General features: G+C 36.5%; 1 protein-coding gene across 2 annotated transcripts; it reads left to right on the top strand.

Moving 5' to 3' along the window:
* Nucleotides 1–6,444: 6,444 nt before the first annotated feature.
* LOC150083647 (protein NPAT-like) lies at nt 6,445–62,319 on the top strand. 2 transcript variants are annotated; one of them, XM_090377417.1, is made up of 5 exons: nt 6,445–6,631; nt 11,070–11,157; nt 26,892–27,062; nt 39,140–39,252; nt 62,027–62,319. In XM_090377417.1, exons 2-5 carry the CDS (start codon nt 11,112–11,114, stop codon nt 62,036–62,038), a joined length of 342 nt encoding a protein of 113 aa, XP_090233543.1. In that variant the 5' UTR covers nt 6,445–6,631; nt 11,070–11,111; the 3' UTR covers nt 62,039–62,319. The 2 variants fall into 2 exon arrangements, with proteins under 2 accessions (XP_090233543.1, XP_090233542.1); XM_090377416.1 differs by having other exon boundaries at nt 11,050–11,157.
* Nucleotides 62,320–66,912: the final 4,593 nt, after the last annotated feature.

The following is a 66,912-nucleotide window of genomic DNA, read 5'->3' as shown; positions in this document are numbered from 1 at the left end:
TACGAATGAACCCTAGTGCCTATTTCGTCGGGAACATACCTCAATTTGCTCACTGGCTATGGACCCATATTGTTATGGACAATATAGATTCATATTGTCAATACTAGCAGACTCCAGCGCCTTAGAACCGGAATCAATTGACCCAAATCTCTCACAGAATGTATACATATTCTGCTTAGGTATTGACCATATGAGATCCTTGAGATAATTTGAAACATAACGAAGAAATTGTGCTAGTCTGTGGCACGCATGCTTTATTCTGATTCGTAATTCGGTGCTTTCATATCAACTTGTTCTCCCAGCTGCAACAAAAATGATTTCAATCATGCAGAGAGAAAAATACAGCAACGATTTAAAAACCATTCGTCTGTCCAGAGACCAGTCTCGTGGAGTATTACAGTTATCAATTTATTAAATCGATTAAGAGAAAGTCCAATTTTTGCAATGCAGTTAGATGAATCCACAGATATTTCCAACCTTGCTCAACTTATTGTATATGTCAGATACTGCTATGAGGGAGATATTTTGGACGATTTTCTATTTTGCAAAGCTTTTGAAGGAAGAACGACGGGCGAGAAGATTTTTCATATTATTATATTTTCTTTCAAACAAATAATCTAACATGAAACAACTGTGTTGCGATTTGTACTGATGGTGCGGCTGCATTAACGGCAGAAAATAAAGGTTTAAAGGGTGAAGTAAAGGAAATTGCTCCAAATATAGTTTAGAACCATTGCATCAGTGGCGTGGCTACCATGTAGGCAGGCAAGGCAATTGCCTCTAGGCCCGGGCCCTTTAAGGGCCCGACGTCTTCGGCTGTCTCTTGTTTTTGCGATTTTAAATAATTAAGTAGGGGCCTGAACATGTTCTTTGCCTCCGGGCCCGGAAAAAGGGTAGCTATGCTACCTCATTGCATTATACATAGGGAAGCATTAGTAGCAAAGGATATACAAACTGAATTGGATGAAGCTTTGAAAGATGCAGTAAGTGTGATCAACTTTATTAAAAGTGGAAGCTTAAATAGTAGAGTTTTCACTAACTTTGTAATGAAATGGGATCCGCTTATGAAATGCTTCTTTTATGTACGAAAATGAGGTGGCTGTCCAGCGGTAAAGTGTTGCAACGTCTTTTTGACTTCAAACATGCAGTTTTTATTGATTTTATCGGATAAAAATCAGAACCTTGCTTAATTGTTTACAAATCAAAAATGGCTTGGAAACCTTAGTTACCTTGTTGATATATTTGAAAAACTTAATGATTTAAATTTAAGTCTTCAAGAACAGGGAACTCATATTAATACTCAGTGATAAAATAGAAGCTTTCAAAAAGAAACTTAATCTTTGGAAAATTTAATTGGAGCGTAATAACACTGAGACATTCCCTTGGTTTTCTGAATTTGTTAATAGCAATAATATTGATAGTCTACAATTTAGGGATATCATTGCCACCCACCTGACAATGCTAATTAAGAATTTTTCCTAACGATTTAATGTATCTCCAGAAAAAAATGTTGTATTGGATTCGTGATCCTCTTAGCAAAACTAAGCGATTCTACCCCTACGTCGACGCGTTTCTTTCTTTTCTTTTCTTTTTTTTTTTCCTTTTTTTTATTTTATTTTATTTATTTATTTTTTTTAGGTCCTAGCCGCCGAAATCTCAGGAAATTAAGTGGCAGGACCTGCCAGAGTGAAACAGACTACTGAGTTCCTGGTCTTCCTCCACGGGGCGTAAGTGGGGCAACGTTTGGCCTCAGTAGGTGCCCAGCGGCTAAATGACCAGATGAACAATGGTACAAGGCATCACACATATACAAAATCTCTGGCTTTTCCAGTCAACTGGTTCACCCACAATGTAAACTACGCGGAGATGGGGGGGGGGACCCCTGGTGCCGTTTGACCCTAAACACACTTTACACTTTACAGTGCTCTGAAAAAGAGGGGTGCGCTGGATGCGATGCACCCTGCCCCGACTGCCCTCGTGGACAGCACAGTCGGTATAATCACTGTCCATTCCACACCGGGTGGAAAAGACCTGAGTTCGAATCCTGTCAATAATACGAAGAATTTTTGTGGGGCTTTTCTACAGTATGACTGAGTTACTTGGTCTCAGACGAGGGTAGCATAGTTTTTTGTCTTGTACATTCGGTAGTCTTCCAGCAAAAAACAAATCGACCATCGCATGCAATTTACTGATACAAAGGGTACTAGGAAAGTTTTGTAATATGACGCAACAATGAATCACAGGAAGCTGCTTGTTGCTGCATGTTGAGACATGTTCATACGTGCATAGTAGCCGCCGCGCCAAGTCGATGGGCTCAGTTATTCATTAGTAGTGAGAGTGAAAAGTGCTTGCGATGGCATCGTGGTCACGAAATGAGATAAGGACGGTTTTGCGGTATAATTTCGTGCGTGGTTTAACCATAGACTAGTGCTTAGAAGAAATGACTCTTGCACTAGATGTTGATTGTCCACATCGTACAACGATATTCAGGTGGTATAGAGAATTCCAAAGGGGAAATTTCACTCTGGAGGATTCTGAGAGGCCGGGAAGGCCACGAACGTCAGTTACGGAGGAAAACGTTACTGCTGTGAGGAAAATGCTTGACGAAAACAGGCGAGTGACCTACCAACAGATAGAGGATACTTTGGGCCTAAATGCACCAGCAATTCGTTCGATTCTGCAAGATCATTTGCACGTGAAGAAACTTTGTTCTCTCTGGGTGCCGCATCAACTGACTGAAGAGCAGATGATACGACGTGTGACTTGGTGCCGGGAGATGTTAAAAAAGTTTGATAAGGGACAATCTCGGTATGACAACATCGTGACAGGTGACGAGACTTGGCTGTACTATTACGATCTGCAGACCAAGGCTCAAAACAAAGTGAACTGTCAGAAAATCCCGATCTGTAAAAAAGAAAATGATAGCTGTATTTTTCAAATCGAGTGGAATTGTGGAACGTGTCGTTTTGGACACGCAGAAGACAGTCACAGCTAAGTGGTATACTGAACAATGCCTGCCTAAAGTCATTGAATCTATGAAGAACCTGCGGCCAAAGTCAAGAATGGACACCTGGTACCTCCATCACGATAATGCTCCAGGTCACCGCGCCAAAGCCTGCACCGAATATTTGACCACGATAGGACTGAAACTTCTCGAGCACCCTCCCTACAGGCCAGACCTTGCTCCCTGCGACTTTGCACTGTTCCCGCATGTGAAAATGAAGCTAAAAGGGAGGCGGTTTTCCAGTGATGAGGACCTTCTACGGGCTTGGGACAACGAGTGTGCTTTACTCCCTAGTGAAACTTGGCAAAACTGGTTTAAAGATTGGTTTCGGAGGATGGAGAGGTGTATTGAATGTAGAGGAAATTACTTTGAAAAAATTAAATAAACAAAGCTGTATTGCAAAACTTTCCTAGTACCCTTTGTATATTATATACGCCGCAATGTTGCCTGAATTGCTAATTTGCCTAAAATCTTGGAACAACAACAACTGGCCTCGACTGGAAAGGATGGGCCTCAAAATGTTTCTTAAATGGTTATAATATAGCCATAACAAAAAACAAACGACGTTCCCTAAACTATCAATGCACCAGGGCATCCCCTGGATACCATTGCACATTCCTGACCGAGTGCGTTACTTAATAACTAGTACCAAGTTAGTTAATGTATGCAGTGATTTCGCAATTGTAATAATTCATTATTTTTAACAAAAAAGCCGACAAAAGGCAACTACTTTTATTTGCGAAACAAGGACATTTTGTTTCTGAGTGTCCTGCATATTGTACACTTATTCTTCAATCAGCGCATGGCAACAAATTTGGCCCTCGTGGGTAGTTCTTGGTAAGATCGGTCTCTTCCCCATACCGGATGGAAAAGACCTGAGTTCGAAACTCGTTGATGGCGTGAGGAATTTTTATGGGCCTTTTTCACAATGCAGTTGAGTTGGTCCGTCTCAGGAAAGGGTAGCATAGTTTTTTCCCGTGGAAACGCGGTTTTCCGTCCATCAAAGAAAATCGACATTAGAATGCATGCAGTTTACAGACAATATAAGCGGAGCAATATTGGCTTAGTCGCTGATGCTTCTAAAACCCTTACAACAACAACAACAACAACAGCAGCAAGAACTGAGTGCTTCAGCTACAATATACATTATATCGATAGCGTATATAAGAAAAAGACATTAATAATTTCCAGATTTATTAGTCTCATTTTAATGAAATTTGGGAAGATTCAAGAAATCATTCCAGAAGAGCCAATTTGAGAAAATCTCATGAAAGTCTGTCTTCTGAGAGTAGGAGCGTAACTAGAGTTGATGGCGCCCAGGGAAAATGAAAAGTGGCACCCCTTGAAAACTGTTCTTTAATTGGAATTGGAAATTCTACATTTTTATTCATAAAAATCCCCCCCCCACCCAATTTGATGCCTAGGACCCGTACTCTATCGCCTCACCCTAGTTACGCCACTGCTTGAGAGTTGCGTTATTATCTCCAGATGGTCGGTTATAGTGAAGACAATAGGCGCTTTACGCATATATTAACGTGCATAATGATTCATGTTTATAACAAAAAAAAAAAAAAAGTAAAAACAGGGCGCAAATGAACGACGTTTATACATAGATGAACTGGGAATTTCATTTTCAGCATCCGCTATACGGCTCATTCATTCCTCCAAACCAGTGTACAACAACACATATAGTTTCCTTGTTGGTAGCATGGTAAAAAATATCACTCCCACAGCGGGTGGAAAAGACTAGTTCCGAGCCCATCAATAACAGGAGGAATTTTTATGAGCCTTTTTCACAACTTGTCTGAGTTAGTCAGTTCAAGCCAGTAGTCTGTGCTGGTAGCAGACTACTCGCTTGAACAGACTTCGAATCCCATCGATCACGCGAGGAATTTTAATGGGCTTTTTTCACTCCGTGGCTGAGTTAGTCGGTTTCAGACGTAGATAGCAAGGTTTTTCCCATGAGAAACTGGGGTTTTTTTCGTCTAGCAAAACAGGCAAATCGATCAGAGAACACACGCAATTTACAGACACAAATATAGGTTTATGTAATCAATTACGGATAATCCTAATATAATAATAATAACTTGAATTTTTAATAATTTGGTTATGGCGAGTATAGCATGGTTTTTCTCCTCGAATTTCCGGGAGGATAAAAACCATGTCCAGCAATCAAGAAATAGTCCACAAAACATATGTAGTTCACAGAAATAAATACGCTGCAATATCTTCTAGGTCATGCTGTACAAGCTTGGTTCCATGCATCATTTTCCACTTTGCATAGTATTACTACAAGTAATAATAATACCAGATGTTAATAATAATAATAGCATTTAGTCACACTGATCTTCTGGTTTGAACGGCTTGTGAGGAAAAGGATACCACCATGACTTGTCCAGAATAACAGAAAGGGACAATACGTTAAATAAACCCAATACAACAATATTAACCAAAGAGGAATTTCAAAAAGTATACCCTCGTGAGTTGTACAGTTGGCAGGATCGCCCTTCTTTCCACACCTGGTAGAAAAGACCTGAGTTCGAATCCCGTCGATGACGGAAGGAATTTTTATGGGCATTTTTCATAACGTCGCTGAGCTAGTCGGTCCGAGGCGAGGATGCATGGTTTTTCATCCTCAAACTGAAAATCAACATCAGAATACGCAATTTGCAGACAATATACACGGAGAAACATGGCCTTAGTCGTCGATGCTCCTAAAATCCACTTACCAATCAGAAAGTACAATTCATCTTACTTTGTTACCCATGAGGTTTTGAGACCGATGACCGTAGTGAAATCCACTTCTGTGGGCAAAAATACCAGAGTTTATGGTTACAGTGGACTCAGGAAACTGGACGGCAGATGGTTGGAAAAACGTTGATTAGTCTAATGCATTGGAGTGTGAAACAACAATATCGGTTTATCCGATCTGTTCGTTGGGCCAAAGTCGGTATGTTTTCAACGTGGTGTGTTTTCTTCTTCTTCTTCATCTATGTGTCTACCCTCTCCTAACAAAGTTCAGCGACCACCACAGCAAATGTCTCTCTGTCGCTGATAGTTCTGAACTAGTCTAAACTATGTGCTCTGTGTTCAGTCCTGTCCAATTCTTAATGTTATCAAGCCACGATGTACGTCTTCTGCTAGTCTCTCTTCTTCCATTCTCCCCTCAATAATTAGCCGTGGAACTGCGTATTTGTTGTTCCTCATGAAGTGTCCATGATACGCAGTTTTTCTTTCCTTTATTGGGCGCTACCCCTCTAATGTTTTGTATCGAGGAAAGTATCCACTCATTGTATTCTTCACATTTGAAAGAAGCTCGATAGTTTAATATTGGGCGGTTTTTGAGCTATTCCTTTATACAAACAAACAAGAATTTTGATGCTGTCATATACTTAGATTAATTACCATGTTGTCGCTATGTTCAGCTTTAGAGAGCGGGTTTCTTTTAAGAATTTTGGACATTTAATGTGGTTTTGTGTACAGTGGAAATGCTTTTAATGTAATTGGTAGTGTTTCTAACAAAGAAATGTATGATGGCTTGTGAACCAATTTAGTCCCGAACTCCGTTGTGATTCAGAGTATGGACAGGAATAATTAGAATCTGATATTCAGGATCGGATTATGAAGGTAAGTTTGATGATGAATTGGCAGTCGCTGTGGTTAACATATAGTTGCCTTTATTCGATCTTGATGAAAATGGGAAAGCTAAAGTATGTTATGCTCTCGCTCTCTCTCTCTCTATTTTAACTTTTTATTTTCCTATAAAATATGACGTGTGTTAAGGCGACCAACCAATATGTAGTTTGCGAAAAATGAAAGCTGTTGAAATTCCAGAATCGTGTTGTTTACGCTGTACTTTAATACAGTGTTAAGAAGTTTGTCTAACTATATCTGAAGTTTGAAAAAACATTGAAACGTTAATTTTATGCGATGATCCTATATGCTGTAAGAGAAGACCACATCTTGTAGTAAAGTGTTCAGTGGTGACTTTAACAGAATAATAATTGGTTTATATATTAATATAATTATGAAACTCAGCCTGGTTCTTTATTGCACTAAAGATCTTGGACATCCAACAGTGTGAAATAGAGGAACTGAAAAGAAAGCATTTCCAGTTAAAAATGCAGATGCAAGAAGGCCTCTGACTCTGATATACCTTGCTGCAGCATGCTCATTTGAATGCTGTAAAATTTACTCTTGTGGAATAACATTGAAAATTAGTGGTGGCAAATGATTCAAGGAGGCAAGCATATACAGCATCAGTCAAAAAAACTACTCATCTGCCCATGCTCTAATAATTTGCCTAATGCTTCCTTAAATTTATTCAGAACTGTTCACTTCTGTATAGTTCCAATAATCAGTTACTCTTTCTGGCTGAAAGCAAATTTCCACCACATTTTTCCTGCAGTCAACCTTTTTACAATTTAAGTTGGTCTTTCCCGACTTCTGCTGTCTAAGGAAGAGTAATGATACCTTGAGCAGTGAGTTTACTGAATCCATTTAAAGCCTTAAATGCTTCAATTGGGTCCCCCTTGTAGGTGCCTAGTTTCTAAGCATTGCAATTTGTATAACTAAAGTCTTTTATGGTGAGTACCATTTTGTGTACTTGACTAGTTTCTCTACTTTCCCCTCCCCTCTACTTTCCCCTCCCCTCTCCATTCCTCTCCCCTCTCCATTCCTCTCCTCTCCAGTATTACCTCCTTTGGCAAAATTTTTCCTCTTGGGAGAATTTTTCTGTATCATTGACAGACTGATGAGTTGCTCTAACAGCCCACCTGCACTGCTCAGAACTTCATGCTGGGCAGTACAATGATCCCTAGGTCTCGTTTGATCTTGATCACCTTGAGTGTGTTACCATCCAAATGGTATGTTATTTTGGGATTACTATTGTCCGTATGCAGTAATAGATTTAATATTGATAAACCTTGCATTTATCAATATCAAACCTCGATTCCACTTCTGCCTAAATTTTTTTATGTCCTGTTGTGGTAGTGTGTTTTGATTCCTGTTATTAATCACCCCCTCCCCCCGCAGTCTTTGTATCATCTGCAAGCAACTAGAATTACTAGATCACCGACCCTTTGCTTGGCACCTGGGGCCATATTAGAGAGAAGAACAATTTACTTTCTCTCTCCAGATTAAAATTGAGAATTACTTTCAAGACAGAAATATCAACTCATTTGTAAATAGAGCATAGCCTTCACAAGAGAGAGAGAGAGCGCGAGAGCGCTATGACCCATCCTCCTATGGTCATTAATGGATATGTGACTCTGCTGGCCTTTAACTTCCTTAGAGACACTTTAATGTTGCTATAACCTTAAAATTGCCATCCTTAACCTTTAGCTGTTTTTCAAGGATCACACATGCACTTGAAAAATTTATCCCAATTGTAACTTTAGAAATCAGCAAGAAATGATATAAAATTATTTACTGCCACCTTTATTTTCAATCTGTTATGAATACAATTATAAAAATCCATTTTTTACATTAAAAACATATTTTAATTATTTTTTGAAAATAAAATGCCCTCTGCAGTTTTTTGGATATGTTTTCCATAACGTTCATTATTTGATTGGTTTAAATATTATCTTCATTATTATCTTGACTGACAGTGCTCAAAATGGCAATCATGAAATGTGTGTGTGTGTGTGTGTGTGTGTGCATCAGCAATTGGATGGCAACCAGATGCTTGCATGACATGAAGCCAGAGAGTGTAACAATTGAATATGCTATCAAAAATGTAAAACAAGTGTGCTTCAATAACTGGATGCAAAAGATGCTGCTAATTTTAAATTCTTGTTTTCCAGCACATTAACATAATTATCAAGAATTGGCTTAACTTGATCCTGGATTTTTCCTATTTGAAAAAAAAAAAAAAAAAAAAAATGATGGCTCCCTATACCATCACAGTATGATTATAAGCCATTATAAGCCCTTGAAGGCGCCTCCGTAGTCAGGTGGGCAGGAACAGCATTGCGTAGCACACGCGCTTCTTGATTAGACCGGGGTTCAAGCCCGTGCCCACTAAATACGGAGGATGCAGAAAGGTCAGGGAATGACCACCGCATATCCCTGGAGCAATATGGCCTTAGTTGCTAATGTTCCTAAAAAAAAAACCAAACCAAACTAAATAAGCCCTTGAAAGTGCAACTCAAGTAACCTATAATAATGATTGAAATTATGTGGGGTTTGAAGATCTCTGCATGCCTAGATCTGGGTTGACATGATTAAGGCTCTGGTCCCTCAACTTATGACTTGCCTGCCATCATGCTAATTGCTGTTCATTGGCACAAATCTTCAAAATTTCTACACTGCATTCTGCAGAGACAAAACCTAATAGGTGCATTTTGTACCAAGCTAGGTTAGCAGTATGTGATATTGTTCAAGAGCCTATAATTATATTATGATGATATTTGGATTTATTGTATTAAATATTTATTGTATTAAATCACATCATGGGATTAGATTTCATGTACAAGTTGAAAAAACATTGAAAAAATAACAGAGGCGTAGTTGTAACTGGACTTTTGGACACCAGCGTATCGACATGGATTTCTCTGGCTTATGAAAGCTTGTTGCTAGCACAGTATGCATCTACTGTTCTTCCATAATATGCCCTCGTGAATAGTGAAGTGGATACCATGGTGAAGGCTCAAAAAAAAAATGGTTTGTTGCCTGGTAACCATTGGTGTCTAAGAAAGCCAGTTTGACAACTAGTATTTTATAGTCTAGTGGCTGAGGATGGAAAATTGCCAGTTTTTATTTTATGATTGCTGTTGTGTGTATCTTATAAGGATTGACATGGCTTTTGACAAAATTGATGATGATTGACTTTGAAGATGGGCTTTTAGTACTAAACTATTGACAGCAATTTTTTTGGGGAAAATGTTATTGGTTAAAGGAATGATGGATAATAATGCAACCAATCATATCTGTTCCTCATTAGAATTGTGAAAATTAAAATGACCCGGAGAGCATTTTATAATTAGCAAATTTTAACCCATTTTAATTGATTAGAAAAAAAAAATTTCAAGATTGTTAATTTGTTAAAACAGTACAGTATACTATTTATCTTATAGAGCTTTATTTGCATGCACCGTGGTTGTAAATTGGGAAGTGATATGATAAGTCACACATGATGAAGGGGAGGTCTCTACAGGGACCTCCCCTTCATTCTCAAGACCTGTTAATGGAACATAACAGAATCGAGTTTTTTTTCCACACCAGTCAGCATTCTTTATCATTTGATTTGATCAACCAGTTGTTTCAGGAGTGTGAGGAGGATCAGTATATTTTTGTATATTTCTCAACATATATATTTTAAATACATGGGGGTCCCTGGTATCCAAGTATCGTTATTCAAGTCCCCGCAGTTTCAAGGATTTGAAAATTAAAGGATTAAAGGAAGCCTTTGAAAAAGTTGACCAAGCACTTCAATATTTTTGTGAGAATGACCCTCTTCATGATTATGCAGCAAAAGTTAAGTGCGAAGTTAAAGACATAATAACTAAATGCTACAACACAATTTTATCTAAAAATATATGGCAAAAAAAACACTCTGGATTCATTCTTTATTTGTAAAACTGTAAAATAGCGTAACTGAATAAACTTAATATTTTTTAAGTGAATTAACTGAATAAACTTTACTTAACCTTATATTGTTCAACATATTATAACAAAAATGTCTGATAAAATAATTGTTTCATTTTTTAGTTCCTTCAATCCATTTTTTACTATGTACAAGCATAATACACATTTCGAAAATTTAGTCCCCGTTTTAAGTGAAATTTTCTAGAACCAATTATCCTCGGATAACAAGGACCCCCTGTAGATGATACAAATTGAAAAAGCTGAAATACAACTGAACTAAAATATTCATATAATAACTAGGCAAATAATCACATAGAATAATGATATTGAATTGTAATTCTAATTGATTATCAGTTTATTAATTTTATTAGTTTTATCATGAAAGATGTTTCATAATAAAAAATTAAATACACAAATATTTTGTTATATATATATATATATATATATATATATAGAAGCACTGTTCTTTATATAGAAGCACTGAAAGAAATCAATGAATGGAAGGAAATACTGAATAATGATGGATGGATTTATGCCATCAGAAATTGCTCGTTTAGTTCTTGGTAAGTACATATTATCCCCATTGTCCAAGAAATGTTATTAGTAGATAAAAATCTACTCATATTTATTTGCTTATTTTTCTTGGTACTCAATCTGTTGTTTACTGTTCATTTTTAAAATTGGTCAACATCTAAAAAACTTCAAATTATTTCAATGCCTGCATTAATATAATTTGAAAATTGTACACATTTCTGTGTTTAATTTTTACCTTTGAGTATATTTGATTCTTTCAGTAATGCTAGCCGAAAGTCTTCCTTCAAAGCTTTGGATGCTGTGCTCTTAAAGATGGCTATCATTATCTGTAGGTTAATCCACGTTGCTAATTTCTTGATTGAATGTGGCAGTGCGTAAAAATTACTGAATATAGAGATGCATATATTTTCAGTTTATATCAGTATGCCTGTGTCAAAAAGTCACAATCTTTATTATTAAACTGTATAATATCAGTGTATGGAACACCATAGACAACTCTTAAGAAACTACGAAGTAGTTGTTGTAGGCATCATTTGCTCTGTTTCTCATATTGTGCTCTGCCTTCACAACGAGTTGCCATGATATTGCACTACCTCGAATAAGTAACGCTTCACTAATAGAGAAGACTATTGTTACTTATTCTCGGTGAGTACCACCACCCAGACGGCACCGTTTCAAGGCTATTGGCCTATCATCAGATGGACGGGTAGGTACCCTGGTATTGCAGACATGACGACCCAGTTGTGAAGTTAATCACACAATATGAGAGATGCCAAAAGGTGTATATGACAATACTGTATTTAAAATAACTAAATCCACAAGGCATAATACGTTAAGAGTTTATTATCTATATAATATTAGTGTATAGATACACCATAGACAACTCTTAAGAAACTACGAAGTAGTTGTTGTAGGCATCATCATCATGAAGGTAGAGCACAATATGAGAAACAGAGCAAATGAGTTTTTTAAGAGTTGTCTATGGTGTATCTATACACCGATATTATATAGATAATAAACTCTTAACATATTATGCCTTGTGCATTTAGTTATTTTAAATATTGTCATATACACCTTTTGGCATCTCTCATATTGTGTGATTAACTTCACAACTGGGTTGTCATGTCTGCAATACCAGGGTACCTGCCCATCCACTGATGATAGGCCAATAGCCTTGAAACGGTGCCGTCTGGGTGGTGGTACTCACCGAGAATAAGTAACAATAGTCTTCTCTATTAGTGAAGCGTTACGTATTCGAGGTAGTGCAATATCATGGCAACTCGTTGTGAAGGCAGAGCACAATATTAGAAAAAGAGCAAATGATGCCTACAACTACTTCATAGTTTCTTAAGAGTTGTCTATGATGTATCTATACACCGATGTTATATAGATAATAAACTCTTAACGTATTATGCCTTGTGCATTTAGTTATTTTAATTATTAAGCTGTGTATGGCAATTCAAAGTACACATTGAATTTGTGATATTTACTGTTCATTTTTAAGAATTGTGCATTATGTAAAAAATACAAATTGTTTTATTGCAAGCATTGAAATAATTTTAAAAATTTACACATTTCTGTGTTTAATTTTTGTCTTTGAGGATGCTTGGGTCCCTCCAGTGATGGTAAAAAAAGTTATCTGTCAAGGCTTGGTATATGTTCATGTTAAAGATGACCACTGTTATCCATGGGCAGATCCATGTTTGCTGGTATCTTGATTGAATGCAGAGATGTATATGATTTTCAGTTTATTTCAGTGTCTGTACCAATTATATCTGCTTTATAAAGCAACATAGCCCAGTATTTTATAGATTAAAGATACATATAACTTTTGCTATATGTTTAATTGGAAGTTTTACTACCGTACACTGCATGTTGTGTATTGAGATACTTTATGTTATTCACCGGTTTTATTTAGTAATAAGTGCCAAACCACCTATAGAATACATGCAATTTACAGAAACAGTAAACTCATACCTTGGTTGAGGGATCTTTGTCTGATGAGCAATCAGTGGTCTTCTGATGATTGTCATGATAGTTGTTATTTGGTTTTTAGGAGCATTAGCAAAAAGTGATAAATCTGCAAAACAGATAAATCTGTTTTGCAGTGTAAAACAGACTTTTTCGAGTGTGTTAACGGAAGAAAGTGACTTTATTGTGGACAAGTTCTTTCTAGCCCGTACAAAAATATGGATACGAATAACAAAGGAAATGTGAAAAGATCAAATAAGGTGATGACATTAGCGAATAAAATTCAGTTATTAGACAAAATTTCTAATGGTGAAAGTGTTTCCTCAATGGCAAAACATTATAAAATCAATGAGTCAACGGTACGATCAATCAAAAAATCGGAAGTAAAAATCCGCTGTAGTGAAAATGCTCTAATTGCTTCAAAAATTTGCTCTGTAACTCGTGATGTTAAATTAGAAAAAATGGAAAAGCTTTAAATCTGTGGATAGAAGACTGAACTCAAAATAAAATTCCATTAAGGTCACTCATCATTCGTGAAAAGGCAAAACTCCTTTATCAACACTTTAGCGAAACTGGTAATAGCACTGGCGGAATAAGTTTTTTAGCTAGCAAAGGAACTGGTTTGAAAGATTTGTTTGAAATTTCTAATAAATATTACATTTAATATTAAATTGTTTCTTATTTTCATTTCGATGCCATATGCTTGCATTTCACTATGTACTGTCTATGTACATAGTCATATTATGAAGGGACATATAATACATACCCGTCACCACCAAATACGGAGGATATTGAAAGGTCGAGGAATGACCAACATATATTCCCAGAGCAATATGGCCTTAGTTGCTAATGCTCCTAAAAAAAAAAAACCCCAAAAATAATACATACATAGACAAAATTTTAGACTAGTTTTTCTTATATATTTCATACTTTGGAACAGAACCCCTTTATTACTATGGGAGTCATTACTTGGTATTTGCTTTTCCGGTATTCGCGGCATTTCTCAGGAACGTAACCCCCGCGAATAGCGGGGGATTTACTGTATAGGAATTTTGCTAGCAGGGAAAAGGAGGTGATTGTCCCTATGTATAAGAATATTTGAAAATTGTAGATCTCTTAAAGTACCATTTATAACCAACACAATATAATAGCGTAGCTTAATTTAATTTATGTATAAGCCTGACCATTGCCCTATGTATAAGGCAATGGTCAGGTCAGGACAGGTCTGGAGGCCTAATTTTAAGAAGGATGTAGATTTGTTTGAGCATGTACAGAGAAGGTGCAACAAGATTGGTGAGGGGAATGAAGGGATCCTCTTACCAAGAGAGGCTTAAGTTCTGCAAATTGCAGTGGCTGAAGACTAGGCACCTGTGCAGTGATCTGATTGTATAAGGCCTTGAATGGGTTGAGCATGCTGAATTCTGATGGGATCCTTCCACTTGTTCAAATTATGAACCTAAGGGGTGTAAATTCAAATTAAGAAAAGACAAATGTAGAATAGATGTGCAGAAATTTGCCTTTAGCCAGCGGGTTGTTAATTGCTGGAACAAACTTCCATCTGTCGTTGTGGAAGTTGATAGGTTAAATAAATTTAAGGAGGAACTGGACAGGCATTTGGAGGGATTGATGTGATTTTTTTTTTGGCTGATGCTGCTGATACACTTGCTTTCTTGCATCACATGCCACCACTACTACTACATATTTATTCGAATAATGGACTTTTTCTAAAAGACCATTAAGTCCTTTAAGTCTTTGGATATAACATAAAAAAAACTAGTCTAAAATTTCAGTCTAATCAGTCCATAATGAATTATGGACTGATTAAAATTAAACTAAACTAGTCTAATCAGTCCATAATGAATTAATCAAAGAGAAAATATGTTCTACTGAGTCATTTGATCCTGGTGGAGTAAGATAAACACCCACAAGTAACTTATTTCATTTCAGGTTATTTGTTCCTTCTGAAAATGAGCAAATACTTCTTTCCATTTGTCTGCAGTCTTATTATTAATGTTATTCCATTCAGTCATTTTATTCTCCGTTGAATACAATTTGGCATTACAGTACTGTAGTTATCAAAGAGACTTTCTTTATTTATACTGAGGTTAGGTATGATAATCTTTATTTCCTTGGCACTTCTGTGAAATTTTTTCAACAAAAGGATTTCCTCAGTGAAATCCATTCCATTTTTGCAAATACAATAAAAGAATGAACGGTTCATTCTTGAATGTATTGAAGTGCAGTACTATAAAAATTTGCAGCATTTTTTTTAAATGATTCTTCAGTCATCACATCTGCTTTATGAAGACTTAAGTTCAGTTTTCACATCACTGTTAAGAACATTTCATTTCGTCACATTATAAGCTTTGTGATGAGGAAATCTATTTCTTTCTTAACATCAAAACATGCCGCTTCTTCACGTTCAGTTCACTGAATAGCATCAGAAAATATCTTTATCTGACTTCTCAGAAATAGAAGAAATACAAACGATTTCTTGTTGTTAAAAAATTCTTATAAAATATTTGGACATTTATCCTGACTCAAGAAATAACTCTGTAGTCCGTAAAGTTCAATAAAATGATTCAGAACTCATTCCAGTGATAACTCTAGAACAGTTTTATACTCGATTTTCACAAAATCACAAAAAGATTTCAAATTTTCTACTGACCGTGCAATGCCTTTATTTGAAATAAAATACCTCACTATAATCGGTACAATCTTTAGATCAGTGTGTTTAGAAGCATTTACAGCTAAGCAGCAATACTTTGTGTTATTTAGGTATTCCAGTATTTCATTTCTTGCATGTGGTGATAATACATGAGTATTTTCGTTTGAGCACAGGTAAATTTTTTGTTTAGAAATATTTTTAAAAGAGCTGAAGTACAGTCCATTGACTGGCAACTATGATTCTGTTTGATAGTATGATAAACAAATGTAGCCTCTTTTGCAGCTAGATTTCTTTCTTTATTGCCCATTTTTTTGCCTAAAAATGACATTAATGATTAACTGGAGGATTTTGCAGCCACAGTAGCCTTATGTTTTTTTGTGCTGACATGATCAAATATATCTGTTTACCTCCGTGACAAACACTAAACATAGCATGGTATAAGGAACACTACTTTTTGAGAAATAACCACTAACACTATTTCCTTTTATAAATGGGAATTGCTCCTTTAAACTATTAGTAAACACACATTTTCTCTTTGGCATTTTGAAGAAGGATTTTTTTTATATTCAAAATATTAAATTATTTTTATATATTCCAAATATAAAAATAATGAAATGTTAAAAGTAGAACACTGAGAAATCGACATGAACGCTGCAGTGCGAACAATGCAAACTGAGACAGTGATTAACTGTAACTCAAATGATTGAAGGTATTTTGCAACAAAGTAGCACAATGATGATATATCCTGGTACCGGTCATTCCATGTCACCACTATAAGGTTAACTGCGGGCACAGTCTACTTTGTTTTGAGATACTTGTATAGTAGAGCTTGACTCAATATTGCTAGGTGTCAGGTGAAAATTTACGAGAAACAATGTCAATATCATTTTGAAAGAAAACGGGACATTTAATGTCCCGGGTCGACTTTGTCAAGACACAGGGACAGAGATCTGTAAAATCCATAAATCCCAGGAAAACTGGGATGTATGGGATCCCTAAGGGCCAGGGTAGGGTATGTCTGTCAGGAGAAAAGTTTTTGATGATGTAGAGTAGATATCAACTTTTAAGGGCACAAAAGGTGATATTGTTGTACATGTTGGCACTAATGACATTAAGAATAGATCAGAGGACTTACTTGACAAGTACCGAGGAAAAGTTACGAGTCAGGGAAGCAGAGAGAGTACATGATTGAGAGCTTGTGATGACAGATTGTGCAGAGCTTGTGGGGTAAAATTTTTTTCAGTGTGGTCTGTGCTTGTTAACAGGAGAGACTGTGTGTACAGGGATAGGATACACTTAAATAGAAAGGGCGCAAAGATATTTGCTGATGCTGTCAAGTGCTAGGTGGGTTGGAAAATTGCTAGCTTTGGGGGGGGGGACAATAGCTGCAGGCAGAGGTGAATGTGGTTCTTCTATCAGAACATACAACCCAGAAAACAAGGCCTGCTGAGGATCATTGTGGAACAAGGAAATACATGGACTGTTTTAGGGTAACTGAGAGTAAGAACAAGTGCATATATACTTGAATGTACAGTAATTTTAGGAGCATAGTAAATAAATTTGAATTGCTTGTCAAGTCATGGAATGCAGACATTTTGGGGACATCAGAGACATGGTGTCACTCAGATGTAAGAAATGCATAATTTGAATGTGGAAAATACAAAGTCTATAGAAAGGACAGACAGGATAGGTGGGGGATAGGGGTTATGCTCTTGGTTAAGAAGCACATAAAAATTCAAGGCAGTGTGCATCCAGTTGACATAGATGGTCAGTGCAATGTTGAGTCAGTTTGGTGTGATGTAAGCACTGGGGAAGCAAAAATGAGAGTAGGAGTGCGTTACAGGCCTAATGACTCTGATGGGTACAACAAACAACTGTACAGAGAAATAGAATGGGCCAGTAAATCAGATTGTCTAATAACGGGGGATTTTAAATTTTCAGATATTGACTGGAACTTGTGAGTGGATCACTCACACTCTAGCAAGACTTTTGTGGATTTATTGATTGTTTTCTACAACAGCCTGTTAGAGGGCAACAAGAGATTGCAATACTGTTATGTGATTGATTATCAGCAGTGATTAAATTATTCATGCATTAGAAAACCGAAGATAAAAGGACCACGAGGCGGCTGTGATCACAGTGTATTGGTATTGATGTGGGATTTACTTAATGGTCAGGTTTGAGGGTACATAAGTACATGCTTTGAGTGACTGGAGTTTGAGCCTGTGACTGCCAAATACGGTGCTGTTTCTTGTATTTTTTCGATCCTGTGAACTCCTCTGACCATGTAGTCCCCCTGCGGTATAAAAAGAAAATTCATTTTTAAAGATGTAACTACTTTCAAGGGTAAAGGGAAGAGTTTTTGCTTTTGTAAAGATGACTACAGTGGTCTCAAACAGTTTTTAAATTCTATACAGTGGGACCAACTAATGATGTTACCCGCAACAAATACTAAATGGGAAGCATTCAGTAAAATAATCATAGAAGCTACTAGGCTTTTCATACCAACTAAGAAATACCGTTCAAGGCTTAGACCCAAAAGGATGTCATATGAATTAATGAGACATACGGCAGAGAAGAAAAGTGCATGTGATGCATATAAATTATCAGGTGATACAGAAGCTTTAATAAATATAAACTAGTGTGCAATCAAGTTACAAAGGAGGTTAGGCAAGCCAATGCTGATTATGAGAAATCTTTGGTAAAGGATGCAAAGTAAAACTGCAAAGACTTCACTTATGTAAACGTTAGAAGGAAGCGGGTGAATCAAATAGGTCCGCATGATATTGATGGTTCAACAGTTGGTGATGTTGCTCAGGTTGCTGACAAGCTGAATAAGTACTTTGCATCTACATTCACAGATGAGGAATTCTTTAGGGGAATGGAGATGCCAGAAGTTTATCAATTTTTAACAGGGAGCCAAATGATCAAATTCTAAGAGAGAGCCAAATGATTTTGTAATAACTAAGAGGAAAGTGGAAGAAAAATTACTGAAGTTAAATGTAAGAAAGGTATTTTCTCTTGATATTAAGGAAAGCAGCAAAGGAAGTAAGTAAAACCTTAATCATAATTATGAGAGCATCCTTAATTCAGGAGTGCATTTATACTTCAATCACAGAATGGGTTTGTTAATGGGAGTTCTTGTCTGGTCAACTTGACTGGATACTATGATGCAGTAACAAAGGAAGTAGAGGCAAGAAATAATTTTGATATCATATACTTGGATTTCAGGAAAGCTTTTGATACTGTTGCAAAAAAAGACTGCTGTGCAAATTGGAGCATTAAGGGCAAGCTACTGCTATGGATAAAGGGATTGTTGAGTGGGAGAAGACAGTTGTTATCAATGGGCACTGCTCTTTGTGGACTAATTTTATTAGTGGAGTCCTACAGAGTTTGGTTGAGCCCATTGTTGTTTTCTATATTTATTAATGACATTGATGAAGGTATATCAGGCTTAATATCTTAAGTTTTGTAAATGATACAAAGGTTGGCAAGTGGTTAATAACAGTAATCAAAGTATGCTACTGCTATAAGATATTGAATAATTAGGCTGAGAAATGGCAATTGAAGTTTAACATTGACAAATGCAAAGTACTGAATGTTGGTAGCAGTAATTCCAGATTAATACCAAGTGTGTCAATGAAAAAGACCGGGGGGGGGGGATAATTGTGCATTCAGATATCAAGTTCTCTGACAGTGCAGGCAGGTTGCCAGGACAGCTCTTGGGGTTTTGTCAATGATATACAGGAATTTTGCTAGCAAGGATAAGGAGATGATTATCCTGTTGAATAAAGCAATGGTCAGGTCAGGTCACGTCACATCTTGTATACTGCATACAGGTATGGAGGCCTCATTTTAAGAAGGATGTTAAGCTGTGGGAATGGGAACAAAGGGGGTTGCTCATAAGAAAGGCTTCACTTTTGCTAAATGCAGCATCTGAAGACTAGGCACCTATAAGGTGATCTGATTGAAGCCTTGGATGGATTGTGCAAACTCAGTGCCAATGAGATTCTTCCTCTTACTCAGATAATGCACATTAGGGGTCACAAATTCAAATTGAGGAAAAATGGTTGTGGAATAGATGTGTGCAGAAATTTACCTTTATCCAGTGGGTGTTTGATTGCTAGAACATGCTTCAGTCCATTGTTGTGGAAGTGGATAGTTTGAATAAATCCCAGGAAGAACCAGATAAACTATTGGAGGGGATGGATGGGTGAAATGGATTTTTTTTTTTTTTTTTTGTTGATGCTGTATAAGCTTGCTTTCTTTCATCTTACTACTAATGATAATACTAATAAAGGGTGGCATCAAAAATTGAACAACTGTGAATTCTTTTTTGCTGATTTTTAAGGTTATGAAATGCCATAATTTATCCAGAGGTACTTCTTGCGGACATGGAATTGGACTGCTTGTATACAGGTTAATTTTGGTGTAAAGGATTTCTGAAAAAAAATTTTGGTTGAACATATGTGCAGAAATTTTTTCACATATGTTCAACCTTGTAATTGTCTGCCTTGTAATCTGGAATTTTTTTTATTTTTAAAAGCTTGTAATGAAAATAGTGTTACAGGTGGCCCTCGTTATCCAAGGATAATTGGTTCCAGAAAATTCCACTTAAAACGGGGACCAAATTTTCGTAATGTGTACTATATACTTGTACATAGTACAGTCAGTTTTGCTATAAGCGCATTTTTGGAATTCAAATTTGCTTCAATGCAACTGATATATTAGGGAATAATGCGAGTATAATGTGATTTTTGCATTGGCTCATGCACGATTTAGTCTGCAAGTACAACACCAGGTGAATGCAAAACATGACACCAAGCTGAACATAGCGACCTGTGCAACAATACATACAAGTTTACGAAGCTAAAAAAATGTCAAATGTCAGTGTGTGAGAGTTATACAGCCACTCCCCGACTTATGGGTTGCATTACGCGGAACTCTACGTAAGTCGGAATTTCCCTAAATGCTTATGCTGCACTCGCAAATTTGATTGAAGCAAAAAAGAAATGTTCGACGAGCATGTAAATAGAATTATTTATTCAGTTTTTTTTATCTCATGCGCAGGAAAAATTACAAAATTTTCAAAATTATAAATTTACAAAAAAGAGAGTTGACAGGCATAACGTCAGCAAGTTTTTACCTTTTGAGCATCGTTGCCAGAATTAATTCTCCAGCTGATAAGCACACCACTATGGAAGTTGAGGGCTGTGCAGATTTAGAAGGGTTTTTTCCCAACACATCACAAAATTTCTCTGCAGCTGCAGAATTGGCACTGCCGATTTTAACTCATACTTTAATGTTTTAGAAACCAGCGCGATGCTTGAACCTGTTAAACCACCTGTTGCTTGCCATGAACTTGGCTTGGTGTTCACTATACTTATCCTTTATATCTTCATAAATACTTCTTGCTTTTGCTTGAATGGCCATTGGACTTGGGGGCACTTGCTTCTGAATCTGATTTTCCATCAGTATTATTAATAGCTTTTCCATCTTCCATATAGCACCTGAACCCTATTTTGTGAACACTGTTGATTCTTTAACATGTTCTTTTATACTCACACTGTCCCTTAAAATAGTATTCACTGTTGAAGCAGCAAGACCTAATTCCGTGCAATAGATGACAAGCTTTGCCCCCTGCTTCGTACTTCTTAAACATGTTCATCTTCATTTCTAAATCAATTTGTTTCATTTCCTGGCACTTCCAGCACTTGTACTTTCCGTTGGTCCCTTTCCCTTCACCATTATAATAAGTAAATAGGAATGAAGAGAAGATTCTGAAAATTTGTTTTTTATACGATTGAAGATTTCAGTCAAGGGGGAACTCATTTCACTATAATACTGTAACGTAAAAACCCACACAATCTAGTTATCGGGATTATCGCAAATGCAGTAAGATCGAGTTTACTACCCACCCGTTTATAATAGATTGCGCTAACAGAAAAGCCCAATAAACCAGAAAGTGCAAATTGTTTTTATTGTTTTATGGTAGTGACCTCCAGAAATGTGTTTTAGAAAAATATCACAAAGGCGTTCAAAATTGATTCTTATAACGGAACATATGATAACAATGAAAGTGGAGTGCAATTTCCATTATAAAAATGACCTTTTAGAGAGATAAATAGCTTACTTATATAGTATTAGCATTAGCATTAGCATTAGTAGAGGCATTTGATGCAAGAAAGCAAGCTTATGCAGCATCAGCCAAAAAAAAAAAAAAAAAAACCCACTTCCACTTCACCCCTCTGTTCGTTCAAAATACCTGTCCAGCTGAGCCTTAAACTTATTTAGGCTATCAACCTCCATCACAAGGGATGGAAGTCTGTTCCACCAACCAACCACCCGCTGGCTAAAGGCAAATTTCTGCACGTCTATCCTACATCTGTCTTTCCTCAATTTGAATTTATGCCCTCTCAGGTGATTTTTCTGAGCTAGAGGAAGAATTCCATCAGCATTGGGCATGCTTAAACCATTCAAGGCTTTATACACCTCTATCAGATCACCTCGCTGGTGCCTAGTCTCCAGACACTGTAATTTGCAAAACTTAAGCCTTTCTTCGTAAGAGCACCCCTTTGTTCCATTCACTAATCTTGTTGCCCTTCTCTGTACTCGTTCCAGCAGCTCTACATCCTTCTTGAAATGAGGCCTCCAGACCTGTATACGGTACTCTAGGTGTGGCCTGACCATTGCCTTATACAATGGAATAATCATCTCCTTATCCCTGCTGGAAAAATTCCTGTATATCATTGACAATACTCCATGAGCTACTCTTGCAGCCCGTCTGCACTGCTCAGAGAACTTCATATCTGCCTGCACAACCACCCCCAAGTCCCTTTCATTCTCCACCACTGTCAGTGTAGTACCACAGAGTTGATACGTTGCTCTGGGGTTGCTGTTTCCAATGTGTAGTACTTTACATTTGTCAATGTTAAACTTCATTTGCCACCTCTCAGCCCATCTGCTCAACCTTTCCAGATCCTGTTGCAGCAGCATAGTGTCAGTAGTGTCCTTAACAACCCTGCCAACCTTTGTATCGTCTGCAAACTTGGACATTAAGCTTGATATACCATCATCAATATCATTTATAAATACAGAAAACAATAATGGACCCAACACTGAGCCCTGAGGGACTCCACTAATAACATTAGTCCACGATGAGCAGTGTCCATTGATTACCACTCTGTCTTCTCCCCCTCAACCACCCCTTTATCCATAGCAGCAACTTGCCTCCAATGTCACACTGCTCCAATTTGTGTAGCAGTCTTCCATGTGCAACAGTATCAAAAGCCTTTCTAAGATCCAAGTATATAATATCAAAGTTATTCCCTGCATCCAGTTCTTTTGTGACTGCATCATAGTATCCAATCAAGTTGGTCAGGCAAGACTTCCCCTTAACAAAACCATGCTGTGTCTGAGCTATAACTGAAGCTAAAAACTATAGCTATAACTATCTTGTCTAAATGATCCTGCAGTGCTTCTTTAACCAGTGCCTCCATTAATTTTCCTGGAACAGAAGTTAAGCTCACAGGTGTATAATTACTTGTGTCAGCCTTTGATCCTCCTTTGTGAATTGGGGTTACATTTGCACATTTCCAGTCTATGGGTACCTCCCCTGAGTCCAAGGAAGCTCTCATAATTATGGCTAAGGGTTTGCTTACTTCCTTTGCTGCCTCCTTTAATATAACTGGATAGATCCCATCCACCCCGGGTGCCTTTCTTGTGTTTATCTTCAACAGTTTCTCCTCCACTTTACTCCCAGTTATTTCAAGATTCTGTAGCTTACTGCTAGAGTTGAATACACCTCTGGCATTCCCCTTGCTGAATAACTCCTCATGTGTGAATGTCGATGCAAAATATTCATTTAGTTTGTTAGCTACCTGAGCAGGATCATCAACAGTTGACCCATCAATATCAAGTGGACCAATCTGATTCATCCCCTTCCTTCTAGAGTTTACATAAGTAAAGAACTCTTTGCTGTTTTTCTTTGCATCCCTTGCCAAGGATTTCTCGTAATCTGCCTTCGCCTGCCTAACCTCCTTTGTAACTTGGTTGCATATCAACTTGCATCTATCATAGGCTTCTGTGTCATGTGTTAATTTGTAAGTATCCCATGCATTTTTCTTCTCTGCCATATGCCTCATTAGTTCATCTGACATCCATTTTGGCCTAAACCTTGAACAATATTTCTTAGTTGGTATGTAAAGCCTAGTAGCTTCCAAGATAAGTTCTTTGAATGCTTCCCATTTTGAATTTGCTGTTGGTAACATCATCAGTTGGTCCCACTGTATAGAATTTAAATACTGTCTCAGTACATCGTAGTCGCCTTTACGGAAGCAATAACCCTTCCCTTTACCCCTAATGGTAGTTACCTCTTTGAGTAAATCCCACTTCAGCACACTGTGATCACTGCCACCTAGTGGTTCATTTAACTGCAGATTCTTAATGCATGAAGAATCACTGCTGATAATCAAATCAAGAGTATTACTCCCTCTAGTTGCCTCCCGAACATGCTGATGTAGAAAACAATCATCCAATAAATCCACAAAATCCCTGCTAGTCCGTGAGTAACCAGCCCCCAAATTCCAGTCAATATCTGGGAAATTAAAATCTCCCATTATAAGACTCTCTGATTTACTGGCCCACTCTATTTCCCTGTACAGTTCCTTATTATACTCATCAGAGTCATTAGGCCTATAGCACACTCCTACTCTCAATTTTGATCTCCCAATGCTTATGTCACACCAAACTGACTCAACACTGCACTGTCCAGCGATGTCGACTGGCTTCACTTCCTTGGTTTTTATGTGATTCTTAACTAATAGCCTAACCCCTCCCCCCTTCCTATCTTGTCTATCCTTTCTGTAGAAGTTGTACTCCCCAAATTGCAGTTCTGCATCCCTTATATCTGTCTGACACCACATCTCTGATATCCCAACAATATCTGCCTTTGATGTTTTGAGCAATACCTCAAATTCATCAAATTTATTTACTAAACTCCTAGCATTGGTGTACACACAAGTATACCTGCACCTGTTTCTATTCTTAGCTACCCTAACACAACCCATGTGTTTACTTGTACCGCAATGGCTCCCAGCAGTCTCTGAAATACCATGCATCTTGTTTTTCAGGCTTCTGCTCATTCTAATAGAAGCAGTGCAAGAATCTCTTTCACCTCTGCTAGTGAAAATTTCAACTTCCAAGGTCTTGGAATGAATTATCAAAAAATGTGTTATTGGGTCCATATTACGATATTTTCACCATACCTCCATATATTCCTACGGGACACAAAATACATTTCAAAAAACTTACATAAAGTCAGATTTCCGTAAGTCGAGTAATACGTAAGCCGGGGAGTGGCTGTATTTCCCATTTACTGTAGTTGTATTGGTCTGAGACACACTGTTGTCATTCGCTGTATTCACAAGATAATTCACATGATATCGTAGGCCAACTCGTTTTCAGGAGCTCACATTTTTCTGTTCGAATAGAAATTTTGTGAGACCTGATAGTGTGCATTTCTGGAGGTCAGTACCATAAAACAATAAAGTCAATTTGCAGTTCCTGGTTGATTGGCCTTTTCAGTTAGTGCAATCTAATTATAAGTTGGTAGTAAACTTAATATTACTTCATTTGCGATAATACCGATAGCTGGAATTCTGTGGAATTTTATGTTATTATGTCGAAATGTGTTTCTCCTTCCATGAAATCTTCGGTCATATAAAAAACATGAATAAATTTTCAGAATCTTCTCTTCATTCCTGTTTTTTAACCTTTGTAAATTTGTCTCACTTGTGCAATTTGTGCGTCTCATGTTCGTTGTTATTGATTGCTTATCTTTTTTTACTGTTTTAAATTTTACAATTAAAAAAAAAAAAAAAAAGTCAGTGAACAGAAATATCAATCAAGAAAATTTCATATTTTATTAAGGTAAAGTGCTATAATTACTGTAATATTTATTTATTTATTAGAAATTTAAGATGTTTAAACCTGTGTTAAGAATTTAATTGGGTATCTAACTTTTTTAGTGTTTTGCTCACCATACTGAACAATTTTTTTGAGTGCTTATCCCCATCCCCTATTTTTCCCATAATCCCTGTTGCACAAAATACCACAATGCAGAGATTTTTAGGAACACATGTACCATGTTATAGCTGAACTGACTGTTAAAAAATGGATTAAAGGAACTGAAAAATGAGAATTATTTTATTAGACTTTTTATTATAATATGTTGAACAATGGAAGGTTAAGTGCCGACCGGGCTAGCCAGGTGGGTAAAGTGCTTGCCTGGCAACCCAAAGGTCGCGGGTTCGAATCCCGCCTCAGGCTTGGATCAGAGTAAAAAATGCAAAAACCTTTGGGAGGTGCATTATAGCCACAGAAGCCGATGTGCCAACAACTACCAAAAAAAAAAAAAAAAAAAGTAAGGTTAAGTAAAGTTTATTGCAGTTATACTTATTTCAATTTTACAAATAAAGAATGAATCCATAGTGTTTTTTTTTTTTTTTTTTTTGTCATATTTTTTCAGATAAAATTGTGTTGTAGCATTTAGTTATGTCTTTAACTTTTGCTGCATGATCATGAAGAGGGTCGTTCTCACAAAAATTTTCAAGTGTTTGATCAATTTTCTCAAGGGCTTCCTTTAATTCTTTAATTTTCAAATCCTCGTAACTGCAGAGACTCAGATAATGAATACTCGAATACTGGGGGCCCCCCGTATTATTATTTTCACCAGATATATTAGTGGGGTTATTTTGATTTTGAATAAGCTGAAACTATCTGTATATAGCCTTTTTAATATATGAAAAGTAATATATTAATAAATAATATATAAAAAGTAATATAGTAATATATAAGAAACTCATATTCATTAACTTAATGATTTTAGTACTTTTTTTGTTTGAAGGAAAGTTGTTATTTAATGATAAAATTAACTGGTATTTGATGTTTTAAAAATGATTGAAAACTGGAGGATTTTCACAGTATTCTTTATCTATGACATAATATTTTTGTAATAATTGTTTTATATCTTGATGATTCAGACCCTTAATAAATACTCTTTTTTTTTTTTATTTTTTATCTAACATTTTTCATCTCCTTTATAATATATAAACTTATTTTTAGGCTACTTGAAAGAAACTGGTTGTAGCAGAACGTGGGAAATATTCTTGGAAGAATGTCCTCATTTGAGAGAATATTCTCTTTGTCTTCAGGAAGGTAAGGAATATCCTACCAATATAGCTGGAAAAAATATGAAGCAAATTCTACAAGAGTATTATAGGCTTGTTTTACAAGGTGAGAAATATTTATACTTCTAATTTTTTTCAGAATTTTATGTAATTTTGATCAGAAGCTGCCTGAATGTGTTGGTACTCTGTTGTACCCTGGATTTGTACAGTCTCAGCAGCTGTGATGTGATGTGATATCTCTATGATGTGAAATGTTTGTAAAGGAATGAAAAGTGTTGAGAATGTAAATATGCTACAGACTGCATGATAATGAGTTCATAGGAGTCTTTTAACTATACCTGTTGTACTCCGGTTCTGTACAGTCTCAGGAGCATTGTATTTCTATGATGTGAAATGTTTGTAAAGGAATGGGAAGTGTGTAAAGGAATGTTGAGAATGTGAGTATGCTACAGACTGCATGATAATGAGTTCATAGGAGCCATTTTTAAATATAACTTAAACATGCAAGTAAGTCTGTATGCCTTGTTATGGAGATTTAAACTTACAATTCATTGATTAGAAATGGGCTTGCCGTTTCAAGTATCACATTACTCAATGCCCCTGGCTAGTGACTATTCCATCTGATAATGTAGCATTTCATCTTATGCCATTTGTAATGCAGTTGCAAGATGGAGCCATAAACACTTTGATGTCTATGAACTGTTACCAATTAGTGAATGTTTTTTGGTTTTGAATGATGTACAAGTTGAAGTAATTCTGCATATATTAACCTATTGGGTTATAAATTTTACAAGCTAGTTTTTAATTTTGGCCTTTCTCCAACTTGTTTATTTTTGATGTGAAGACATCTTTGATGGCACCAACTAAATTTTTCGGACTGCAGTAAAACTGAATGGTAATGAAAATGTGAGACAGAAATGATGCAAATGATGTCACTTCCTAAATGATGCTAACTCAGTCATTAACATTGATTTGGTAGAGTAAGTAGCAGGCATGAGCATAAAATGTTACATCGTTCATACTAACTATTTTGGGCTGAAGTAAAACCGATTGGTAATGAAAATGCAAGATGGAAATGACATCACTTCCTAAATGGTGCTAATGACGCTAACTCAGTCACTAATGTTGATTCGGTAGAGTAAGTAATGGACATGAGCATAAAATGTTACATCGTTTATAATTTCGGTTCTGTTTGATTTTAAAAATTTAAATGGTTTTGATTTTTGCCAAAGATTGTTTCACATAAAATAAAACATCTTATTATTGCAATCAAAATGTGGACAAATCGGGTAAGAGCTGATTTTCAAACCAACTTCAGAAATTTTCAGCATTCATCTCATCATGATGAGTCTCCCTTGATACATTCAGACTGAAAATAAGGAAAGCTCTAGATATAAATCTGTCCTTTGTTCTTGTTTTACAAATAATAAAATGACTTCCTACTGATTCCCAAAGCCTCATTACTAATTGAAATATTGCACTAAGGTTGAAAAAATGATAATGTAGAGGTGAAAAGAAAAATGTATAAGTCATTTGTTTGGAATCATTGGTCTTTTATTTATTGTATTAAAAAGCCAGGCATTAGAAATAATGTAAGAATGCCTAGAATTTGCTGCTGTGTTTTGTGTATGTGTACTGATAGCTTCAGATATAAGTTTGGTTATCGGAAACTGAGGTCTGCATTTGTAGTTGTTTAAAAGTGGAGGGAGGGGGTTGTTGCTCAGAGATGGCATGGACTTACAGTCAGTCCTCGTATAGCACGATAGTTGTGTTCCTAGAAACCCTCGTGCAATGCAAAATCGTGCAATATAAACAACAGGCCCTATGGGAAAAATAGGGTTAGGTGCCGACCACCCAAGACTGAACACACATTGGTAACCAAAACATTACCAAACACAATAAATAAAATACTTACGTATTTTATAACGATTAAAATACGTAATAAAAAATAATATTATAATTTTTTATAATATTTTTATTATTATTATATTATATTTTATTATAATATAATAAATAATAAATAATAAAATAATAAATATAATAATAAATAAAATGATACGAATAAAATACTTACGTATTTTATTACGACTATTACGTTAATAAAATATTGCTAATGCTTTTGCTTCTATCGTAAGCAAACTTGTTTTTTGTTTGATTTTCTATCCAAACAGATGACAGCCGTTCCATCTCTTCCAATTCTTTGTGTCTTAATCTAATGGATTTTAATTACACTTTGAGTTGTTCCTGCTATCAAAGTTGTTTTTATTTTCTCTGCATTCTTTGTAATTCTTGGCGTTGCCTCATTTAAGGCTGTAGCACGTGCAATATCACATGGTCTTTCATTTCACTCAAAGCGTTTCACAATTTCATATTTTTTCTCTATCGACAGAGGCGGACTGGCCATAAGCCTTACCGGGGAAACCCCGGTGGGCCGGAGGCCAGTGTGATTTTGGCCATAAACCATAGTATGAGGCCACTATAAATTTTCCCGGGACTGGATTTTTGATCCAGTCCGCCTCTGTTTATCAATATTGCTTTTCTTTTTCTCTCTGAATCTGCAGTATCTTCATCAGGACGCTTCCTTTTCACACCTTTTAAGTATTTTACTAATTTTTAGGGAATAAAGCACAATTACAAAATGAGGAGGCAAGCTTGATACACATAAACAAAGCTACGTGCGTGTAGCAACTGAATAAACAACACCGTAAAGGCAGAGATACACTATTAACATCTCGCATTTTACTAAAGCACATTTCTAGGGGTTACTACCATAAAACAATAAAAACAATTTCCAGTTGCATTTCTGCTAGTGGAATCTGTTATAAACTGGTAGTAAACTCGATCTAATTGCATTTGCAATTATACCGATAACTGGAATTGTGTTGGTTTTTAAGTTATGATGAAATGTGTTTCCCCTTCACTGATATAAAAAACATAAATACATTTTCAGAATCTTCTCTTCATTCCTATCGTGTTGTGTTCAGTTGGGGTGATTCCGCGTTCGACTGCCATTTCTTGTAAACATAAAGGCGAATCATGCAAAAGCGAATTCGGTTCTTGTTATATAAGATATCGTTCCCCTATTTATAAATCGTGTATAATCGAATTCGTGTAGTGTAAACACGTGTTATACAAGGACTGACTGTACTTATAACTTGACTGGCACCAATAAGTTTGAAAAACAGATCTATGTTGTTGCTTAGACAGTGAAATCATCCTTACCATAGAACTGCAGTAAGCATGAACTTGGGTAGAACTTACCTGTATATGAAGGGGTTCAAAAGAGATTTGTTTTCACACAGAAGTAGTTGTGATAGAAAGATGAAATTTTTTTTTTTTTTTTTTTTTTTTATGTTTTGGTTTGACTGTTTTTTTGACTGTACTTATAACTTGACTGGCACCAATAAGTTTGAAAAACAGATCTATGTTGTTGCTTAGACAGTGAAATCATCCTTACCATAGAACTGCAGTAAGCATGAACTTGGGTAGAACTTACCTGTATATGAAGGGGTTCAAAAGAGATTTGTTTTCACACAGAAGTAGTTGTGATAGAAAGATGAAATTTTTTTTTTTTTTTTTTTATGTTTTGGTTTTGATCTGACAATTTATTTATTTTTTTTTGCAATGCTGAACGAAGTGTCACAATGGATAATGTGGAATACAGATCATTGATCCGGTTCCTCTTTCTGCAAGGGAAAACTCCTAAAACAATTCATGAAGAAATGGTTGCCATTTATGGAAAAGAACTGCCCAGATTACAGTGTTGTTGCACATTGGTATAAAAAGTTCAAATGTGGAAGACCCTCAGTGCATGATGGAGAAATTCCAGGATGCCCAGTAAAAGAGTGTTGTAAAAATTGAGGCATTAATCCTGGACGATCGCTGTATTAGCATCACAGAACTAGTTGTAGAGCTCCAAATTAGTTTGGAGAACATCATCCATCAACCGTTGCATATAAGTAAGGGTCTGCAAGATGGGTTTCCAGACTTTTGACCCTTTACAATAAGGGAAGGGCACAATGTGCACATGAAATGTCATGTTCCAGGAAAAGCAAGAGGTGTTTTTTCATGACTAGTCGCCCTGAACCCATCACTTGGACCCATCACTCTGATCCCAAAACTAAACAAATGTAAAAACAATGGAAGCATGCAGAATCACCACCCTCCAAAAAAGGCAAAGGTACAACCAAGCGCTGGCAAGGTGATGCTGTCAGTAATTTGGGATTGACATGGTGTAATACTAACAGATTACCTTCAAAAGGGATGTACTGCAACGGTGAAGTATTAGTCCAACCTCCTCATAAAGCTATGTGCTACTATAAAAATAAAAAAAATTGGAAAGCTGTCAAAAGGTGCATACCTGCCCACAATAATGCCCCTGCGTATTCCTTGCATGGTGCACTGAGATGTGCCCATGAATGTGGGTTTGAAGTATTGCCACATCCTTATTCCCCTGACCTTGCACCCTCGGATTTCCTCCTCCCTACCCTGAAGTGCTTTTTTCATGGAAAGCACTTTGCTGCCGATCTTAGTTTGAAGGGACAATCAGAGGGCCTCTAAAAAATTGGCCTGCAGAAGTGTTTTGAGAGGTGGCAAAAATGTGTAATTTTGTCTGGTGACTATGTTGAAAAAGTGTAATGCATGGTGTTTGTTTCAACCTTCTATCACAACTACTTCTGGATGAGTACAAATCTTTTTTGTATCCCCACCCCTCACCTCCCCGTAGACTTGAGGCAGATAGGGCAAGGAATAAATAGACAACATTGCTATGTTTTTAGGGCCATTTAATATTTGATATATGATATTGGATAGTTTTTATATAGATGCCCCTCTATCTTAATTCAGACTTCAAATTAAGATAGAGGAAATAGTGATGACAGTCCCACAAGTTTTAGCAATTAAGTTCCTTGTTGTATTTATTTTACTATCATCTATGCTATCAAATCATTGTCACTGTATCAGTATAGAGGACAATGATTTGATTTTGGGGAACAAGAAATGGTTCTGGGAAGAAAAGTCAAGAGAATTAGCTTTGGGGGGGGGGATTGTTTAGTTCCACAATCCCATACTTTTTCAAAAAATCCTTCATAAGGAAAAACTCCTTCAATGCTAGGCTACATTCTAGCATTGAAGGAGGTTTTTCAGCAAAGGCCTGGGGCTTCCTTGCACCCATATGGCTAATACAAATTGAGACTTCATGCGAGGAATTCTCTTAACTAAACGATCCAGGACTTGTGAATGGTTCTCCTTATTCACTGTCATCCTGTTGGAGTAAATTCCTTGCAGATTTCCCTGCTGCCATGGAAAGTGATCAGTATCCTTGTAGTTTTTAGGTATGTTCGCAAATGTGCAACATGCCTGTTGTATTCGCCATGTTATCTGTCTGCTTGCATCTAGAAATGCAACTCTCAGTGGACACATTTTCATGAAATTAAATTTTATATTTGGTTCATTTGGATAGACTCTCAAGCCATTCTAAATTTCATTAAAATTAGACCAGAAAAATTCTCATAAAATTTTGAGTATATGTACATAGAAGTGTATTTAGGATGTTTTTGCATTTCCTTATCAAGTAAGGCCAGATTAGGCCTTCGTGTTTTCAGGATATATTCTGTTAGTTCCTGGGAAGCTTTAATATAATATAAGTTCCAATTTAACACCCTCCCCAGTTTTCTCCTCATGCAAAAATCTATATTAGTTTTGGATAACTGACACTAAATTTTAAGACCAATTATAATTCCACAGCATATCCCCAACTCCATTTTGTTTTCAAGTTTCTGATTAGCATCAGTAGAGGCATGTGATGCAAGAAAGCAAGCTTATACAGCACAACCAAAAAAAAAAAAAAAAAAAACCATTCCCATTTCACTGATCCGTTCATTCCAATGTTTGTCTTGTTCTACCTTAAATTTATTTAAGCTGTCAACTTCCACAACAACAGATGGAAATTTGTTCCAGCATTCAACTACTTGTTGGCTAAAGGCAAACTTCCACACATCTATTATTCTACAACTGTCTTTCCTCAGTTTGAATCTATGCCCCTCAGGTTTGTAATCTGAGCAAGAGGAAGAATCCCATCAGCATTAAGCTTGCTCAATCCATTTAAGACCTTATACACCTCAATCAGATCGCTTCGCAGGGGCCTAGTCTCCAGAAGCTGCAAATGATGAGTGCTTAAGGTTGTATTTTTGTCCCCTTTTGTTTAGAAGATCCAATCATAGAAATTTATTCAAAAAGATCTTATAAAACTATATTTTTATAAAACTATCTAATGCTGTTAATTTAAATTCACTGCATATAAACTAAAAATGGAAAAATTGAGGCTCCTGTGCCATATACTGCACAGGAGACTCAGAACAATTTAGTACCCAAAAAACAATTTCTGAATTTTCTTATTTTATCTAGTTTCATCTCTGATGATTCCACCATTTGTAGTCATGTTTAAGGATATCATTCTGAATGTGTTTTTTTTTTTTTTTTTTTCCTTTTTTGTAAATTACTGATGGACTCCAGAGAAGTGTGGATGAAAAATTTTACGATAACAGTCCTTTAAATAATATACTTCAGAATGACTGAACTCTTTACATTGTTATGTGGGAAACATTATTGTTTGTATTAATTTTCATCTCACATCATGTCTTGCTGACATAATATGAATGTTAAAATACTTTTTTTTATTTGTTACTCAGTTTTGTATGCTTTTTCTACTATTAAAAGCCCAAATACAGAATGCTATGAATTTAATCAGAACGAGACAGTTTAAATAGTTTATCTTCTAAATCATGAACATGGCTCCCTTTTCCCAGTATATATACATTCACTGATCACTGAATTGTGACCACCCATCCATAATGGATTATGCTGCATAGCTCGCAGTATAAAAGGTCAGACAGCTTTTTATGCTAAAGCAGTGGTAATTGCATCTGGGAAAGTGATAAAACAGCAGTTATGGGACATAGTAAAGACATCGTGGAGTTTCAAAAGGGCATGATTGTGGGAGCTCATGTGTTGGGTGCTTCCATATTGTAAATGACATGTCCTGTCAGTTGCTGACAACCCACTCTGGTTAAGGTGTATAGAGAATGGTGTTAAACGGGTCAAACCACCTCCTGCTGACAGAACTGTAAACGATTATGCAAGGCAGATGTTTGTTGTGAGTAAAGGGTGCAACATGTATGGCTGAATGGCGGGTCGCCGTGCAATGGTTGATGTTGCAATACAATATGGAGAATGCAAGAACAGTATCCCAAATGATGATGTGCTGCACACTCAGACATATAGGGTTCCACAGCAAATGACCCAAGAGAAATCCCTTTCCTCGTTGTCGATCATCGTCGACAGCAAGTGCTTTGATGTCAACAACGTGCTGGTTGGACATTGGATGGAAATGAGTGTGCTAATCAGATGAGTCCAGATACCTGGGGCAACACACCTATGGATGCCTTAATATGTGGTGCAAGTAACACGAGTCCACGGACCCATTGTGCATGGTGCTCACTATCCAGTCAGGTAGCAGTGGTTGCTTAATATGGGGCATGTTTTGCAGCCAAGAATTAGGTCCCCTGTTGCATATGGACCAACATTTCACTGGTGAGATCTACTGGCAGCTCTTCCCTTGCCATATTGCATTTTTACCCCTGACAGAAATTGGACCTTCCAAGATAATGTGTTGTGTCATTGGGCCCGCACTGTGCACGAGTGGTTCGAGGAACGCGTTGAAGATATTACCCACCTTGATTAGCCTCCAAATTCGCCTGACCTCAATCCGATTGAACACTTCTGGAATGTTTTGGAATGGGAAGTGAGGCATTTGGACACATGATGCTGGAAAGCCTTGCAGGCAGCATGGCTGTAGATCCCTATGGACATCTTCAGACATCACATCTAGTGGAGTGGTGCCTAGGCAAATAGCGGGTGTTATCTGTGTGAACAGTGGCCTAACGGTAGGTGGTCACAATTCAGTGATCATTTAGTGTACCTTCTGCAGCCTGCTTTTTAATTGCATCACAGTTTTTAAGTAAGTTGCTAAACATATATGTATGGTATGGTGATTCATATCATTTAAAACTATTTTATGATTTGAAATTAAAAGTTAACCAGTATTTCAGTTTATTCCAATTATAAGACATACAGACTTGTTTTTTCAGTCGTGGTCTGGAACTAACTTTTGAGTTGTCTGCCATCAAATTAATGTTTTACTGTATCACTAAAAATATTATTCAGAATTGTAAATATCAGTTCAAGTTCATGAATTTGATTTTAGAAACAGCAAAACTAAGGAACAACTTAACAAAAACGTGAGGTTTTTATTTTGATTTAGGAGTTGAAATAATTAGATAAATTGATACTTCTGTGTCATATTTTTCTGTCTTGCTGTCACTGTCCCTTCCAGTTACAGTGATAGGCTTGGGCTTATATGCATTTTAGAAATGAAATTATTATCCATGACCTAAAATTACCTTTTTGTTTTTAACTGAATAAGATTACTAAAGAAGGCACTTTATTTATTAAAAACTATAAGGCACCATTATTACAGGCTGTTTTGATTCTTAATGGAATGTCATCAGGTAGTGGCCCCAATTAGAAACTTAGTGCCAAACAATGAATGTATTGAATCTAAATGTACAGTGTAAGTTAGGTGTGAATATAACCCATTTGTGCCCAGAGCAGAAAATTATTGTAGTTTTAGCCAAAGGTGAGCAGAATATTATCATTCCTTATATGTGCACACATTGCTTAGTTACTTTTGATGTAGAATGATGTCATTTATCTGCTAACTTATTCTAACATTAGTGTAAAGTTACCACACATCCTTGGTTTTGTGGGGCAGTGCCCAGAATTGACTACCCTTTCTTTGGAAAATATTTGTCCCCACATTTTTCAGATTTATCACTGGAAAGATGACTAACCAGAACTGTAGATCATCCTATATATGAGACTGCTGTTTTTCCAAGTTAGTATTCTGTGTATTCGGAGCACTCTCGAAGTGGTCAACAATGACATATTTGCATACCCCTACTATACTACATTAATACAAACATTAGTGGCGTAACTAGATTATGGAAAATATGTCCCTCTACCATAGGCAAATGGCATTAAAGAAAAGACTCTGAAAACTGAATTTATTTTTAAAAATATGACTAATTTTTATTATCTGAATCAGTTATTATAAAAGTCTGGTTTTTACATAAAAGATACATGATTTTGGGTAACATTTAATGATTTCAAATAAAAGAAAAAGGCTATTTGGCCTTTTTGAAATTACACGGAGTTAGGAGGACTGTCCAGTTGTCTTAGTTTTTTATTATTATTATTTATTTATTTATTTTTGTGCAGATAGAACAAACTGTGCCATCTCAATAGAACAAACTGTGCAGTTTGCAGATTAACCTTTTAATGACATTGCATCAATGTTTTAATCTGATGCTGTTTAGCCATCATCTAATCTTTGAAATAAATGATGTATTAATCGTTTGAAAGTATGATACCAGGGCAACTGATTATGAAGGTAATGTTAGAGCAGACTGAGTAATTGTGGGTAGAGTAATCTATCAGCAAGATATATTTGTTTATTATTTACCATCTGTCACGTGTAAAACATAATCTTTTATATAGCCCTAAAAAGGGTATAGTAAAAGAGTGGGGTTCCCACAGCTTGCTTCGCTGCTTGTGTATGCTAAATATGTTTTTACTATCTGGCATGAAGTTGCTAATTAAGGCCACCCATTATCTGATGAGATTCTATTAAGAATAAAAATAATCTCTAATAGTGCACCAATTAATTAAAAACAAGGTCAGTAATTTTAAGCATTACATTAAAAATGCAGTGCTCCTTATCAATTTTGAGTGAAATGATTGAGTTTTTTAAAATAAATGATCATAAAATGAACATTTTTTTATTTTTTTTTAAATTCTGATAATTAGATTTAGTTATTCCCAAGGAATGTGGTTAGTAATTTTAGGTTGACCCTTGAGTAACAATGTCATTTCTAAAATGAATGTAAGCTCAAGATAGCAAAAAAGAAAGAAAGAAAAATATATGCTGAGAAGCATTAATTATCTAATTAAAACTAAGGGTTGTACAACTGAAGTGAGATTCTGGAACAGACTGGGGGGATCTATTTCAGAATCTTGTTTCCAATGGGAATTCTTTATATATATATATTTATTTATTATATATATATTTTTTCCCTTGAGAATAGAATACTAAACCAGGTTCAGAAATGTCTAAACAGACCTACACAAAACATGCCCAATAGCGCCTCCGTAGCCAGGTGGGAAGGAGCAGCAGTGAGTAGCACATGCTTCTTAATTAGACCGGGGTTCAAGTCCATTACCACCAAATACGGAGGATGCAGAAAGGTCAGGGAATGACCACCGCATATTCCCGGAGCAATGTGGCCTTAGTTGCTAATGCTCCTAAAAACCAAATAACAACATAACAACAGCATGCCCAATAGTATATTGTATATGCTTGGTGTAAGAATTTATATCCCTTGTAAATAAGGGATATTAACTGTAACCTTAGTTCAAACTAACATTTTTTTTAAAAAAAAAATCATACAAAGTTAGCATTTTTCTTTTATTTTTACCTGTGTAATGTCATTTATTTTGCACATTATAAATGAATGACAGTTTACTTTAGTGCTATTTATTTCTGCCACATTGAGGCAGCTTTGGTAAAGATGTACAGACAGATCAGTACCCAACTGAATAATGTACAGTAATACCCCGACTTACGCTACCCCGACTTACGCGAACTCGGAGTTACGCGGTTCTTGATTTTTTTCGTTTGGCAACGCTGCCGCCCACTATCTTCAAGGTCGTTTTTCATATGTTATCGATATACGGTGCGACGGCGGAGAATGAGAGCGAAAGATGAACAAAATTCAACTTTGTTGCTTTTATGTTTTTTATATCAGTGAAGGGGAAACACATTTCACCATAATAACGTAAAAACCAACACAATTCCAGCTATCGGTATAATCGCAAATGCAATTAGATCGAGTTTACTACCAGTTTATAACAGATTTCACTAGCAGAAACGCAACTGGATTTTTATTGTTTTATGGTAGTAACCCCTAGAAATGTGAGGTGTTAATAGTGTATCTCTGCCTTTATGGTGTTGTTTATTCAGTTGCTACATGCGCGCAGCTTTGTTTATGCATATCAAGCGTGCCTCCTCGTTTTGTAATTGTGCTTTATTCCCTAAAAATGATTAAAATACTTAATTAAAAGGTGTGAAAAGGAAGCGTCCTGGTGAAGACACTGCAGATTCAGAGAGAAAAAGAAAAGCAATTATCGATAAACAGAGGCGGACTGGATCAAAAATTCTTACCCGGGAAAATTTATAGTGGCCTCATACTATGGTTTATGGCCAAAATCACACTGGCCCACCGGGGTTTCCCCGGTAAGGCTTATGGCCAGTCCACCTCTGTCGATAGAGAAAAAATATGAAATTGTGAAACGCTTTGAGCGAAATGAAAGACCATGTGATATTGCACGTGCTACAGGCCTAAATGAAGCAACGGCGAAAAGCACATGACAATTGCAAACTTGACAGGTTGAAAATTGAAAAGGGCTCAATTGTAAAGGGCTTAAAAATTTTAGAAAACATAGACTCCAACGAAGAACGCGTTATAGCTACAAAGCAAGGAATAAAAAAATTATTAGCTTGCTACGAAGAAATTCTGCGTGAAAAAAAGAACGCGCTGTGTCGTCAGATGAATTTGTTAGATTTTATGAAGCCATCGACATCGAAATAACTTTTTTACGTAAGTCATTTGTTTTTTTTTAATACATATTTTGTATTAATATGTATAAAGAACTGCAATTTTATTAATATTTTTCTTCTAAACTAGTGTTTTTGTTAGTCCTTGGTCCCAATTAAGCAAAATTTATATGTATTTATATGCAAAGTTGTACCCCGACTTACGCGAATTCGACTTACGCGATTTTCGTCGGACCCACCTATCGCGTAACTTCGGGGTATTACTGTACTCTATTTTATTTATTTATTATTTTTTTTATTTTTAGAGAAACTTTTAGTGTACTAGGTTATAAATCTAGTATAATAAAAGAACATTGTCCTGCTATTATTATTAATGTACTTAAACCTTTCCTGGGTATGATGCTTGTTTTTTTTATTTATTTAAAATTTATCTTTGTTTTATATATGCTTAGGAAATAATGAAGAATATACAAATATTCAACGAACAATTATGGAATTAGAAGCGATCTTAAACCATTTACGTCACGTTTTAACTCCAGAAAACCTTTCAAGACAGCAAGAACAGGTAATTTTTATTTTTGTAATCTATATTAATTTTGTTTGTTTTTATTCATTGTTACACTAGCTCTTACATTGTAATGTTTTCATAGGAATTTGTATGCTAGCAATATTTGAATAAAAATATTAGTTGCTTTTAATATTTTTAACTATTCGTTTCAATCTTTTTTTTATTCTTCTGTTTCATTATTTTACGTTTTGGTATTTAATAACATGTTTAATTGACTTAAGAATGTTGTGTTGAAAATTTATTTTGCTTTGAAAATTTGTACTTTGGATTTTCAAAGTTCCTTCACTTCTAGCAGAAAAACCTGTAGGTTTACTCTTGTGACACTGAGATTATAGTCCATTTACTCATTTGCTAGTGTCTTTTGCAAAGGTATCAAGGAAATTAGGATTGTCTTGAAAAGTCGGTATGAAGTCTTTGCATGACAACATGCTTCCTTGCTTCTGCTCATCCTTAAGGCAGTGTGGTAAATATTTGCACAGACTTCTTTTTTCCTAAATCTTCATGCAGAATTTGACAAATCATCTCCTTATTCATATTTAACTTGTCATTCTGAGGGGTCCAATGATGATCTCTTACCACAATTTCCTGAACTTTTTGAACTCTGACCCCATTTCAAGGGGTTGACGAACACCCACTTCTTGAGTCATCATGAACATCCTCATGTCTGTCTTTGTACCACTTATACCATTCAAACACACCGGTGTGACTTAATGTTTCATCACCATAAACAATCTTTAACATTTCATGTTTCTAGTAGTAGTAGTGGCATGTGATGCAAGAAAGCAAGTGTATGAGCTTATGCAGCATTGGCCAAAAAAAAAAAAAAAAATCACACCATTCCCTCCAAATGCCTGTCCAGTTCCTCCTTAAATTTATTTAACCTATCAACTTCCACAACGACTGATGGAAGTTTGTTCCAGCAATTAACCTGGAACAAGGCTAAAGGCAAATTTCCGCACATCTATTTTACATCTGTCTTTTCTTAATTTGAATTTATGACCCCGTAGGTTCTTAATCTAAATAAGTGGAAGGATCCCATCAGAATTCAGTGTGCTCAACCCATTCAAGGCCTTATACACCTCAATCAGATCACCACGCAGGTGCCTAGTCTCCAGCCACTGCAATTTGCAGAACTTAAGCATCTCTTGGTAAGAGGATCCTTCATTCCCCTCAACAATCTTGTTGCCCTTCTCTGTACACGCTCAAGCAAATCTACATCCTTCCTAAAATGAGGCCTCCGGACCTGTACGCAGTACTCAAGGTGTGACCTGACCGCCTTATACAAAGGGATAATCACCTCCTTTTCCCTGCTAGCAAAATTCCTGTATATCATTGACAAAACCCCATGACCTGCCCTAGCAGCCTGTCTGCATTGCTCAGAAAACTTCATATCTGACTGCACAATTACTCTCAGGTCTTTTTCATTTTCTACCACCTTAAGTGTAGTACCAGTTGGTACGTTTCTCTGGGGTTATTTCTACCCATATGCAGTACTTTGCATTTTTCAAGGTTAAACTTCAGTTGCCACTTCTTAGCCCATCTGCCCAAATTTTCTACATCCTGTTGCAGTAGCACACTGCCATTAACAACCCTGCCAACCTTTGTATCATCTGCAAACTTCAACACTAAGCCTGATATATCTTCATCAATATCATTGATAAATATAAAAAACAACAGTGGACCCAACACCGAACCCTGTGGGACTCCACTAATAACATTAGTCCACGAAGAGCAGCATCTATTGTTTACCACTCTCTGTCTTCTCTCACTCAACCATCCTTTTATCCACTGTAGCAACTTACCATTAATACAATTCTACTCCAGTTTGTACAGTAGTCTACCATGCGTAACAGTATCAAAAGCTTTCCTGTAATCCAAATATATGATAAAATTATTTTTTGCATCCAGTTCCTTTGTAACCACATCATAATATCTTATCAGATTTGTCAGACAAGACTTTCCCTTAACATACCCATGCTGTGTCTGAATTATTGCTGCAGTCTTGTCTAGAAGATCCTGCAATGCATCTTTAACCAGTGACTCCAGTATTTTCCCCTGAACAGAAGTTAAACTAACTGGTCTGTAATTACTTGTGTCACCCTTCGATCCCCCCTTTGTGAATTGGGGATACATTTGCACATCTCCAGTCCGTGGGGACCTCCCCTGAGTCCAAGGATGTTCTCATAATTATGTCTAAGGGTTTGCTTAGTTGCTTTACCGCCTCCTTTAATATAACTGGATAGATCCCATCTACCCCAGGTGCCTTTCTTATGTTTAACTTCAACAATTTCTCCTCCACTTTGCTCTCAGTTATTACAAAATCGTTAAGCACCCTGCTACAATTTGATAACCTTCTGCCATTTTCAAACCTTAATAACTCCTCATGTGTGAATGTAGATGCAAAATACTCATTCAGTTTGTTTGCTATCTGAGCAGGATCATCAACAGTCGAACCATCAATATCAAGTGGACCAATCAGATTCATCCCCTTCCTTTTAGAGTTTATATAAGTAAAGAAATCCTTGCTGTTTTTCTTAGCATCCTTTGCCAAAGATTTCTCGTAATCTGCCTTCGCCTGCCTAACTTCCTTTGTGACCTGATCACAGACTAGCTTATATCTGCCATTGTCTTCTGAGTAGCTTGATAATTTATATGCATCCCATGCATTTTTTTCTCTGTCACGAGTCTCATTAGTTCATTTGATAATCATTTAGGCCTAAACCTTGAACAATATATCTTAATAGATATGAAACTTTTAGTAGCTTCCACGATTAATTCCTTGAATACTTCCCACTTAGAATTTACTGTTTGTAACATCATCAGTTGATCCCACTGTACAGAATTTCTGTTGCAGATTTTCCCAGTTTAAAGCAAAATTTGATAATCGTTTGTTGTTGTTGTTCCATTCCAAAATTCTGACACCGAATGTTAACGCTACTAATGAACCTGGTTGTTACTTGCAACCTTTCAGCGTACTGGACATTCTCTGTACCACCATCTGTTGTAGGAAGTTTGAACTACAACACATTTCTGTTTAATTTCAAACTCATTAAATGTGACTGTAGCAGCACCATTTGGGGAACTTGATTGCCACATCTCATAATGATAAGCTACATTATAATGTATTTTTCACTGCAAAAGGTTGCCAAACTTAAGGACTCCTGCACATTATATAAGCCCAATAGTTATAAAAAGGTAAAATTGCGTAGCTCTATTATCTTTTAATTAATAATGAATTGTGCAATTAACATACTGTGGCATAAAAAAATTATTTTTTTTTATTATTAAAAACTGTTATAGTTTATTCAAATGAGAAGTTTAGTAGTTGATGAACTTGTCTGTTGTCCATGAACAAGGTGTTAGCATTCCTTTGATAATTAGAGAACCCCATGCTTTTAAATGGTCAAAAAATTACTACTTTTAGATTGCAATTAAAATCATCTAAATGAGAATTCAGTCATTGCTACTGTTTGTAAGTTTCTTTACTTTGATGTTATAAATAATTTTTACTGCCACTTAGCTTATGAAGCCTAAGGACCAGCCTGCTCTATGATGTTTTAGTGTGTCCCATTTTAACTAAGGCATAATGTTTCTTATATGGGATTTATTGGGATTGAATCTTGTTTGATATTATAGCCAAGGTGTCAAACTGAGGAATATCCAAGTTCAGTTGTACATTATTGTATTTCTGGATGCAACAATTTGACTAACAGTATAATGAGCTGTGTTATTTCAAGTCAGCCTTGCATTTTCTCACTTACCTGGAATATATCACCACCCTTCTCTCTTATTATAGCCTTTGCAATTGTAAGGCACAGTTATTCCTCACCAAAGTGATCTCCCAATCACTTTGGTGAGGAATAACTGTGCAGTGTTATGTTATGCATTTATAAACCAGGCAAGGTTAGCAGACTTTGTTGGAGTTGAATTAATATTTTAACTTACGAGGCAAATTTTCATGCCTCGTAAGTTCATGAGAGGGGAAGACACACAAGCATAGATGTTTATTATAATTGTTATGTAATCAATCAGCATTTGCTGTTCATTCTTGGTTTCCAAGTAAATGTTTTTAAAAGTATACATACTTCTTTTATTCTGAGTGAAATAAATTTATTACATAAATGAGTACAGGTAGCCCTCGTTTTGCGCTGACCTGATTTGCAATAGTGCCGATCACTAACCACAGCACCATTTTTATTTTTATTTATTGTTTTTGCAATTTTTTTATAAATTGAAAGTTTCAAATCATCAAACAAAATTTATCGGCATCATATGCTATGTATCGTGCACTGTTCACGTGATTTAGGACAATCTGAGCCAATCAGCAATTAACGCATTCGTATCAGAAATGAGAAAGATTCTCACCCTCAAAGTAACCACTCGTGGATGTGGGTAGTAAAGGTCCATGCGATGAAGCATTCGGTTGGTTGTTTGTTTACGTTATTTACATGTGTTGGAAATTTGTTACGCTAACATTTTTTTATTAATTGTGCTATTAATAAATTAAATAATAATAATAATAGTGATAGCCATGTGCAGTTTTTTCCAGTCGTGTTATAAAGTTTTTAATTTAATAGAATAAAGACAAGCCATGTCTGGTAAAAGTAGTTAATTGAATTTTAGTGCAATATTCAGAGGGTAGAATCTGATGAAATCCACCCTAATGTGTGTAGGGCTATGAATATGCCTCCATCGACTATTACTACAACTATGAAGAATGCTAATAAAAATAAAACAATCGATGCAAAGTGGTAGGTAAAATTGTTGGTGCCCGGAACCTAATCCTGTGATTTCCGATTGACTCCATTATATAAAGAGTTCCATTTGCACCTGTCCCCCTAGGAACCTAACCCCGACATAAATCGAGGGCTACCTGTACTACATAATAGTACCAGCCATAGCCTCAATCATTCCAAGTTTTGCACCAATTCCACTGGTTTTCCTTCGCTGGAATAGGTGCTATAACTATCAGTAAGTTTGTCATTCTAAAATTCAGCTTTGTTTCTGTCGTATTTTATGTACCATTGAAAAATAATAATTGAATATACAGTAGAGCAGGGGTGGCCAACGAGTTAGTGGATTTAATTTTGGTCAATTATGACGAATTTTAAATATACAGTCATCCCTTAATTTGTGCACTTTGTGCAATGAAATTTTTGAAATGGTAGATCGCGACGCATTTTGAAGGAAAAAAGTCGATTGCATCACATATTAAGTTGGCCACTCCTGCAGTAGAGTATCAGTTATCCAGAATAATTAATGTCAGACCTCTTCCAGATAGCAAAATTTTCTAGATAATCGAATGTAAGCTAAAATTAAATTAATTCTGTTATAATGTATTAAGGTAAAAGAAAAAGGCTAAATAGCATGAAAAACCTGAATTTATTTAATTAAAAAAAAAACTCCAAAAAACATTCAAAACTCCATAGGCAGTTTTTAAAATTCAAACAGCCGCAGCTCTGTAACTGTTCAGAATCAAACTCGTGTTTATATGACTTTTTTCTTTTGCACTATATCATACATCACAGAATATTTTGCACGTGTACATACACGCACACACGTGAATCGAGATTGAGATGAATTTAGAATAGAAAATATTAGTATTAGTATTAGTAACGGCCGTATGGTGCAAGAAAGCCTATGGCTTATGCTGCACCAGCCAAAAAAAAAAAAAAAAAAAAAAAAAAATCCGAACAAAACAATGATAAAAACAAAAATTAAATAAATAAATAAATAATAATAATTAATAAATAAATAAAAATAATAAAATGAAATTAAAAATTAAATAAAAAGGAAATTAATCCTATCATCCTATGCGCTTCCCTTACCCGAAAGTACTATCCAGATGACCTTTGAATTTCCCCAAACTGTCGGCCTCTACCACCCATGAAGGCAACTTATTCCAGTAATTTATAACTCGCTGGCTAAAATAAAACTTCCTGCAGTCCAATCTAAACATTTCCCCGCGTAACTTGAATTTATGTCCCCTAGTTCTAGCATCATTTATAATCTTGAAAATTTTGTCCTCATTCATTTTACTGATGCCTCTCAGAGCCTTAAACACCTCAATCAAATCTCCCCTAAGGTGTCTAGTTTCCAAACTCTGCAACCCACATATTTCATACGGACGCCCTTTTGCCGATCTCACGAGGCGAGTTACCCTTCTTTGCACCCTTTCAAGAAGCTCGATGTCTTTCTTTAGGTGCGGTCTCCATACTTGAACACAGTATTCCAAGTGTGGTCTAACATAGGCCTTATATAATGGGATTATCACGTCCCTATCTCTACTTGCAAAAGTTCGATAGATCATCGATAGGACACCATGGGCCTTCCTTGCAACCTGTTTACAATGCTCAGAGAATTTCATGTCTGACCGTATCGTAACACCCAAGTCCCTTTCCTCCAGTACTGGGTTTAGTTGAACTCCACCAAGTGAATAAGTTATTTTGGGATTACTGTTTCCCAGGTGTAATACCTTACACTTTGTTGGATTAAAGCACAGCTGCCATTTTTCTGACCATTCTTGAAGTCTATCTAGGTCTCTCTGAAGAAGCTCAGCTTGACAGTGATCATTAACTACTCTACCAATTTTAACATCATCTGCAAATTTAGACATCACTCCCTCTATCCCTTCATCAATGTCGTTTATGAAAATTAAAAACAACAGTGGTCCTAATACTGATCCTTGGGGAACCCCACTTCTTACATCAACCCAATCTGAGGAATAGCCATTTATCACAACCCTCTGCCTCCTGCCCTGAAGCCATCCTTCTATCCATCTAAGGATTTTCCCAGTGATTCCAACCTGTTCCAGCTTATAAAGCAACCGCTCATGTGGGACTGAGTCAAAAGCTTTGCTGAAATCTAAATAAACAATGTCGAAATTATTCCCTAAATCCAGCTCGTGAGTGACCCTTTCGAAATAGCGAACCAGATTTGTTAAACATGATTTTCCCTTTACAAAACCATGCTGAGTATCCTTGAGAATTTCAATTCGATCCAAATGATCCTGAATTCCACCCTTGATCAATGCCTCCATGATTTTCCCTACTACTGAAGTCAGACTGACAGGTCGATAATTTCCCACTTCACTTTTAGAGCCACCCTTATGTATGGGAGATACATTTGCACTTTTCCAATCCAAGGGAATCTCCCCAGAGTCTAGTGATGCTCGCATAACCAGCCTCAGTGGTTCAATGCACTCGCTTGCCGCCTCTCTCAAGATTATAGGGTATATTCCATCAACTCCAGGAGCCTTACTAGTCTGTAGGCTTGAAAGTTTTTTCATTAAATAATCTTGCGAAATTTCAATATCATTAATTACATATTTTTTAACTTCGCTCCCACAATTTCCCATTGCCACAAAAGGCTTTTCATTTGTAAATATCGATGCAAAATAACTGTTGAGTTCATCTGCAACGGCAGCTGGTGTATTTATTACTATCCCCTTTCCCTTACGTAAAGGTCCGATCTGGTTTGTCCTGCTCTTCTTGGCATTTATATATGTGAAGAATTCTTTATCCCCCCTCTTTGCTCTGTTTGCTAGTGATTTCTCATAAACTGCCTTTGCCTGTCGAACCTTTTCTGTGGCTCTATTACACATCACCTTGTAGCTGTTATAGGCTTCAGTACTTTTTATTGCTCTGTAACGTTTCCATGCCACCTTTTTCTGCTCAAGTAATGTGGCAACTTCACTATTCATCCAACTTGGAACCCTTCTCGTGGAGTATTTTTTTAATGGTATATACGCATTCAAGGCATCGGTGATTAATGTTTTAAAAGCGTACCACAGTTCAAATGTATTCATTCTCTGCGCGATATCTACCCAATTAATAGAGGCCATGTAGTACCTTAAGGCATCGTAATTTCCTTTTCTGAAATTAAAACCCATTCCTTTGCCTTTTACTTCTGCTACCTCTCTCGTCATCATCCACCGTAGAACTCCGTGATCACTTCCTGCTACTGGTTCCTCTACTGTCAGCCCTGTTATGTCATCTGATTCATGTGTGATGATGAGGTCTAGGATATTCTTTTCTCTAGTACTTTCCCTGACATGTTGATACAAATAACAGTCATCTAGTTGATTTAAAAATTTTGTTCCCCATGTCGAGTTTCCTTCCCATTTACTCCAATCAATTAGAGGCAAATTGAAATCACCCATAATAAGGCATTGACGCTTACTTGCCCATTCCATTTGCATGTAGCGGCTTTTGTCATAGTCTTCACAATCACCTGGTCTGTAGATTACGCCTACTCGCATTGTACCTTTGTTTCCAACTATCTCACACCATACAGACTCTATACTAGCATGTGAAATGTCTGAATCTGGGAAAGCTTTCGTCGCACTCAGGCTGCTTCTGATAAGAAGCATTACCCCACCACCCCTTCTATCTACTCTATCCTTCCTAAATACATTATACAAGCCGTACTGAAACTCATCATCCCCAATTTCCGGGTGGCACCACGTCTCCGTAAGCCCTATTATGTCCGCGTTACTTGTTTTAACCAGCAGTTCGAATTCGCTCATTTTATTGACGACACTTCTAACGTTACTGTATAAACAATTAAGATTTACTGTTCTTGTATATTTAACAACCCTAACACAACCCTTGAAGTTTTTTAGGCTCTCTTCCCTGATATTAGCTACCTGCTCACGTGAAACGTCTTTGCCCCCAGAACATCTAGATAATACGTCCAGTTGGGGTAACAAATAAGAACTCTTAAGGTATGTGCAAGAGTTACATTGACCAATATTATCAGATAAACGCGTGTCAGTATTACCCACATCCCCCCTAACTAGCAGTTTCCCTGAGCCTTTAAGGTATCCTCAATAATACTGGCAAAAACTTTTGCACCACCTTTGTTTAAGTCTAGACATTAGATATCTAGACATTAGGAAACAAGATACACAAAATAAATCCCTGAAAAGAGAGCCCAGAGTGCATATGTGATCATAATCACTCTGTTCAGGTAAACACCTAAAACTACAACAAAACTAAAGGCAACAAAGGTAAATTGCTTGATATGATAGCTACTTGTATTGCAAATGTACTGGGAGCACCAAATAGCATAGTTAGCTGTTATCCAATGCATATTATTGAACTAATAAACCCTGTCCTTGAGATCTCCCATAACAAATAACCAGAAGTCATAAGGATTAGAATCTGAAAAGCAAGGTGGGAAAGTATTGTCTAATGTGACCTATTTCGCTGGTCAAAAATTGGAGCTCTACCACATACTAGCACATACCAGATGGTGATGCCCCCCCATCCTGTTTAAAAATATTTGTTAAAGTAGTATGCTCACTTTTTCTTTTCTCTTCCCCTTCCTCTTCAAAGGGGAGAATCATGTGGTATTGGAGATCACAGTTATATTTACCTGTAGCAGTACACATTTTGGAACCACACGTTCAATTTGAAGAAGAATGGCTCAATTATGAAGTTTGTTGTGAAGCCATGCTATGTGGGCCATGCTATGTTGGAGAAGAATGGTATTGATAATATGATATTCTGCATACTGAGCAGTTATAACTATTCACACCACCATTTAGCATTTAGCATTAGCATTAGTAGAGGCATTTGATGCAAGAAAGCAAGCTTATGCAGCATCAGCCAAAAAAAAAAAAAAAAAAACCCCACTTCCACTTCACCCCTCTGTTCGTTTAAAATACCTGTCCAGCTGAGCCTTAAACTTATTTAGGCTATCAACCTCCACCACAAGGGATGGCAGTCTGTTCCACCAACCAACCACCCGCTGGCTAAAGGCAAATTTCCGCACGTCTATCCTACATCTGTCTTTCCTCAATTTGAATTTATGCCCTCTCAGGTGATTTTTCTGAGCTAGAGGAAGAATCCCATCAGCATTGAGCATGCTTAAACCATTCAAGGCTTTATACACCTCTATCAGATCACCACGCTGGTGCCTAGTCTCCAGACACTGTAATTTGCAAAACTTAAGCCTTTCTTCGTAAGAGCACCCCTTTGTTCCATTCACTAATCTTGTTGCCCTTCTCTGTACTCGTTACAGCAGCTCTACATCCTTCTTGAAATGAGGCCTCCAGACCTGTATACAGTACTCTAGGTGTGGCCTGACCATTGCCTTATACAATGGAATAATCACCTCCTTATCCCTGCTGGAAAAATTCCTGTATATCATTGACAATACTCCATGAGCTACTCTTGCAGCCCGTCTGCACTGCTCAGAGAACTTCATATCTGCCTGCACAATCACCCCCAAGTCCCTTTCATTCTCTACCACTGTCAGTGTAGTACCACAGAGTTGATACATTGCTCTGGGGTTGCTGTTTCCCATGTGTAGTACTTTACATTTGTCAATGTTAAACTTCATTTGCCACCTCTCAGCCCATCTGCTCAACCTTTCCAGATCCTGTTGCAGCAGCATAGTGTCAGTAGTGTCCTTGACAACCCTGCCAACCTTTGTATCATCTGCAAACTTGGACATTAAGCTCGATATACCATCATCAATATCATTTATAAATACAGAAAACAATAATGGACCCAACACTGAGCCCTGAGGGACTCCACTAATAACATTAGTCCACGATGAGCAGTGTCCATTGATTACCACTCTCTGTCTTCTCCCCCTCAACCACCCCTTTATCCATAGCAGCAATTTGCCTCCAATATCACACTGCTCCAATTTGTGTAGCAGTCTTCCATGTGCAACAGTATCAAAAGCCTTTCTAAGATCCAAGTATATAATATCAAAGTTATTCCCTGCATCCAGTTCTTTTGTGACTGCATCATAGTATCCAATCAAGTTGGTCAGGCAAGACTTCCCCTTAACAAAACCATGCTGTGTCTGAGCTATAACTGAAGTCTTGTCTAAATGATCCTGCAGTGCTTCTTTAACCAGTGCCTCCATTCATTTTCCTGGAACAGAAGTTAAGCTCACAGGTGTATAATTACTTGTGTCAGCCTTTGATCCTCCTTTGTGAATTGGGGTCACATTTGCACATTTCCAGTCTATGGGTACCTCCCCTGAGTCCAAGGAAGCTCTCATAATTATGGCTAAGAGTTTGCTTACTTCCTTTGCTGCTTCCTTTAATATAACTGGATAGATCCCATCCACCCCGGGTGCCTTTCTTGTGTTTATCTTCAACAGTTTCTCCTCCACTTTACTCGCAGTTATTTCAAGATTCTGTAGCTTACTGCTAGAGTTGAATACACCTCTGGCATTCCCCTTGCTGAATAACTCCTCATGTGTGAATGTCGATGCAAAATATTCATTTAGTTTGTTAGCTACATGAGCAGGATCATCAACAGTTGACCCATCAATATCAAGTGGACCAATCTGATTCATCCCCTTCCTTCTAGAGTTTACATAAGTAAAGAACTCTTTGCTGTTTTTCTTTGCATCCCTTGCCAAGGATTTCTCGTAATCTGCCTTCGCCTGCCTAACCTCCTTTGTAACTTGGTTGCATATCAACTTGTATCTATCATAGGCTTCTGTGTCACGTATTAATTTGTATGTATCCCATGCATTTTTCTTCTCTGCCATATGCCTCATTAGTTCATCTGACATCCATTTTGGCCTAAACCTTGAACAATATTTCTTAGTTGGTATGTAAAGCCTAGTAGCTTCCAAGATCAGTTCTTTGAATGCTTCCCATTTTGAATTTGCTGTTGGTAACATCATCAGTTGGTCCCACTGTATAGAATTTAAATACTGTCTCAGTCCATCGTAGTCGCCTTTACGGAAGCAATAACCCTTCCCTTTACCCCTAATGGTAGTTACCTCTTTGAGTAAATCCCACTTCAGCACACTGTGATCACTGCCACCTAGTGGTTCATTTAGTTTGAATGCTCAATTATGAAGCATACTAGCACATACCAGATGGTGATGCTCCCCAACCTGTTTAAAAATATTTGTTAAAGTAGTATGCTCACTTTTTTTTTTCTCTTCCCCTTCCTCTTCAAAGGGGAGAATCATGTGGTATTGGAGATCACAGTTATATTTACCTGTAGCAGTACACATTTTGGAACCACACGTTCAATTTGAAGAAGAATGGCTCAATTATGAAGTTTGTTGTGAAGCCATGCTATGTGGGCATTGGAGAAGAATGGTATTGATAATATGATATTCTGCATACTGAGCAGTTATAACTATTCACACCACCATTTAGCTGAAAATGAGCTTCATTGATCCATGAAATGTTACAAGGCCATGTCATCCACTTCCATCTTAGACAAAACCATAGAGCAAAGTCAGTGCATTGTTGGGATCACATGGCAGGATTCTCTGGTGCAGCAGTGGATCTTTTAAAAAACTATGGCAGGAGGATCAAAGCATTTTGTGAACTGTTTTTCCGTGGTACATCTAGTTTTGTGATAGAGCTCTGACATTGTCGGATTAGCATACATTTCATGTGGCATCATTAGCTAAAGCAAGGATTGGCCACTTAGCTCTCTCCCTCATTTAGTGGCCTGCCTCCTGATATGAAAAAATCAAACAGCCACAGCTCTGTAACTGTTCGGAGTCAAACTCATGTTTATATGGCTTTTTTTCTTTTGCACTATAGCATACATCGCAGAATTTTTACGCACGCACGCACGCACGCACACACACACACACACACACACACACACACACACACACACACACACACACACACATGCATGTGAATCAAGATTGAGATGAATTTAGAATAGAAAGTATCTAGGCATTAGGAAACAAGATGCACAAAATAAAGTCCTGGAAAGAGGGCCCAGAGTGCATATATCATCACTCTATTTAGCTAAACAACTTTCAGAAAACTAAAGGCAACAGAGTGGATCTTTTAGTTTTTAACATAGTGCTGTAACATTCATTTCTTGATAATATAAAAAATTGTTTAACTGATGTGAAAAGTCAGCAATGAAGCTAAACACACACACATATAGCAGAACTTTCCCAAGTGGGTGCCATATCATGTCTCAAAGGGTGTCATCAAATTTTTGCATCATCAACATTTTTCACTCAAATTTCTTTTCACTGCATATATTGATATAATTGATTGGTTAAAATTATTAATTAATACATAAAAGTTTTTAGATATATTTAATTTTTTTTTTTTACATGTGCTTCATATTAGAGATCAATTAGTTCTGGACATGTTCTTTTTATTTGAAAGCTAATATCTTACACAGTAAATTACAAAATAGCCTTGGTTAAGCATGAGCCTAATAATGCACACCTTCCCTACTTACTCTTTACTTTTTTCATGTACAGTATTTTTGGCCTAAAACAAAGGAAGTTGCATAACTGTTGCAGTTATATAACATAAGGAACAAAAAGGGTGGAATGTTGAATTATTTTTGGCATAGTGCATCAGTGTAAGAAATATTTAACATGCACTGACATAAGTTTAAATTCCATTTTTATTGCCAGAAATTGTGACCTGGGTTTCATTGTGGCAGTAATTTTGATTCATATTTACTGCTTTTTATTGTTAATTTTCCACCCATAATTAGAGGTGCTTGTGAGCTCTCACGACATTTATTCTGTGTGGATTAACATTTATTTGATAACCTATATTAAATGCATTTAATAAACATAAAAATATTTTACTTTTTTGTATTACAAAGTTTAGCATAAAATTCCTTTATGTAATTAGAAAAAACATTTGCTGTTTTTTCTAATTACATACACAGACACCAGATGCAGATTAGTTTGGTTAGGGGTGGCTATTGATTATTGTCTTTTATTGCATATAAGACATTGCACAACTAGTCATACTGACTGTATATGTTGCACTCTTGTGTTTTCAACAGTGGTTTGGATGGGGTGGAAGATGGAAGGCACACTGATTAGAATGTGCAAAACCTTGCACACTCTGGTCAGTGTGCAAGGTTTAGCAGATATATGTTGTTGGAGGTAAGTTATTCGAAAGTAATCTGGTCTGTTTTTGTTCTCTGCTAGAAGCTTTTGTAAGAACTGTTCAACCCTTTTATCAAGAGACTTAATTGGATCTTTTTTGAGAGTATTATTTGCATTTATGGATATTTTTGTCTTTCTTTAAGATTGTTTTAAGGGCTTTTCTTTTAAGAGCTGAGAAATTATATACAGTTTGGTTACTCCGTTAATAGAGTCACAGTAAAATTTGTTAAGAGCTTTTGTTAAATCTAATGTCATGTCTATCTCACAAAAGAAGGCAACAGGCAACATACCCCAAAGCAATAGTGCACTCTGCAATCTCAGAATATCATAGGTTTAACATCTGAAATCCTAAAGTGCCCAATATAGTCCTTCATCAAAAAAGAAAAGATTTTATCAATATCTATGTACAATAGAACTACAGCAGTATTGTAAACAAAAGTATAAGTAGGTCGACAGTCTGGATAATCCCGTTCTAGGACGTACAAGGCCTACTAAAAACAAAATTTGCACCCTCAACACAGAACTTCCTAAGCAGTGGTAATACCAGTGACCATACTTGTAATTGAGCTTCATCACTTAACAATAGCAACAGAGGAGTGATGTCTACTAACAACATGGGCATGTTCATGCTACTCCCTACCCCCGATCTCAGTGTTTATCGGTGAAAAAGTTTTCATCCACTGGGCAACCCTCAGGCTAATCTGTTAAAGGAACCTACAGAGCTGGAGCCTTCTAGAAATTTCCAGATACAGCTCTCCTTTCCCCACTCAGCTTCAGAGAATTGTGTTACTGACCGTGGTCCAAAATGTAGCTGTTGTAATCTGTAATTTTATTTTTAGATATTATGTTCATATGGTTTCTTCCTCCCTCAGGGGAAGGAGCCGCAGAGCTCCAAAACATGATATTCCTGTGTAATTAGTTGGTATTTATTAAATGATCTGAATTATGCTATCCCAGTGTAGTGCAGTATTGTTTTTACTAAGATTGTTCATCCCTGAATGGTTAATGTCTTCATCCTTTACATTTTTAACAGCTGCTATTTTAGCTGTTTAAAATATAAAAGCAGCTAATTCCTAGTAGATATTTTCACTTAGGGGATCTGTTGGCCCACTAGAAGGTTAAGGGACAGATATGACTTGGTTTCTTTTTTTGTATTGAGAAAAATCCCTCATTGCTGTGTATTTAGACATCGCATCAATTTTATTATTTTGTATACATGTGCTAAAGATTGATTTTAAATTGATTATATACAGTCGGACCTCTCTTTAATGAACTTCCATATAGCAAAATTTTCTATGTAGTGAACTTTTTTGATTTCTCCTTGATTACATTGAAAGTAGTTTCCGTATAATGAACTGATTTTGAGAGACCTGGGTAAACATTGTTCGCACCTCTGGCCTTTAGGCAATAGAGCTGATGCTGTAGAAAGCACAGATTAAGATCTGAAAGGATTAAGAATTAATCCCTTTAGCTTTAACAGATAAAGACATTAATTCCACAAATTAAGAGCTAAAACATTTTACAATTTAATGGTGCCTGTAAAACCCTGCAGGAGGAAACTGCCCAACCACAGTGTAGGATAGAAAAAGATGGAAGGTTCTGGGAAAGGCCTTTGCACAGCAGAGGGTCAGCAATGGCTAAAAAGAAGTAAAACCTATACAACTTATACACTACTATACCAAGAAGTCCTGCTAGTCAGCTGTCCACATCCACTGGCAAAGATTAAGACATGATGTGGGCATTGGCTCTGGTCAACTTATTTTCTACTGTAAGAATTCTATTAGAGAATTAGGAGAGAGTGATTTTCCTTTAAAGGGAAGGGAAGGGATATTGCTTTCGTAAAGGCGACTGCGATGGACTGAGACAGTATTTAAATTCTATACAATGGGACCAACTGATGATGTTACCAATAGCAAATTCAAAATGGGAAGCATTCAAAGAACTTATCTTGGAAGCTACTAGGCTTTACATACCAACTAAGAAATATTGTTCAAAGTTTAGGCCTAAATGGATGTCAGATGAACTAATGAGACATATGGCAGAGAAGAAAAATGCATGGGATACATACAAATTAACACGTGACACAGAAGCCTATGATAGATACAAGTTGATCTGTAACCAAGTTACAAAGAGATTAGGCAGGCGAAGGCAGATTACGAGAAATCTTTGGCAAGGGATGCAAAGAAAAACAGCAAATAGTTCTTTACTTATGTAAACTCTAGAAGGAAGGGGATGAATCAGATTGGTACACTTGATATCGATGGGTCAATTGTTGATGATCCTGCTCAGGTAGCTAACAAACTAAATGAATATTTTGCATCGACATTCACACATGAGGAGTTATTCAGTGAGGGGAATGCCAGAGGTGTATTCAACTCTGGCAGTAAGATAGAGAATCTTGTAATAACTGAGAGTAAAGTGGAGGAGAAATTGTTGAAGATAAACACAAGAAAGGCACCTGGGGTAGATGGGATCTATCCAGTTATATTAAAGGAGGCAGCAAAGGAAGTAAGCAAACCCTTAGTCATAATTATGAGAGCTTCCATGGACTCAAGGGAGGCCCCAATGGACTGCAGATGTGCAAATGTAACCCCAATTCACAAAGGAGGATCAAAGGCTGATACAAGTAATTATAGACCTGTGAGTTTAACCTCTTTTCCAGGAAAATGAATGGAGGCACTGGTTAAAGAAGCACTGCAGGATCATCTAGAGAAGACTTCAGTTATAGCTCAGACACAGGATGGTTTTGTTAAGGGGAAGTCTTGCCTGACCAATTTGATTGGATACTATGATGCAGTCACAAAAGAACTGGATGCAGGGAATAACTTTGATATTATATACTTGGATCTTAGAAAGGCTTTTGATACTGTTGCACATGGAAGGCTGCTGCACAAATTGGAGCACTGTGGCATTGGAGGCAAGTTGCTGCTATGGATAAAGGGGTGGTTGAGGGGAGAAGGCAGAGAGTGGTAATCAATGGACACTGCTCATCATGGACTAATGTTATTAGTGGAGTACCTCAGGGTTCGGTGTTGGGTCCATTATTTTTTTCTGTATTTATAAATGATATTGATGATGGTATATCAAGCTTAATGTCAAAGTTTGCAGACGATACAAAGGTTGGCAGGGTTGTCAAGGACACTACTGACACTATGCTGCTGCAACAGGATCTGGAAAGGTTGAGCAGATGGGCTGAGAAGTGGATAATGAAGTTTAACATTGACAGATGTAAAGTACTAACATATGGGAAACAGCAACCCCAGAGCAACATATCAACTCTATGGTACTACACTGACAGTGGTAGAGAATGAAAGAGACCTGGGGGTGGTTGTGCAGGCAGATATGAAGTTTGAGCAGTGCAGACAGGCTGCAAGAGTAGCTCATGGTGTATTGTCAATGATATATAGGAATTTTTCTAGCAGGGATAAGGAGGTGATTATTCCCTTGTATAAGGCGATGGTTAGGCCACACCTAGAGTACTGTATAAAGGTCTGGAGGCCTCATTTCAAGGAGGATGTAGAGCTGCTGGAACGAGTACAGAGAAGGGCAACAAGATTAGTGAATGGAACAAAGGGGTGCTCTTATGAAGAAAGGCTTAAGTTTTGCAAATTACAGTGTCTGGAGATTAGGCACCAGCGAGGTGATCTGATAGAGGTGTATAAAGCTTTGAATGGTTTGAGCATGCTCAATGCTGATGGGATTCTTCATCTTGCTCAGAATAATCACCTGAGAGGGCATAAATTCAAATTGAGAAAAGACAGATGTAGGATAGATGTGCGGAAATTTGCCTTTAGCCAGCGGGTGGTTGGTTGGTGGAACAGACTTCCATCCCTTGTCGTGGAAGTTGATAACCTAAATAAGTTTAAGGCTCAGCTGGACCGGTATTTCGAACGAACAGAGGGGTGAAGTGGAAGTGGTTTTTTTTTTTTTTTTTTGGCTGATGCTGCATAAGCTTGCTTTCTTGCATCAGATGCCTCTACTAATGCTTTATCTCGGAAATTCACCTGTTGTTTCGAAGAAATGAATCATAGACACTTTCACTAAATTTCACCTCTCTGTGTGTACATGAAAGTTGTTTCCGTGGTCCCTAATTTCAGCTTTGTTTTAACTGCTGTGCAAGTAACCTTAGGGCAAGATACTCAACTATAGATCACCTTCACGTAATGTCACAGCTAATGGAGAAAGCAATTGAATATAAAACACCATTATGCCTGGCATTTGTGGATTATGAAAAGGCATTTGACTCCATACAGCATAAGGCAATGTTTCGGGCACTGGAAAGACAAGGCATAGATACCCCATATATTATGATTTTGAAGAAAATATATGAGAATGCTACCTCCTTTATTAGACTAGACAAAGACAGTAGTAAATTTAAAATTGAGAAAGGAGTTCGACAAGGAGACACAATATTTCTGAATGTTTACTGCTGCCCTTGAGGAAGATTTTAGAAGATTAGACTGGTTGCAGAAAGGAGTCAATATGAATGGAGAGTACCTAAACCATTTACGATTTGCAGATGACATTGTGGTCATAAGCCACGATCCCAAAGAATTAGAGAACAAATCTTAATCAGTTATGCACAGTTAGTAAGGATTTTGGACTAAAGATGAATATGGCTAAAACAAAAGTAATGAATAAGTATGCCATAGAAAGGGATATTATGATTGAAGAATCAGTAATTGAAAAGGTGGAGTCATATACTTATCTGGGACAAGTCATTAGCTGTAATAATGATAAATGGTTAGAATTCAAGATAAGAATAAATTTTGGATGGATAGCATTCAGGAAATATAGTCACATACTGAGGAGCAATATCCCAATTTGTCTGAAACGTAAAATAATGAACCAATGTATACTCCCCACCATGACTTATGGAAGTGAAACTTGGGCACTTACCAAAAGAATGGAAGAGAAGCTAAGAACTACACAGCGAAGAATGGAACGAATTATATTGGGAATCAGACTGTTAGATTAGAAGAGAAACACATGGATTAGGCAGCAAACTCAAGTAAAGGACATTCTTATCAAAACTAAAAAACTAAAATGGTTTTGGGCAGGACACATAGCTCGAAGACATGATGACAGATAGACTAAGAAAATAACGGATACCCAAGAGGAGCTAGAAGAAAACCTGGACAACGACGGAGATGGACAGATGAAATCCATGAGTTTGTGGGTAGTAATGGATGGCCATTGCACAAAACAGAAGGAACTGGAAAGTTGCTGGAGAGGCCTTCATCCTGCAGTGGATTGAAAATGGCTGATGATGATGATGATGCAAGTAACCTTACAGTATCCTTGAGTGTAGTGTGAAAAAGTGGAAGTGCTTAATAGTGTAGATTGGAGCGTTAAAAAAAGAAAACGAAATCGCTTTAAAATTTGGTATCCCTGCGAGTAGTGTGTCAACCATTCTGAAAAACCGTGTTTCGATTTTCAAACTGTTTGAGAAACGGGACCCAGTTGGAAGCATGCGAAATTATGCCTTTGGGAAGATGTAGATGAAGCAGTTTTTAAGTGGGTGAAGTTGATTCAAGACCAGAACATGCCGATATAAGGCTTTTAATAAAAGAAAAGGCTATGGAGTATGCATCTTTTCTGGGGTACAAACATTTAAAGCCAGTTCTGGTTGGCTGGATTAATTTAAGGAGTGTCATGGCTTACTCGAAAAAGTTATTTCTGTTGAAAGTGGAGTTGCAATAAAAGAAGACCATAACCATTGGAAAGAAACAGTTTTGAAAAAAATTATAGAGGATTATGAGTCCAAAGACAGTCAACGTTGATGAAACAGGTCTATTTTTTAAATGTTTGCTGAATAAGACACTGACTTTTAAAGGTGATAAATGTGTAGGTAGTAAAAATAGTAAGGAGAGAATTACAAGAGAATTATTCTTGGTTGCAAATATGGCTGGTAATGAAAAACTGAAGCTATTTGGTAATAGACAAAAGTAAACAACCCCTATATTTCAAACGAGTGAAGTCGTTAGTGTTGGACAACTACAACAAAAAAAAAAAAATCTTGAATGTCAAGCGAAATTTTTGAGCAGTGATTTTTAAATTTCAATAGAAAGATGGCCAAAGAAAACAGAAAAATCACGTTGATTGTCGACAACTGCTCTGCCCACCTTCACTCAGTAATTTCGAAACTTACAAGTGTGAAACTTGTTTTCTTCCTTCTTAATAATTCGTCTTAACTGCAGCCAGTGCCAGATTTACATATAAGCTAAACAAGCTACAGGTGAACAGTAAGGGAGAAGGGCACTTCTCCCTTACATGTTATAGCTTAGGGCCATGACTGCAGCCAATGGACCAAGGCATTATCAAGAATTTGAAAATGCACTACTGAAGGCACATACTGAAAAAAATTATACTGAGAATAGAAATCAACCAATCTATAGATTCTGTTTTAGATTTGTGGATGTGCATATCCGAGTTGGCAAAAGTGTGGAGTCAAGCTGTGACAGAAACAATGATTAAGAATTGTTTCACAAAAGCAGGTTTTGCTAAAATGCTAATTAACAGAGATGAGAGGGATGAACTACTAGAAGACATTGAGCAACCTTGGGAAGAGTTCCAAGCGAGGTTTGATCAGTGGAGAAATTGTTTTTGATGAATTTTTAGGAGTTGATTAGGATATCATAGTATCTGAATATCCCAGTGATTCCACCATTTTGGAGCGTATTTAAAGAACTAGTGACAATTTTGATGATGAGTTGAATGAAAATGAGGGCAATATTAAAACTTCCAAACAAGAAACATTGGCAGCATTTGAAACTTTGCATCGAGGCCTTCAGTGGGAAGAAAATGTAACAGAAAATATATCTCAGTAATTAAAGTTTAAACAAATTCGAACATTTTTATGAACAGTGTACAGTAGAATCCAGTGTACAAGAAAAAATAAAATATTTTACTACATAATTCTTAAAAGTGTACTAGTATATTTTGCGCATCATATACGTAGTAATTTCTTAATATGTATGTATTAATAAATTGTTTTAAAATGTTAGAAAATGTAACCATTTCCACTTCTTTCTGATTTATTTCCCATCTTTTACTATATTTCTGAAACGTAAAATAATGAACCAATGTATACTCCCCACCATGACTTATGGAAGTGAAACTTGGACACTCACCAAAAGAATGGAAGAGAAGCTAAGAACTACACAGCGAAGAATGGAACAAATAATATTGGGAATCAGACTGTTAGATAAGAAACGAAACATATGGATTAGGCAGCAAACTCAAGTAAAGGACATTCATTACAGTATTTTTCATTGTTGAAAAGGTCATATTTCTTTCTAACAAAATTTCTGTATAACGAATTTTTTCAAGGGAACGATCGATTTCGTTATACAGAGGTATATAATATATATATTATATTTATACATTGTTTTGAGAGCTATAAACCATACAGGCCAAGGAAGTAGAAAGACAGACAGAGAGAGAGAGAGAGAGAGAGAGAGGGCAGCAGCCATGTTCCTGGAACCATTTCTGCTGGCTATGATTGCAATGTGCATTATGCTTCTGGAAGTTGCATTAGAAGAGTCAGCGTGATGGGGTGCATTTGGTCTGCAAGGAATGTCCACTTTTTCATGATAACCGACCTGACTTGGTTTTTTCCTTACAGTTAGAACAAATCTATCATTGCTGTGTATTTGGATATCCCTCCTGCAATTAATTCCTATTTATTTGATCAATTTTATTATTATTTTATATATATAAGTAGTGTGAGATTATCATCTGTTTAGGTCAGGGAAGTTGGGAGAGGGCAGTAGTCATGTTCCCAGAATCACTTCTCATAGCAATGTGCATTACACTCGTTGGAAGTTGCCATAACCTTAGAAGACTCAGCATGATGGGATGCACTTGGTCTTCAACAGTGTTTAAATAGCTAAAAACCATTTGAGCATTGTTGTTGTTGGTCTGAGTTTATCCTAACAAAACATGCTGACAGCATAACGTGGTTCACTAGTCTACAGTGTCTTTATCTGCATTATGAAATGCAGATAAATTTAGTAATTCCTGCCCCTCTGTAGATATTTCTCTGCATGTTACACGAAGATGATGTGCAACAAGATCATCTGCTACTTTAAGAATGCACAGTGTCTGATATACATCAGGATACTTGTTACATTGTTCACATTTATAGCGAGAAGTACAGTTGGTTCATATAAAGTTTCCTTTCATATGAACACAGAAATCCAGCCGAAGCTTCTGGCACCCGTTGACATTAATCACTCATTTCCAGCCACACATTTGGTACTTAAAAGTTTTCTTAGTGAGTAGTCATTCACTACTACTGATACTGTTATGTGTAAACATGCAGCCACGGTCACTGTTTTGGTGAAACTAGTGCTCATATTCTGGATGCTTTCTATCATTCCTATTATCTATTGATAATGTTTCATGGGTTGGGGAAAATAAAAAAAAAAAACATGTACTAAAAAAAATACTAAGAGATTATGTAGATATAGATTATACTGATTAACTTACAGCCTCACTATAAGTTCAAGTGACAATCATTTTTATTGTCTCCCCATTAAACTTCTTTTAATGGGAAGACAATAAAACTGGTATATTGATTCAAAAAGCAGGTTGCATGTGTCAATTAACAGTTCATCAAAATATTTTAGGATTACAACTGCCAGTACTGATGTTATTGGAGAGGAATTGCATTTCTGTTCATTCACTAAGCACTTTTGAGTGTATAATGAAACTTGTTTTTATTTAACCACAATAATGTGGTGAAATAAAATTTAATTAACTTTTCATTTGAAAAGAAAAAAAAAATTGAAAGATTGCTTAGCTATAATTTAAGATGGGATTTAGGCAAAACAAAGTTCCAAATTTTGAGAACTATAAAAATTAAAGTTTATATATTTTTCATTGATAGAATGGTTTATAAGAGAGCTGTAATAAAGAGAAGAAGGAAATCATGTACAAGATGGAGTAAATGGATGCCATATAAAACAAAGAAACTGAAGACACAAGACAGATGATGTACAAGATCTCTCACATATTACCAACAGCTGTACTATTGAACAGACAATAATGGTTTAAAAAAGAAACAGATTGGAAACTAAATTCAATCTACAAAATTGAATAATGCCATGTGGTCCCTTTAATAACATTTATGCTGGCATTTGTGAAGACTTCAATGACTTTAAACTTAATAGTGGATTACTACAGGACCTAAATCTAATATATTAGTACAATTCATCATTTATATAAAATGATCAATACCAACAGCCTATTATGGGTACTTTAAATATATTTATAATTTGTCAAAAAAGTATTAAAATTTTTACCCTTTTATTTTTTTAAATATTTTGTAGAAAATGTTTTAGTGATTTGTATATAAGGTAAATCTATTAAACAGAATTTTTACCCATGTGTATTCTGCCCTTTACTTCTAATCCCACAGATATGACTGAATCATAATTACGAAGAGGCTTCTGATTTATTAAACAGTTTACCCATTGAAGCATTTTGTTAGATAATTGCCTCTGTAAATAAAAATGAAATGAAACATTTAACAAAAACTTAAAAGTAGCTGGAATTTATAACTAGTGTCTTAATTTTATGGGTGAAATAATAACATTTTATGCATTGCTTATTTATACAAAGGGTACTAGGAAAGTTTTGCAATATGACGCAACAATGAATCACAGGAAGCTGCTTGTTGCTGCATGTTGAGACATGTTCATACGTGCATAGTAGCCGCCGCGCCAAGTCGATGGGCTCAGTTATTCATTAGTAGTGAGAGTGTAAAGTGCTTGCGATGGCATCGTGGTCACGAAATGAGATAAGGACAGTTTTGCGGTATAATTTCGTGCGTGGTTTAACCATAGACCAGTGCTTAGAAGAAATGACTCTTGCACTAGATGATGATTGTCCACATCGTACAACGATATTCAGGTGTTATAGAGAATTCCAAAGGGGAAATTTCACTCTGGAGGATTCTGAGAGGCTGGGAAGGCCACGAACGTCAGTTACGGAGGAAAACGTTACTGCTGTGAGGAAAATGCTTGACGAAAACAGGCGAGTGACCTACCAACAGATAGAGGATACTTTGGGCCTAAATGCACCAGCAATTCGTTCGATTCTGCAAGATCATTTGCACGTGAAGAAACTTTGTTCTCTCTGGGTGCCGCATCAACTGACTGAAGAGCAGATGACACGACGTGTGACTTGGTGCCGGGAGATGTTAAAAAAGTTTGATAAGGGACAATCTCGGTATGTGAACAACATCGTGACAGGTGACGAGACTTGGCTGTACTATTACGATCTGCCGACCAAGGCTCAAAACAAAGTTTGGGTCTTTGATGATGACAACACACCCGTAATTGTCAGAAAATCTCGATCTGTAAAGAAGAAAATGATAGCTGTATTTTTCAAATCGAGTGGAATTGTGGAACGTGTTGTTTTGGACACGCAGAAGACAGTCACAGCTAAGTGGTATACTGAACAATGCCTGCCTAAAGTCATTGGATCTATGAAGAACCTGCGGCCAAAGTCAAGAATGGACACCTGGTACCTCCATCACGATAATGCTCAGCTCACCGCGCCAAAGCCTGCACCGAATATTTGACCACGACAGGACTGAAACTTCTCGAGCACCCTCCCTACAGCCCAGACCTTGCTCCCTGCGACTTTGCACTGTTCCCGCATGCGAAAATGAAGCTAAAAGGGAGGCGGTTTTCCAGTGATGAGGACCTTCTACGGGCTTGGGACAACGAGTGTGCTTTACTCCCTAGTGAAACTTGGCAGAACTGGTTTAAAGATTGGTTTCGGAGGATGGAGAGGTGTATTGAATGTAGAGGAAATTACTTTGAAAAAATTAAATAAACAAAGCTGTATTGCAAAACTTTCCTAGTACCCTTTGTATTAACTCTTCTCAATGCATCCTGTCTGTTTGCTGTTATTAATCCAGAATCACTTTTCCTCACAAAATGGTTACATTATTAATTGTTTGTGGTTATTTTGATCCATTTTAATGCTGACAGTGCTGAAAATTAATGAATATTTCCCACTGATATTTTCTTCTAGTAATCTTACTACCTTGTATGTAATAATAAAATATTATCTTGTTTTTTCAGAAAATGTTTTTGTAACAGCTGTTCATCCTGTTTTTCACACTAACTAAAACAGCATGAAAACTGATGGCCACTTTAGCCAGCATGTAAACATGCATACAGCCAGGATGTACAGCCAATGTATCCGAATGTATTGTTTCAGTTATCACTCACTTGCGCTAAATTCATGTGTTGCAGTGAAGTTCACCCGATAGTGATTCCTACACTGCAACATATATTATTATATATATAATATAGGTGTAAAAACTCCATAGACAACTCTTAAAGGAAAAAACTACGATAGTAGTGTAAAGGGCTTCATTACAACTGTATCTCATATTGTGCTCATCCTTCACACCAAGTTACCATGTATTACACTACCTTGAATAAGTAACGCTTTACTAATAGAGAAGACTATTGTTACTTACTATCAGTGGACACACCACCCAGACGGCACTGTTTCAAGGCTTGCTGGCCTTTCATTGGTGGGTGGGCAGGCACCCTGGTTTTTTCCTTTAAGATTTGTCTATGGTGTTTTTACACCTGTGTTATATAGATAATTAGAACTCTTAAAAATATTATGCCCAGTTGCATTTAGTCCTACTTAAACATTATTATTATTAGTAGTGGCATATGATGTAAGAAGTAAAGCTTATAAAGCATCAGCAAAAAAAAAAAAACCCCTACCACATCACTTGGCCATCCCCTCCAATAATTTGTCTAGTAGCTCTTCCTTTAATTTATTCAAACTGTTCATTTACACAACAACAGATTGAAGTTTGTTCCAACAATCAACCACATGCTGGATTGAGGATTACAGCCATTCCCTGACTTACGTAAGTGTTGCGTTCTGCGGAACTCTATGTAAAAATGCTTATGCAGCACTCGCAAATTTGATTGAAGCAAAAAAGAAATATTCAATGAACATGTAAATAGAATTATTTATTCAAATTTATTTATCTCATGTGCAAGAAAAATTACAAAAGAGTACAAAATTACAAAAATTTCAAAATTATAAAATTATGTAAAGAGGGGAGACAGGCATAACATCAGCAAGTTTTACCTTTCAAGCACCATTCAGAATTAACTCTCCAGCTGAATTAACTGCTGCGGAAGTTGAGGGCTATGGAGATTTAGAAGGGGTTTTTTCCAGCACATCGCAAAATTTCTCTGCAGCTACAGAATCAGCACTGGCGACGTCACCGCATACTTTAATGTTTTGGAAACCAGTGCGATGCTTGAACCTATTAAACCACCTGTTGCTTTCCACGAACTTGGCTTGGGATTTGCCATACTTATCCTTAATGCCTTCATAAATACTTCTTGCTCTTGCTTGAATGGCCATTGGACTTGGGGGCACTTGCTTCTGAATCTGATTTTCCATCCATATTATTAATAGCTTTTCCATCTTCGATATAGCACCTGAACGCTGTTTTGTGATCACTGTTGATCTTAAATGCATTGGTCCTTTAACATGTTCTTTTATACACACACTGTCCTTTAAAATAGTATTCACTGTTGAAGCAGTGAATGAAGCAATAGATGACAAACTTTGTCCTACTTCGTAATTCTTAATTAACCTTGATTTCTAAATCAATTTTGTTTTGTTTCCTAGCACTGCCAGCACTTGCAGTTTCCATTGCTCCCTTTCCTTCATCATTGTAATAAGTAAATAGGAATAAAGAGAAGATTCTGAAAATTTATTTAATCATGTGGTTACGCAAAAGATAAAAATTTAAATTAAGAGGTGGTAGTTCTAGAACAGATGTGTGAAAATTTTCCTTTAGTTCAAGTGGTTGAATGTTGGAATTTCACATCTCTTATGCAGTGCTTTCCCATTAGTGTTATGTTGCATTGTTCTGCAGAGTTTTTAGATTATCCTTAAGAAGCGATTTATAGAGGCATATTAATATGTAAATTAGTTTCCAAAGAATTAAATTATTGATTCTTTCAATTGTCTGATATCTATTGAAATTTATGCAAAATAATGAATAATGTTCCATTTCTTTTTTACTGTTCTAAGTCTGTGAAAATAACATCTTTTTATGTGGTTCTGGATCTCACATCAGTAACTAATTTTAAGTTATTGTACAATTCTATGTACTAAACTGATTTCACATAATCAACCCCCCCCCCCCAAATAAAAGAGAAATGTATTGCCATTTTTTTAAAGACTGCTCTACTAGTACGTGTTGATTTCCTAATTTTCTCTCACGAGTAAGAGAAAACTAGTGAAACAGTTGTCAGGGTATTGACACTTTTGGATATTACAGTATGCTTTTCATTGTGAGATGGCTGTTCCTATTCATGAGAAAACTAAAACTATGTAAAAAGATTGTTGTTTTTTTTTATATAGGCTTAGAATAGTAAAAATAAACAGATTTATTGTTCTACATAAAATTATATTTCTTTTCTTTTTGTCCTTACATTTTATATTCGTAAGAATGAATGAATCATCTACTGACAAGTTTTTTTTTTTTTCTGGGTTTAGTTATCAAATCTTATCTTCTTTCACATCACATGTAATCGATGAAGAAACTTGTTAACTCATTCTGACTTAAAACATCCTCAGTGGGATCTAGATCGAAAATTTCAAAATGATAGGAAAGTGACCCATTCACGAAGTAATGATTGGTTTTTATTTATTACTGTCAGATAATGAAAAACACAGGCAATCACCGCAAAGAACAACTGTTATTAAAAT

This window comes from Mastigoproctus giganteus, chromosome 7 (genome assembly GCF_048544385.1).
Source record: "Mastigoproctus giganteus isolate SK-2022 chromosome 7, ASM4854438v1, whole genome shotgun sequence".
NCBI lineage: Eukaryota > Metazoa > Arthropoda > Arachnida > Uropygi > Thelyphonidae > Mastigoproctus > Mastigoproctus giganteus.
This window is presented reverse-complemented; position numbering and strand designations above follow the sequence as displayed.

Coding starts and splice junctions, on each gene's coding strand:
- LOC150083647 (XM_090377417.1), top strand. CDS start 11,112: ATGATGGATGGATTTATGCCATCAGAAATTGCTCGTTTAGTTCTTG. Junction 11,158..26,891: donor AATTGCTCGTTTAGTTCTTG/GTAAGTACATAT, acceptor ACTTATTTTTAG/GCTACTTGAAAGAAACTGGT. Junction 27,063..39,139: donor TTATAGGCTTGTTTTACAAG/GTGAGAAATATT, acceptor ATATATGCTTAG/GAAATAATGAAGAATATACA.